The sequence below is a fragment of the Pinus tabuliformis genome, chromosome 3_1 (genome assembly GCF_031772625.1).
Source record: "Pinus tabuliformis cultivar Carrire ecotype Pingquan chromosome 3_1, CPIR1, whole genome shotgun sequence".
NCBI classification, from domain to species: Eukaryota; Viridiplantae; Streptophyta; class Pinopsida; order Pinales; family Pinaceae; genus Pinus; species Pinus tabuliformis.
The window spans coordinates 54,072,390-54,144,478 of NC_142301.1; positions in this window are offsets into that span (position 1 = coordinate 54,072,390).

A 72,089-nucleotide genomic window follows, 5' to 3' on the forward strand; every position below is an offset into this window, starting at 1 on the left:
AAACAGGGCTATGTTTCCTGTCATATGGTTACTGCAACCGGAGTCTAGAAACCATACATCTTCACTCTTTGCTTCAGTCATATTATAGGCTGAAAATAAATTATCTTGGCTGATATTTTCTCTAGTGAAATTTTCACTAGTTCTATTACTCATATCATGCTCCTTCTTCCTACATTCATTTGCATAATACCCATATTTTTTACAATAGTGACATTGGACATTGGATTTATCATACCTTTGTCCTTGAGCATGATGTTGTCCACTTTGTTGGCTTCTGCCTTGGCCTTGGTTCTGATTTGGATTGCTGCCTCTTCCTTGAGCATTTATTGGACTGTTTCTTCCACCTCTGTTTTGGCTTCTTCCTCTTCCTCTCTTGTTTCCTCTGCCTTGACCTCTTCCTCTTCCAAAGAACATCTGGGTCTTAAAGGCATGCTCTAGAGATGAGTTTTCATTTCTACTCAATCTCTGCTCATGTGCTATCAGTGATGCATGTAGTTCATCAACTGAGAAGTTTGTAAGATCCTTTGTCTCTTCTATGGTGGTGACAATCACATCAAACCTTGAGGGTAGGATCCTCAATAGTTTCTCCACAATCCTCGTTTCTTCAAGAATCTCTCCATGATACCTTATCTGTGTGACCAGACCAATCACATGTGTGAAGAATGAGTCAATATTATCTGACTCCTTCATGCAGAGAGTCTCAAAGTCTCTCCTCAGCAACTGTAGTTTTGTTGTCTTCACTTTCTCCATGCCTTGATAGACTATCTTGAGAGTTTTCCATGCTTCTTTGGATCTCTTGGCTGCTGTTATCCTTGGGAACACACTCTCATGCACTGCTTGATACAAAAATTAGAGGGCTTTAGAATCCTTCTTCTTATTTCTCTTCAACAGTTCTTTCTTTGCCTGAGTCAAATTATTAAACTCATCTTCATTTGTTGGTTCTTCAAAACCATCCTCAACAAATTCCCATAAGACTTGGGAAGCAAGCAAAGCTCTCATAGTTATTGCCCAATAGTCATAGTTTTTCTCATTAAATTGTGGGAGTTGAGTATTACAGAGACCCATGCTAGTGCTGGCTCCAGCCATTCTTGCACTCTTAACTATGCTTCAAAATACTTGACTATGTATTTAAAATAACTGACTGTCCTCAAAAATAACACAAAAAACTAACTTGAGAAATACCTTGGATTCTTTCTTGACTGAGTCTTCACTCTGCTGGAGAAGTTGCTGCAACAAGAAATCCTTCCTTCCGCTTCTTTGACACCTTCAAAGAGCCTAGACAAGCTCTGATACCATGTTGGAAATTTCTAATAATTCCAGAACAAATAAACAGAGAAAAAATGCTCTGTTTCTTAACACAGAGAAACAAAAACAAAAAAAATGTCTCAGGAAGACAGAGTTTCACACAAAAAAAACTAGTATTCATTAACAACACTAACTATTACAAAAAAAATCTTCCTCTAACAGAGGGATCACAGCAAGACTGCTTCAGAGGTAGTTCAAAAACTTCACTCTGTCTCTCCCTGAAAAATTAACACCGTTGTATATAATTTTTTTTTTACTTCTTTCTTTCATGTTGCTGCATTTACCTTTTATCTCAAAAAAATATATCATTTCATTTTCAACGAGTCTGACTACAAGTGTTTTGTTGAAGTCTCCACGTATGACCACGTGAAGAAGAGTTATGTTATGAGCATCTGGAGGCATCACGTAAATGTTTTTTGTTTAATCAGTAGTTCTCCACAACTCTTTTGTATCCCTCAAAACCAAGCCGAACAAACTGATAATATTGAGCAATGACATGACTTGCACCTGCACTTTCAACAACCATAGTAAATTCTAGCCATAAATGAAAATGTCAATTCACGTCAAGTAATAAATAGCTCCATGGTGCAGGCCTGTACATCGAGCCTTGGTATTAATCGGACGGTTGTCAGCAAAATTGCACGGCCCTTTTTACTGCACTTTACGCGCCAGGGAAAGGTTGTACTGACAAAACTGCTCAGGGTACGTGTCAGTAGATGAGCGTGTTCGCTGCCTCCCAAAGAATTACCACTGTTCAGCAAAAAGCGGTGCGGGGAACTGGCGGTTTTGCAGTCGCTGTTTAATGGTAGATTCCGGCAAACACTGCAGTTGAAAGTAACATTTCAACACCTACAGGCTCAATCTCAGGAAAGTGCAGGAACTAGCACAGCCCTACAACAGGGCTCTGCAAGTATTGAAGACAACGACAGTGTAGTAACAGTTGAAGTATGAAAGCTGGGAGGCAGTGCTGTTGCTGATACTTGCGTTGAAATGGGAATACTAGTGGTAGTCGACGGGCCAACAAATACGATTGATTTGATGACTGCACTTCTGAAGTGTCTCAGAGAAATGGGGGTCCCTCTTATTTCTATGACCACTTGCACGACACATCATGAACATGATCCATCACGCCTGCAATTGCAAATGACTGCAACCATGAAATTGCAAGATCATGTAAGATATATAGATATCCATTATTTTGATATTGGCTGGGAATTCTATTTGTTTTTTTATATTTGTGATTGGCTGGGAATTCTGTAGGAAGTGGAGGAGGTGAAGGAAGCGTTGCTGAGCACGGTGAGGAAAGACTGTCGGGGGCCGCCGCTGCCGTCGTAAGGTTAGGTGAGGTCGATGTTCTCCATGCCCATCTCGGTCGATCGGACTTCACTTATCACTAATTTCGGTCAATTCATTTAATTGAAACCCACCTCGATGGTCGAGCTGATACAATTTGAATATTATAGTTATTCTAGTTTTAGTACTCAAGGAATCGTTTCACACGTGGAGAGTTTAAATATTCTGCCCTCATAGAAATATCTGGCATACCCTACACGTTATCCCCATAGATCTAGTGGCTATTGAGAATCTCTACCATTTTTACTTTTTAAACTTCAATGTTTTTCTGTTTGGTTTTTATTTTTTTTAATTCAAATTAATTTTCATGTTTATATTATATTTGATGTTTTGGTAGGTTTTTGTTTTTTTTAGATAGTAGATATTTTGGGATAATTTAAGATTATTTTTTATGAAATAATAAGAAAGTACAGTTTTGTTTTTGAGATTGTATCTTCTAATAACAATAAAAAAATCAAGTTTCATATTGGTTTTAGTTCGGGATTTCTTGGTGTATAACACTTCATTTTCAAAGGGTCTTAGCTCAAGTGGTTGGGATGGTAGATTTTCATCTCATCCACCTGAGTTCAAGTTTCCGGCAACATAGCTCATCATAGTAATGCTAGAAGGATAGACTTCTAGTTGGAGTTTTGTATGACATGTTGTAGTTTTGTATGACATGTTGTAGTCATTTTTGGACTTCTGAGTCCTATGATGAGAGTTTTTGCTATTTGTAGGAACATTTTAAGAATCTATGGGAGTTTGATATTTGTAGTTTTTGATATCTATAGGAATATTTTAGGAATCTATGGGAGTTTTCCATATATGACAAAAAATAATGGAAATGGATGGTGTGCTCTTAAAACTTTGAATTTGGCGAAAGACTATTGTACAAACATTTTAGGAATCTATATAACGATCTCTATGTAAAATTATGTATCTCCGCAATAATTTTGAATTTATAGTTTAAAATTCTCTAATTTTGTAGAATGCATAGATGTTGTTATCATCTCTCCTCCACCACTTGGATAATGAAGACTCTATTAAGTAATTCGTGGAGTTACCGATGCTTGGCCTGACATGGCATCAGAGTTATATGTCCAAATTTAGCCTTTTCCTGCTTAGTAACTCCATTACTCTCCCCTCTTCCTTGTATCCCTTGTATGATCATAATGCTAGATATCCCACATGAGAATGTTTTTCAGTGGTGATGACTGGGCATCCCTGCTTTACAAGTGGAGAGTTAGGAGTGAGTGGTCTGATGGATGATCTCTGGCTCTTCATGCAAATTTTCCTCATCATCCTCATCACGACTCTTTGATGGTTCAGATGATTCAGATGGCTCTCTTTTGATCACATCTCCTTATTCCCCGAGGGTGGCCATGTGTCTCTGCTCTTATTGGTCGCCATCTTTCTCACTTGAATAGTCTATTACGACTACTCCCCCAAATCAATCCTTCACTTCTACTACACAATCCTTGGCCCCTCTGGTGAGCTCTTGACCTCTCTTCGATAGGTGGAATTTTTGTGAGTAATTTTGTTGTTTGCACTGTGTCTGTGGGCCTTGGTTTGGTGGTCGGGGTAGTATAGGATGGCCTTGTGGATGATGCTAGTGGCGGTGTAGTTTAGGGTGGTTTGGAATATGCAGTAACTGTACATTGTGCACCTGATTACCATTTTGGGATAATTTTGCATACCTTCTAGAGCTTGGCAGTTTTCATGCAGCATCTCTAGATGTTGGTATACTTTGTACTCGTTGTTTACTTGCCTCCCTCTGTGCAGGTGGTGGTGTTGTGACCTAGGTGGTAGTTCACGTGCACCATTGTTGGGGATTTTCCCTATATCAGGTGGATTTGATCGTGTTCCTTGGTGCTGTCTTCATGGTTTCCGGAGTATTTTTCCCATCTCTCAGTGGCATTTTTCCACCCGGTTTTTCACCTTTTTCGATTATCGATTTTCCGGGGGTTTTTAGTGCACACTTTCTTAAGGCTCATTTAAGAACCTTCTGACGGATGTCTGGACATTCCTTTTTTGGATCTCCATTTCACCTCAATCCTTGTCCTCCCTTTTTTTGGCAAGGTGGTGCCATTTATGGATATTGTTGGAGTGAATATGTCCTAATTGATTGTTGATCTACGGAAATTTGGTGGGTGTACCTATCTAGTTTGTTTTTCGTGGTGGTGGAGTTCTTTTCGGGGGATCCCGAGGATCGATGCCGCCATTTTGTCCTGGCATTGCATGCTATATTTAATTAACAAAGTGTTTTTTGCTTACGTTGGATGCATTTTTATCACTTTTATCACCCCCGAGACATTCTCTCTGTCCCAGGTCAGTGATTTGGTGGATCCTACTTTACTCGGTATACTGGATGGGACTTTATTGTATGTCAGTGGTGTTGGTGGGATGGGTGATGGTCTACAGCTGGATGGGGTCTTGGCCCTTCTGGACTTGGATGCAGCTGCACATGAGGCATTTATACAAGCCACGGTGGAGGTTGAACACTCGCGGGGTGGGGCTCTTCGGTAGTGGATGGTGGATGATGTGTTACTTGGTCGACAGTGGGCGGAGGATGGCGTGTTGCATGTAAATTCTACACTGCATGAAAACAAACACGATACATCTCACTATACTGCTCCTAGTGGATTGACTACTAGGGAATTCCTTTCCGATGCCTCTTTTGTCATTGTACTGGCCATCTTCAGAGTCGGTGTCCGGGTAGACGTAGGTCACAACATTTTGGACAGAGGAAATATCTGAAGGTCTTTGATAATCCACACATCTGTGACATTGGATCGATGGGGGACTCCCCTTCAGGTACCACCCCTCCTCTTCCTTCTCCTATTTTTCATGAAATTTTTTCGTCACCTCCCATATCATCTGCACAACCCTCGACTATGTTAGCTCCATATGTTTTTATATCGCCCCCTTGTCTCTCGTCTACCTGGGAGATGGCCGATGTCACCCACGCATCTCCCCACCCTAACTCGGGCCACCCGAAGGAGGCCCCTCTTCCCTCTCGGGAGCCCTCCCACCACATCGCCTCTCCGACATTGGTGACTTCACCCTCCATGCCCCCCCTCAAGTTGGTTTCACCTATTCCTCATCGCGCCCTTGATGGACAAGGGCTTGTCTCCTCTCCCCATAATTCTGCGGAAAATGATATTGAATTCCTTCTTCTTTATCTGGCACTCAATCTCAAGGCTCTAACTATTCTTAAAGCAAAGGCCCCCCCATCGCCCCCTCTCACTAGCCCTGCCTCGACCAAAAACATTACTATCAGAAACACTAAGATAAAAGGTAGCCACCATTTCCGAGGAAGATCTACCTCCCAGACTCCTATTTTTCAAGATTTGACTAGTCTCCATGATGTACCTGTCCTCTCCTCTTTTGATCCTTGGACCCTTAGAGCACAGATTCCCTCACAGGGTGTGCCTTGATGAAAATTATATCATTTAACATGAGGGGGTTAGGGGATCGCTCCAAACAATTAGATCTCTGACACTTGATTCGTCTTGTATGTCCTACTATCATTTTTATTCGAGAAACACTATCCTCTATTGCATGTGTTATTGCATACTTTCTAGAAATTTTCCCTACTTGGTATTTTGTTGGGGTGGATTCCATTGGTCACTCCGGGGGTTTATTGGCCATGTGGGATCTGCGGCGGGAATATTTTCATGCATATAGCCTCATCACTGGCATTTTGTTGTCAATTCGAATACGTGGATATTTGTGTCATTTTCATCTTCTCAACATATATACCCCGAATAAAAATCGTTCTGAGTTTTGGGACCGGATTCAAAACAACAATATACTCAACATTATTGGCCTCATATTGGTGGGGGATCTTAATGACACTCTGCTAGCTTAGGAAATATGGGGTGTCCACTCCCGACCGGACCCTCTAGTGGATCGGTTGTTCAGACTCTTTGTTGGACACCATTTGATTGATATTTTCCCTGTCCCGATCTTGCCCACCTGGAGCAACCACAGATTGAGGGACCACCTAGAGCAACCATAGATCAGGGGATGAGTATATTGGCAAGTGCCTATATAGATTTCTTGTAAAGGAACAATTGGCTGAGAAGTTTGGAAATCGTATATCCTGGGTACACATGACCTACATCTCTCATCACTTACCTATTATTCTATAATGGAGACCGGATGACAGAAGACATGGCATTCCTTTCAAGTTCAACATAGTTGGGTTAGAGGACGAAGACTATAACAAACTGGTGAGATCAACATGGACTGAGATGCTTGATTCTCATATGGGAACTGCGATGGGGATTATGATGGAAAATCTCAATTCTATTAAGAAAAAAACCAAAATCTGGGAGCATAACAAGAAGAAACAGATGCTTTGGGATCTGAAACATATTACAAAGGAGATAGCTAGTTTTGGAAAATCAATGGAGAAGAAATCCCCGACGCAGGAAGAATGGGAATATCTCATAATGTTAAAGGACCGGAAAAATAAGATTCTCCACATACAAGAAGTCACATGGAAGCTCAAGAGTAGGTTAAACCTGGCTACGAGAGGGAGATCACAACACCAAATATTTTCACAAATTTTCAAACCACCTGAAACAGATTAATACAATCTGGTAAATTAACGATATGAACGGGGTGACAAAGCACACTATAGAAGAGATACAAGCTGAGGCTGTCAAGTATTTTGAAATTTTATATAAAAACCAGGAGGAAGTGAGTTTCGAAGATCAGATGTGGGCTTTGGAGCGATACCCTCAGATGTTCACTGGTGAATCTAATGGGGATCTCTTCCGACCTACAAATTTGGAGGAGATATTCGAAGTTTTAAAATCCTTTGCCAAGGATAAGTGCCTGGGACCCAACTAACGGTTAGTGGAATTATTTTTTAACTTCCTTGATCTCATGGAACATAACATCCTGGATATTGTGGACGAATCCAGGACTATGGGTAAGATCTCGAGTGCCATCAACTCTACTTTTCTGGCTCTTATTCCCAAATCTTCAAATCCCACTAATTTTGGAGATTTCTAACCCATATCCCTTTGCATCATCTCATATAAGGTTATATCTAAGTTGATTAAGGGTCGAATTAAAATAATATTGTCCCTGCACATTACTGATGAGAAATTTGGGTTTTTAAGTGACCAGTTAATACACGATGCTATTGCTTCGGCACAGGGGGCTATTCACACCATCCACACACAAAAAAAAAGAGGCTTTGATTATGAATATTAATCTTCACAAGGCTTATGATTACATGGATTGGTCTTATACCCACCTCTTGTTGCATAAGATTGGACTCCCCTTTTTCGTGTTGGCAAAGGCCTCAGACAAGGTTGCTTTCTCTCACCTCTCATTTTCATACTAGTTTTGGATGGTCTCAGTTTAAAGATCAAGGAGGCTAGATCGCTTGGATAGTTTCATGGGGTCAACATTACCAAGAAGGTAAACATCACTCATCTATTTTTTGTAGATGAATCTTGACTTTCAGTATTATTTCCAGGTCACAGTGGTTAGTTCTACATTAGATTCTTCACAGATTTGGTGTAGCTACGGGTTTGATATCCAATGGCAGTAAATTGCTCATATATCATTCAGCTGGGGATATGCAAGATATTGGATATATTGCTAATTTCTTTAATGTGCAGACAACTCCTATTCAAGCAAGATTTACTTATTTAGGTTTTAGCCTTAAACCCAACAGGTATGTCCTAGGGGATTGGATGTGGTTGGTTGATAAATATAAGAAGAAACTTTGCACCTTGAAAAAATGGTTTCTCTCCTTGGGGGGCAGACATATTCTCACACAAGCTGTTATACAACAATTAGTTGTGTACTGGGCACATTTATACTCCAGTATGTCCACCATTTCTAATAGGCTCTGAGCTATTACATCACATTTCCTTTGGGCTGGGAATAGTCTTGTGTTTAAATACCACCTGTCTAAATGGAATGATCTTACGATCCCCAAGGAACATGGGGGATGGGGTTTGATAGATTAATGTATCTTTGGGAAGGCGTTGCTTATCAAATCTCTATGGTGGGCAATAAATGGTAGTGGGATTTGGCAGGAGATATTCGAAAACAAGTATATGAAGGGTCAGGATATGGGATTTATTTACAGGGAAAAAAGCATTCGAATGATGATAGGATCATTGATATGGTGCTCTTTTGTCAAAATCTGGGACTCGTGCCGGCATGGAATGGCCTGGGAGTTTGATAATGGATATAAAATTTTAATCTATTTGGACCTGATTAAGGGGATTGAAAATGCTTCTATGTTTAGAGAGAAACCTTGTCAATATTCAACGTGGATGCATCTTCTTCATATCTCAGATAATAAAAAGATGGGAGGTCAGTTGTTTGATATGGAAAAATGTGACAAAGTTGAACCTTGTGGGTAGATGTGCTCTTGAATGGGAGGCTTATGTAAATATATTGAGCAACACGACACTGTGACACGAAAGAATTGGTAATTGTATCAACTAGATTGGAAGGATGGCTAAAGATGCACCCATTGTGGCTGAATCATATAGGTGGTTGTTGGCACAGAAAGACACCCAGATGGATAGATCGTGGTTTGCCAGAATATGGAAATGGAAGGTTCCCACCAAAATCATTCTATTTTCCTGGTTGGTCTGGAGAAACAAGATCCTTACTTGGGATAATCTGGGGAAAAGGGGACATTTGGGCCCGAGTATTTGTATCTTTTTCAAGGTAGATTCAGAATTTGTACAACATATTTTCTTCTTGTGCCCATACACAAATCGGATCTAGAACTATTATGCAACGACCCTTCAGACTAATTTTTGGTGGATGAACAACTTTGAAGAGTTTATGATTGATTAGATTAATATTCAGAAACAAATTATGGCGCTTCCCTTATTTCACCATCAAGGAAATTTGGAAGGCCTGTAATTAGTTCCTATTTGAAGGTCAAAAATTGATTATTGTTGGATTATACATAAGATACTATCTTGGATGAATGCCACCTCACATATTGTAGATAAAGTTGTTGATCACTTCTACAAATTTAGGTGGCCCACTATTCATTTCGTCACTAGCTTCTTTGATGGTGCTACTCAACATGGAAGTTGTGGCTATGGTGTTGTCTTGCGCCTTGATATGGGAAAACAATATCATCTGTGGTGGAACAGTGCCTCTGAATCCAATACTAGAGTGAAGATTATTTCTTTGTGGGGGTTGCTATGGTTTGAAAAACACAAGAAAATAAGCTCACTAAATATATATGGGGACTCTATGGCTCTTATTGATGATATCAAGGGAACTACAAGATTCTTTCCCCCCTTTATTCTAGGCTGGCTTAGGAGGATCAAGAACATTCTGGGATCTCTCTCTGCATATACCATCTCTCATGCATATCGGGAACGTAACACGGTGCCTGACAGTCTTTCAAATATTTCCTTGGAGTATCCTCTGGTTTCTTACACTATCGATACAAGGTTGACTACTCAGTACTGGAGGAAGGATGACTCTGCCTGCCATGAATCGTTTCAACACTCTGCATCAGTACTGTATGTGGGATTTACAGTTTATGATATTCTCTAGTCTTTTGTATTTTTCATATTTAATTTTACATCCTATAGAAAATGTTGTCATTTGAGATGCTATGGACTACATTATATTCTCATTTTTGCAGCCTTTGGCTTATACTAGGGCCTTTCTTCTATCTTGGCTCACTTGGCTCACTTAGAAAACCTTGTATTTAGGACCAAATCTTAAAACTTTCTTTACAAATGGAAATTAGAAAGATTCATTCTTTTTTTATTTATAATGTGCTCCATAGATTCTACCACATTATTCATATCCTTATAAAACCAATGATTGAAATTCTCTATTTTCTAAAAAATACAGTTATTGGAATTATTTTTGGAGCAACTACATAAGCCTTGCTTGCTAGATTTAAGCTTAGTTGCCTTGCTCAATTTTCTTCATGGTTAAATGTTGACAGTTTTGGACCCTCCAACATTCAGCGGATCACCCCAATATGAAGTCCCAACTAGACCTCACACCATTTGGTGTGGGAATCCCATCCAGTATGATGGCCCAGTTTCCATTATCTTAAAGATTTGCCTTAGCTCTTGCTTGTTAGCACAGGAGATTGGTCTTCTTTGTCTTCGAGTAGTGAGGTTCGCATGGCTGGTGATTTCTAGTGTTACTTGTGTCAATGGTTCTTTCATCGCAGAAGGAGAGGGTGGGAATGAGTCCCAAGTCGAATGGGAGGAAGCCCCAACTCTATTAGGAACACACAACACAATAGGACATGCACAGCTTCTCGAGAAGTAACGCACACAGATGTAGTAGTCACAACAAACAAGGAAAGATAACACGTACAACACACAGTGGATGAGTCCGTGTGAGTGCGACGGTCGTTATGGCAAGTTTAAGTGAAAGGTTTGTCTGATGTCTGGGGAGGTAACCAACACGGGAAGGACAAAGTGAACAACTCATACAACATATTTTCATTAATATATATGTATTACAACAAATGAATGAGCTCAAGTGTTAAACACAGGTTAGAGCAATATGTATTACAAGTGTTCAAGATTAGTCTTACAACAATTACAACACATGTGTGAAAACGTGTTGGTCTGTTAGCAGGCTTCTGAATTAAGCGAAGGTTCCAAGACACGTCGTTACACCATACATCACTAACCCTATGGGTGGGGCGTTGGACCCACTACTTACTCCTCAAAGAAAATATTACAGACTCTCAAGGCTATGTGGGAAGAGCTGAGGTGAAAATGTCCTTTGCATGTACAAATGAGGGGGTATTTATAGCCAAGGGTGAAATTGACCCTTGTGGTTGTTCAACTTCCCTCATGACTGTTTGACTTCCATGACTCTTCATATGACAAGTGGGTCTCTTGGACTTCCACGTTACATCACATTTGTTGACATTATGGCCCACAGTAGAGATGTGGACGACATGACTCATGACAATACTCGACATGACAATGTTGGTACATTCATGTTGCTATTGGTGTGCATGTCGAGCTGTAGTGTTGCTGGGTGATGCATGTCCTCATGGTGTGTCACAGCTTCACCTCTGGATAGAAAAGTGCATGGAGTCTTCGATGGTCGTTAGGTTCACTTAATGTTGCATTCACACATTTCTCCTTGCTTGTATGTTGGCATGCTTGACAAGTTCCTTCATTCACGAAAAGTGCATGTTCGTCTGTCCATCTGTGTACAAACACATCCTCACATGTTTGCTCGTTCGTTCATCCTCGAACACATATTTGAATGATCATCCATTCACGGGCACATCTCTTTGCATGCATCGTTTGTTCGTTTGTTGGCGAACATGTCCTTCTGCATGTCGTCCCTTTTTTTGTTGATCAATGGATGTCATTAATGTCAACCCAAGCTGCACTAGGGGCTACCCCGATCTTGCAAGGGAATTTTTACTTGAAAACTTACTCTATTCTGAGTCAAGGATCTCGTATATGTATTCTACTCGTTGAGATGTTTCCGTTGATATATGTCACACCAAGTAATTCTTCATAGTTTGAGAGATATTCATGTTTGAATTAGTAACCCCAGTTAGTGGGCTAAAACCCTATGGAGTTGTGGCATGGAACTCATAATTGGTTCTGGTCATTGAATAGTCAATAATTAATAATATATTTTTTCTCCTAAAATCCCTCCAACGTTCACTTGTTGAGGACCCTCTCAACTCAAGACATTCATATAAATAATGACCCTCATATCCTCCTCTTGTAAGGATTTTGTGGCTTCAAACAGGTCATCGTGGAATTTTCGCTATAGTTTTTTTCTACAAAGCTTCAAAATCTGAAACTAAAACCCATTTGATCTGAAAGCATGATGAACTGTGTGACCAAATTTCAGATCTTGTTTCGCTATATTTTCGGAGTTATGATTTGAGGAAGTTATGGTTTTTGCAAGCTCCTGAATTCCATGTCAAACAGGTGATGTTGGGAAAATCGTCATAACTTTCTCTTTGGGCATTGGATTCAATTTTTGTAAATAGTCACAAAAAGAGGACGGACTTTAGTTTGTTGACTAGCATTTTCAGGACCTAAGGTTGCAATAGTGACACTTGGAACTTCTTACAAGTTCACTCTACTGAACTAGTCTATAATCAAGTCATCGTGGGAGATTGGGCATAACTCTTTCTTGAAGAATCAAATCTTGATCAAACCTATGGGGTTGGAAAGAGGACTTAGAGGGCTACCACAGGAAGAAATTTCAGATCCAAGAGATATGAAATGGCATAGATACAACATATTCAATATCTAGCTCCTAGAAGGCAAGAAAAAACATGCACTCAAGGATCACTGCAGTAAGGACCACACATCAACAGCCAAGGGTAAGTCTACTATAGCAAGGTATGTATGATTAGTGTTTACATTTAAATTTTGAGTATCATCTCCGACATATGTTTTTGCAGGACAACTCAAGTATATACAGGGTCTCAATTATATCTCTATGTCTCTATATGTCACAGTGAGTTTTGATACCACATTTCGGAAGTCCTATTCTTGATACTACACATTTGATGCTACACCAAGTGTGCTAAATCTATATGATGTTGTAATTTCATGTTACTTCTCTTGTCATAGTTGATAGAATGGTCTATGTTGTTGTACTTAGGACTTGGTCCATCACAAGTCTAAGGTCTGTCATTAGTTTTTATTGTATATGTCTTTAGGTCAGTTTCGGATATAGTCTTGCATAGAGTCCAGGCCTATATCAAGAGTGGGAGTCTTTTTCTACTACTGCAACAAGTCAACAACAAAAGTGACAATAACACTTCCAGTACGCATTGTAATTTAATTTATATTTATTCGTTATTGTGCACTTACATGTGTTTTGTAGGCAGAGGTAAGTTGAAGGGTATTTTGTTTGGTTTTGGGATTGGTTTCGCCAGGCAAATTTTTCATGCAGGTAGAAGAAGATTCAAGTACGAATTCAAGAAAGAATTCAGGAGCAAAAGTATCAAATAAAAGGAATCATTACAGTAGGACATCCTTTGAAGACATGAAAGCCATCCGTATATTGTGTAGAAGTGTCAAGGCCAAGATTCATCATTGTGTTGTGGGCACAACCACCACCCTATCAAAACCTACCTTGGTAGCAATTTTTGAATGGGTCCCCTAAAGCGATCTTTCACGTCTCCGAATGATCTATTTTATCCTAGAGACTTTAACTCATTGCCGAGTCAAATCTTCAATTCCTAATGGTTGAGCCCCCCTCTTTGAATATCTGCCGCATGGTTCATCTCTAGCCCTTCCTAACCCTCCATTCATTTCCTCCATCAGAACCTTTCTAACCCTCAAAAGCCTTCTATCACACCTTATTCCCATTATAACCCTTTACAATGGAAACGCTTCACAAATATGCATAAATCACCCCTTTTTGGCCTATCGCAATCAACATTGTGCACTGCTCTCTTCCAGACCCGACAGCATTATCAACCCAAATTTATATATTCCGAGTCCAGAGCCATATCGCATATCGCTATCGGTGGGGTCCAGGGTTTATATATATAAGATGCGCCACTATACTCCGGACCCGACGACATTATCAGCCATATTACATATATTTCAGGTCTAGAAACCCATCGCTTTTCGCAATCGGCAGGGTCCGGAGCTTCTATATAAGGCACATCGCTATCACCCAGACCCGCCGATGATTATAGATCCGAGCACATAATATTTCAAGTCCGGCCTAATGGTTGGACGCGGGTTTTCCCGTATATTCTTGTGTTTTTCGAAAGACATTGAAGTCGGGGTTTTTTCCAAAGGGAGGGCTTACATTGCGAACTCACCAGGACTATTAAGGGCAGCATATATTATTATCGAGTCCGGAGCCCCAATCACATATCGCAATTGGAAAAACCCAAGAAATTTATATAAGGCACGCTGTGATATTTCGGACCCACCGATAACTATCAATTCGGGTGCATAAATTTTGAAGTCCAGTTGTATGGCTCAGCTACAGGTTTTCCCATGTATTCCTTTGTATTTTCGATAAAATGTTCCAGACCCGATTTTCAAAGGAGAGTGTTATACTGCGGACCCGCCAATGATTATAGGCTCTGATATATAATTTTTGAAGTCTGGCTGTACGGCCTGGCTGCGGGTTTTCACGTATATTCCTGTGTATTCGATAAAACGTTGTGGTCGCGATTTTTAATGGAAAAACCCATATGGCAGACCCGATAGGGTATAGGTTCCCATCTATAATATTTTGATTCCAGCTGTACGACCCGGCCATGAGGTTTTTTGTGTTTTCCTGTGTCAATTCCCTCCACCGTTGATCTACCCTTCATGGATCCAACGGTCTACGCAGATTTCAAGTGAACAAGTAGCTCGAGGAATACCCGCCCAAAAAGCGGTATCCTCTTTCCTCCTAGTTGCTACGTGTCACTTGAAGAGTGGAATTGGGGCCTTCCTCACAATACCAGTTACCACTCAAACCCTTTCTGAAATACCATCCGGTTCGGTGTTATGCAATGATTTTCAATGTAGATCATATTTTTGCTTGCGGCACTTAATCAATGCAAGGGTTAAAAACCAAGGGGCGATTCTTTCATGATTGTTCCTTTTGATGTTAAAAGTGCTTCATGAAGGCAAGATTTGTGTTTGTTTTTTAAGCATTTTATCATAATTGTACAAGCATGACTGATGTTGGTTATCTTTGCAGGCGAGGACTGAGAGAAGGCAAGTGAGGTCGAAGAATGGATGCATAAGCTTCAAGTATGACTCTAGATAAAAAATGCATGAGCGAATACGAAGAGTCACCTATGCGGATATGTTTTATTTAAAGATTTGGCTTCAGGCGTTGGTAGTCATCTTTCCAGGTGTTGCCTGTGAATTCCGAAGGTGAAATTGCCCCAGGTTTCATCATGAAGAGATGGCACACAGTCATCCTCTTCTAATCAACATCTATTCACTTCCCCAGGAAATGAAGCGCTCTAGTGATAGGAAACGCCTTCTACGTGTCAGCAGTGACATCGATGGCTTTACATTTGTGTATTATGATCATTATATTGAAAAGAACAGGGGAAGATGAAAGGTCATGGGGCCTGAGGCATAAATATTACCTCTAGATAGGAGAGAAGGGATTTTTGTTTGGAGAAAACAACTTTGATTTATTATGAATAAAGGAGACTGTTTGGTTCAATGAGGAGCCTTTTGTTTCAAATTTAAGATCCTTTGCTTTTATGTGTTTTGAGACAGGGTGTTGTTGCTGGCATAAATACAAATATGTTTTGTTTTATTGTGCATATTGATAACGATAGCTTATAATTAGCCTTGGTTGTTTGAATGTAATTCTTCATCATAGTTAATTCATAAGTAGTCCCTAATTTGAAACTATGTTAGACATCAGTTGCAAGCTTTACTTCTATAAAAAGGAATGCGTATTTCTGTATGAATGATTGGATTGCAATTAAGAATTGATGCAGCCTTGTTCTTATGTGAATCAATAATTGATTCATTTAGACTTGGAATTCATATATGATGTTTAACCTCTCTTTTTTCATGCTCCTGCAGGATAGATTAGGATAGTTAGGACATAGACTAGAGTAGTTAGAAGAAGTATAGATATGATTCAATACATAGAGGTTAGATGTTTTATATTGTTGATTTAATTGAAGTCTTCTTCCCAAAAGCAATCTTTCAACGCATTTAACAGTTTATGGGGTCCCTTAAAACTTGTTGGAACTAGCCATTCCAAACGAAAGCAGGTCTAATTGGGGTCTGTGATCGGGTTAGTTCCCCTTGTTGGTATAGCGAAAATTCTCCATGTCAACAAATAGTGCTAGAAGGAGGGCCTAAACCACCGTCCACAAATTTTTATTATTTCATCTATAAATGTCACGCATGGACTCAAAAAGATTAATGCATGGATCGGGAAGGTTGAAAGGACCCTTCCTCTCATTCGAAAAAGCCTCATTTTGAAGAAGAGACACTGTGAGAGTATCCTGTCACTCGAGAACAACCATTCAGAATACTTAGTTGGGCTTACACTCATTCCCTTTCTCAGCTCCCCATCTTTCACTCTTTACCTCCGACAACTAAAAGAAAGCCAAGGATATGTTCCATAAACGAAGAGACATCTGCAGCCTCGTCTCTTAAAGATATTATGCTTGAATCCTTGCAAAGTATTGACAATCCCTGGGAAGAAATTCTTGAAGATCCACTCTCTGAAGGTAATCCCTGGCCCGATTTGGGAAGTCCTAATAAAGAAAGCCTTGAAGAAACCTTCAACCAGAACATCCTTATCCACAATATGGCTAACGTTCCTCTTCCAGGTGGGAATCAACTTCAACTGGGTGGAAACCAACTCCCACCTCCTCCGGGAGCACTCCCTTCCTGGCTCACTCAGGATGTCGTAGCGATACCTAGGCAACAACATCCCTTACCCAAGAATGCAGAAAGAGTACTGCCTAAATTCGACCCTGAGAAGGGAGACACCACTGATAACCATATTCACTCTTTCTTCTTGGTCATGCACATGTTGGGGGTAGTCGATGAAGATATAGTATGTCACCTATTCCCTTTTACGCTGATTGGTGCAGCTTCCACACGGTACTTTAGCTTGAGAACGGATCGATCACCTCGTGGATTGCCTTTCAACAAGCCTTTTTAGACAAGTATGCCGATGACAAAACCCCTGTGTCCTTAGTTCTAGAACTATCCCATTTGGAAATGGAAACTAAAGAAAAGGTCAAGGATTTGAACACTCGGTTCAACACCTTGTTCAACAGAATCCCGACCAACGCTAGACCTACTAAGGAGGTGCTCATGGAATTCTACCTCACTTCTCTCCCTGTCCCTACTGCGATGTGGGTCAAAAGGAGTAACGCACAAACCTTACAGGGTGCTATTGATGAAGTAGTAAAAGTCAAGAATGAAATGCTCAGTCTCACAAAATGCCATCATACAACCAGAGAAAAGAAAGTCTCTCAAGCATCCAAGAAGAATAATGGGAGTGATAATAAAGGGGCTAAAACCAAATAAAAGGATACCACATCAGGCTGTTGCAGGGGGTTGTATTCTCATGATGGTCTTCACAGTCACAGAAGGGAAACTATTGGGTCATATCCTCTCTAAAGAAGGGATTGTTATTGATCCTGAAAGAATAGAGACCATCATGAGAATACAACCCCCTGTAAATAAAAAGGCCATGCAATCTTTCTTCAGGAAAATTAATTTCGTTGGGAAATGTGTTTCAGGTTTCGTAGAAATAGTGCGTCTTATGTAGCTAATGGTTAAAAAAGACGTTGTGTATAAGTGGAGCAATGAAGCTAAGAAATCATTTCAGCGAATCAAGGAAGCCATCGCAGAAGCTCCTGCATTGGTCAACCCCAATTTTGGCAAGGAATTCTTCTTGTACACTTTTGCTTCTGATCTTTCATATGCCGCAATTCTCACTCAAAAAAATGATGATGGCAATGAAGTCCCTATTTCTTATATGAGTTCTAATCTCCAAGGAGCAGAACTGAACTACCCAGACGTGGAGAAACAAGGCTTTGCGGTTTTTAAAGCCATAAAACACTTTCACCCTTATTTATTAAAGGCCAGGACTAAAGTAATCATTCCCCATCCTACTGTGAGAGCCCTCTTCGTGCAAAAAGAAATGGGTGAACGGAGAGGGAATTGGATCACCACACTTCAAGAATTCGACCTCGAGATTAAGCCAGCAAAGATAGTCTGAGGGCAGGGGTTGTGCAGGCTAGCAACAGAAGCCTTGGCAGATAGAGAAGGGGCATCTGAAGAACCAGAAGCGCAGAGCATGCAAAACAAACAAGTAGAACGCAGGGAGGAGCCCTTATGGATTAATGAAGTGTTGATATATGAACGCGAAGCGTCAGAAGCCCTTTTGGATCCCAAGTTGTGGTATTACGACATACGCTTCTATCTCACCCGGGGATCATATCCTGAAAACATGGATGCATCAAAGAGGAGAGCACTCCGATTGAAATCTAATCAATATCACTTGGCCAATGATACATTATACAAAAAGAATTATGATGGAATCTGGCTAAGGTGTTTGGAAAAGGATAATGCCGACCATGTCTTGAAAGAAATGCACGACGGCCCAGTAGGTGGTCACTACGGCGGAGAGACCACTGCTCACAAAATATTAAGAGTTGGATATTATTGGCCCACAGTGTTCAGAGACTCACATGCCTACGCTCGCAAATGCAAAGTGTGTCAAACTGCCACAGGACGAGAAAGAAAGCCAGATGTTCCCCTCAAGCCCGTTATTATTTATCGCCCATTCCAGCAATGGGGCCTAGATATCATAGGCGAGATCACTCCAAAATCCTCACAGCATCATAATTATATACTCACAGTGACCGACTACTTCACCCAGATGCATCGAAGCCATCCCGTTTCAGAAGGTAAACGAAAACGAGGTAATATCATTTATTGAGAAATTCATTATCAACAGGTATGGCATCCCTGACGCTCTCATATTTGATAATGCTTCTTACTTTTCATCACTAAAATTGACTGAATTTTCTATTGATAAATCAATTCACATCAGGTATGCCTCAAACTATTACCCCCAAGGAAATGGAGTTGCAGAGTCCTCAAATAAGAACCTCATACGCATAATCCGTAAACATTTTGCTGACAACCAGAGGAATTGGCACAATGCTCTAACAAATGCCCTTTGGCCCAATAGGGTCACCCCTAAAGTGGCCTTAGGAAACTCCCCATACTTCCTCATCTATGGATAGGAAGCCATCTTGCCTCCAAACGTTACCCTCCCCTCTTTACAGCTCTCCCAAGCCTCAAGAGGGACCCCTTTAGCCTCACTTCAAGAAAGGATCAACCAATTAGTAAGGTTGGAGGAATTGCGGGATAAAGCCAAAAATAAATTTAGAAATCACCAAATGATTGTGAAGAGGTGTTTTGATCACCATCTGGCAGGAGATAAAGATTACCAAATAGGAGAGCTAGTCCTGAAATGGGACAAGTTGAATGAGCCAAAAGGTAAGCACACGAAATTCCAACACTTATGGTTGGGCCCATTCCAAGTTGTGGAAAAAATTGGTCAAGGAACTTACAGGTTGAAAACTTTATAGGGAGAAACTGAAAAACTCCCTGTTAATGGCCAACATCTGAAGAGATACTTCCAGTAGCCACCACATGGTGGTTACCTCCTGAATAGGTTAGCATTCATTTTATTTTTGCTGTTAGTTTAGTTACATTTCCGTTTTTCCTTTCTTGTTTTTCTGCAAAGTTCATTTTCCTTTTGTTTTGAATTATAGTCCTTTTCAGCCAACTGATTTCAGTCCTCCAGTCTCGTTTTTACCTTTTAGATTGCCCACATTTTCCACCTTCAACTTTCGCCTCCTTCATTAACCTACTAATAAGTCTGCTGATCCTAAATCCATCATTACCTTGCAAATCAAACAAATTTTCAATCAGCCCATGAGAACTTGAAAATCAGCTGTGGAATTCAAACCAAAGCCACTCATTGGCATCTGTTGGGAACTGGGTAAGATCTGTTGATAACTTGGATATCTAAAGCATGTAGGGGCATCTTTATAAAACAAAAAAATGTGTAACTACAGTTGGACTAGCATGGAGGGATGCTGCATTTTGAATAAATCCCACTCAGACCTAGCCTATACTTAGTTGTAAGGTTTGCAGTCATTCTCCATTGGTTCCATCCACCACACTAAATTTTCCAATACTTGTTATCTACAAGTAAATCTCCTTTCATGGGCTAAACTCACTGTCATATACCATGTGGCAAATCCAATTGTGCTCTAGTCCTTGTGCCTGAAACTAGAAGGACTTATTTAAAAGAAAATGAAATGTCAAGTCCTTGTGCCAATCTGGAAGGACAGGTTGTTTGGGAAGCTAGTTAGAGTAAGGACTATTGCTGGGCTCAGAGTACTGGTTGACACAGCAAGCCCAACCTTGCTTAAGTGGTTTAAAAATATGGCATGATCCATGACTGCGCCCCATTCAATCATATGAAAATATAGCACTGAAATTCTCATACAAAGTGGAGATAAACATATCTAAATCAAGTTTGATGAGTAGTAAAGAGCTGAGGTACACACCTAAACAGGTATTGACAGACCAGTGATGGCCCCGAAAGGATTTTTTAAAGTAGGAAACAAGTAAAGGAAGGTCAATAAATTCCATAATGTCACCATTGGAGAATGCCTTTCAAAACCCTATCAGTAAGTAGAAGCTATTTGTCTTTGTCCCACCTGAAGCAATTAATGTTGAAGTGGAACCCATGCCTGTCCATCTATACAGTTTGCATTTCAAGTTTATCTTAACACCCTGATGTTCTAGTGATCTAAGGTTTATTTGGAAACAGAGATAACTGGTTCGCCCAATGGTTCACCATTTGTTCTGGCCACAACCACCACCCTGTCAAAACCTGCATTGGTAGCAATTTTTGAATTGGTCCCCTAAAGCTGATCTTTCACCTCTCTGAATGATCTGTTTTATCCTAGAGACTTTCACTCGTTTCCGATTCACATCTTCAATTCCTAATGGTTGAGTCCCCCTCTTTGAATATCTATCGCATGGCTCATCTCGAGCCCTTCCTAACCCTCCATTCATTTCCTCCATCGGAAACTTTCTAACCCTTAAAAGCCTTCTATCACACCTTATTCCCATTATAACCCTTTACAATGGAAATGCTTTACAAATATGCATAAATCACCCCTTTTGGGCCTAACAAAATCAACACTATGCACTGCTCTCTTCCGGACCCGACAGCATTATCAACCCAAGTTCATATATTTCATGTCCGGAGCCATATCGCATATCGCTATCGGCGGGGTCTGGGGTTTATATATATAAGACGCGCCACTATACTCCAGACCCGACGGCATTATCAACCATATTACATATATTTCGGGTCCGCAACCCCATCACTTATCGCAATCGGCAGGGTCCGGGGCTTCTATATAAGGCACATCGCTATCACCAGGACTCGCCGATGATTATAGATCCAAGCATATAATATTTCAAGTCTGGCCTAATGGCCGGACGTGGGTTTTCCCGTATATTCTTGTGTTTTTCGAAAAACATTGAAGTCGGGGTTTTTTTCAAAGGGAAGGCTTACATTGCTGTTAAAATTGGCAACTAAGGCCAAACTTCATGTGGGCATCGTATTCATGGCTGATAATATTTTTATTAGATTCCTCTCGTCGAGAGGTTTCGAATTGATATAAATATCATCCGATTCCGATAAGTATTCATGGAGATATGAATTTATTTTAATTATGGAATTATTATCAAGCCGACCTACAACTCATGTAGGCTCAGAAGCCCAATAGTCACATCTATTGAAACACCAACATTGTGTATAAATACAGGAGGAATTTTCCTCATTTGGACTCACTCATCTCATCACATCTCTCTCTCTCTCTCTCTATTGCGCAGAAAAGAGTCTCTTCTCTATTGCGCAGAAAAGGGTCTCTCCCTCACACATGTGAAGCCGGAAGCTGCTGAAACTGAAGCTGCAACTGCAGAAGTAAAGATTGACTTGTGTGAACTAGAAGATCTCCTCATCTGAACTGCGTTGTAGGTTCATCTGAACCTCCTCTGAAATTTGCAAATTTTGGTGGTGGAATCAAGTCAATTCAATGGATGGTTTGCAAGATATCAACTGCCCTAGTTTGAAGCCGAAAGTTGCCGAAACTGAAGCTGCAACTGCAGAAGTAAAGTTTGACTTGCATGGACTAGAAGATCTCCTCATCTAAACTGTATTGTAGGTTCATCTGAAACTTCTCTGGAAGCCACAACTTTTTGTGGTGGAATCAAGTCAATCCGATGGTCGATTTGTGAGATATTGTCTGCCCTAGTTTGATGATGAAGCCGCTAATGCTGATGCTACTGATCTAGGGTTTGCTACTGCTGATATAAATCAGATTTATTGTACTATTTCTCTCTGCTGAATTATTGAAGATAAAAGAATATTTGATCAAAGAGTTTCCCCACACATTGTGGGGTTTGTCCCTGGCTAGCCGACACATCTTGTGTCTCTTGTCTTGGCTTGTTTTCTGTCGATCGTTTAATGTTCTATCTGCACTTTAATTTATGTACATGTGATTGCTAATCTGTGGAATATAATAAGGAATAGAAGTAAACTATTATAAGCATAGAACATACCATAACTTAACATGGTATCAAAGCTAAGGTGAAGACAAAGCCCGAGCAAGAGCAAGAGGAATCACTAAAGAGAATATTGGCAAGGCTATCCTTAAAGAACGATGGGTTCCTCAACACTCTTTCCTACTGAAGACAAGCTCCATGAGAAATCTGACTATCATGGATGGAAGATGTCTATCGATCTAACCCTTGAGAATCAAGGACTGTTGGATCATGTGAGAGGTAATATTTTTGAGCCTCCATAAAATGCATCTCCTGCTGCCATAGACAAATGGAAGAACAGAGAAATTAAAGCAAATAAGATCATCCGGGACTCTGTCGACAAGCGCTTGGTGGCATACATCTCTGAGCTAGACACCTCCAAGAAAATATACAATAGATTGGTGAGTTTATTTAAAGTTAATGATGCAAATCAAGTTTTGTTTCTTAGAAATAAGCTGAGGGAAATCAAGAAGGGTAAAGATGAGAGTATGCAAGCATACTTCTTAAGAATCACTGAGATCAAGAATGATCTCCTATCTATTGGGGAGACTATTACTGACAGGGAAATGGCACTCACGACTCTTGGAGGATTACCATCCGAATGGTATGTGTTCAGGACTACTCTTCTAAACTATAATGTAATTCTTGGTTTCGGGGAACTAATGGCTAGATGCATTCAGAAAGAAACAAGGGTAGAAGAGCAAGAAATGCCCTTGCCTAAAGGTCCTCCTGCTGCTTTTTCTTCTCATGCTAAGAAAAGAAATAATTCCAGGTTTAAATCGAAAAGAAAGGTTGGACCTAAGGGTGGAAGAAAAGGACGATGTTACATTTTCAATTAAGCAGGTCACTATGCAAGGGAATACCCTGATAGAAAGGACTCTCACCGTGATGATGATCAAAATCCCTCTCATGGTAATCGAAGGGATGGAAAATTCAATAGCAAAGGTAAAAGGAATGTTGGAAATCAAGGAAGAGGACAACCATTCAAGAAGGCTAGAAATTCCAGGATGTATTAAATTCACCTGACCTCCGAAATAACCTGGTGTCCATCTCGGAAATGGAAGACAAAGGATACAAGGTAACCTTCAGCGATGGCAAGGTACGTATATGGAAAAATAATGTTAAAGATGCCTTTACTCTTGGGTTTCGTGTTGATTCATTATATCAGGTCGATGGAAGTCTACTAGGTGTCAGATCTTATGACACATCTCTTCAGTCCGAACTTTGGCATCGGAGGTTTGCCCACCTTCATTACAAAGCTCTACTTGATGTAAGATAGATGGTAATGAGGATGCCTGAATTCCAAGTAGGGAAAGAAGGTGTATTTCTGGGATGTGCCGAAGGAAAGCTCAAAAGGGGACCATTCCCCTCAAGCTAAAGCAAGACCTTCGATATATTACAGTTGGTTCACTCAAACATATCTGAGGCTGGCATTAAGAGGGAGACTACTACACCACATACACCTGAGCGGAATGGTGTGGCGGAAAGGAAGAACATACGATAGTGGAAGTTGTCTCTATGGGTAGATGATGTAACGATGAATGATGTGAAGGTACCCATGGATCCTATTTATCCACCTGAGCCTCCCTCTTCTATGAAGAGGCCTCCATGGCTTCGGGGGATACTTGACGATGCTGAAGGACATGCTGCACCCCAAGGAACCTTTTGTGAAAGTAAGAAACCTAAAAGGTATCAGGGATACCTGACCATCATGAGCACGATTATGCAAAATGAGCCTTCATCATTTGCAGATACCGTCAAGCATCAGGTATGGAAGGATGCTATGACAATTATGGAAAATGATGTATGGGAAGTAGTTCCCAAACCCCAGGACAAGACAATTGTTACTTCAAAATGGCTTTACAAGATAAAGCTACAGCAGATGGAAGTACGAAATAGTATAAGGCTCGTTTTGTTGCTTTGATTTCTCCCAGAAGGAAGGTATAGACTATGATGTGATATTTGCACCTGTTGCCAGATATATGACCATCCGCTTGATCATAGCCCTTGTGGCTTCACAAGGATGGAACCTACATTAGATGGATGTCAAGACCACGTTCTTGTACGGTTCGATCAAAGAAGAGGTCTATGTGGAGCAACCCAAGGATTTGAGATTTATGATTGAAAATATCATTATGCAGGTTGAAGAAGGCTCCCTATGGGCTGAAGCAAGCACCTCGAGCATGGTATGAGATGATCGATAGCTACTTGATGAAGTTGGGACTCACTAGGAGTGAAGCTGATCCTAACCTTTACTTTAAGGTTGAAGATGAAATTCCTCTCATATTGGTGCTATATGTAGATGGCCTCTTTCTAACATGTGCACACCCTCTCATTCAAAAATGTAAGAGGGAGTTGGCTTCTAAATTTGAAATGAAGGACCAAGGACTTGAAGTGTGGCAGAAGCCAAGGGAAATTTTCCTATCTCAAGGAAAATATGTGGTCAAGATTTTGGAAAGATTTGGTATGGTGGACTGCAATCCTGTGACTACCTCAAGGATCTTAAAGAAGTTATATGGTAGTGATGTCGGACCAGATTTGGGAAATGCCTCTGAGTCTCAAAAACTCATTCGCATTGATGTTCTTGGTGAACCTCCGTCCGAACATATGTTTTGTAACTAGCATTGTGAGCTCATATTTTGTTGAACCTCACTAGATTGGTGTCAAGAATCTTCTGAGATGTCTTCAGGACAGAATCTCTCATGGATTGAGATACACTGCCGGAAATATGAAACCGCGTGATTATTTGAATGCTGATTAGGCAGGTAGTGTGGAGGATCATTGGAGCACTTTTTAGTGTTGTTTCTCTTTAGATTCTGCTTCGATATAATGAATGAGTAGGAAGCAGAAGTTAGTTGCCATAAGCACCGCCGAGACCGAATACATATCGACAAGTATGATCACATTTGAAGCTGCCTGGTTGGGGAAGCTCTTTAGTGAGCTGTTTGAACACATACCACTGTGATTCTTTGTAACAACCAGAGGCGGGATTCGATTATTGAGGAATCCTGTATTCGTCGATTGCTCCAGCAGATAGACATCATCTGGGATATGGTAAGTCAATGATCAAGGAGGCTCCATCGCATTAAGATGATGTACAGGTCGATACATCTTGTCAAAGTCCCGAGGAAAGATCTAATCTGTGATTTTCCCAAACGACTTGGAGTCATCAAGAAACCCTTGTATAGGGGTCCTGCATGTTGCATACATTGATCTCTGGGAGCTCTGAGGGCTTTTGATTCTTACTGGAGCAACATACGACCACAGGGTGACTTACCCTCCATTGGTGGTGCACACTGGAACAAGATGATTCGCTCTCTTGTGGGACAAGATGATTCACTCTCTTGTGGAACAGGATGATTCGCTCTCCTGTGTAGTAGGGTGATTAGTTCTCCTGTTAGGCCTGGATTGATGTGTTCTCCATGGCGATTGTGTTATAGACATTTTTGTGCCTCGCAGCATGGAGCATGAAATGTCAATAATTACAGGGATCCTCAGTCCCTAAACATGTTGTTCTTACCCCTAGAAGAACAAGGTCAGCAAACCACAGCACTTCCCATCAGTTCTCCACCTGAAAACACTCAAAAACAGGCTATTTTTGGATCATGTCAGCTGCTCCACTGAGCATCTGCGCTGGAATGCAACTGCTCCTCCTTGTACCTGCGCTGAAAGTCAAATCTAATGAAGGCTACCTGCGCTGGGCGAGATTGGCCAAGTGGCACAGTCATTCTGCAAGGTGTCAATTGCCCAGGAAGCTTCCAAACTGACACTTGGTTCAAGGGATTCGCCTTATGATGAGTAAGAGGTACTTGATCTCCATGTGTAAGCAAGGATCTCCAAGTGGACTCAAGAACTGAAGTTTAACTAAAGTGGGAGAGGACACTAGTCAGCTTTATGCCAGCCTCAAGCTGACTCATCCTTTCTCCAAATCTCCTATATATAGAGCTCTCTCATGAGGTCTAAGGAGGCTGGAATTTTGTGCAAAGCAAGGAAGTGCTGTTGGTTTACAGTTAGAGCTATTGGGTGATTGCTTTTATAGAGGTGAAGAGGAGATTTCTTGCTGCTGGGGAGGTGCTGCTGGATTGGAGCCATTGATGGTTGTAACCTTCTCAAAACCCTTTTACTTCTATCAATAAAGCTTTGAATGTTCTCCTATATACTTGTATTGCATTGATGTATTGTATTTACTTGTATATCTGATTCACTCTAATCCATGCATCAGTTATGAGTACATGTTTCTTGTAGTTTCCCTCTCTTGTTTTGTGCAGGATCTGTGTGTAGCTGGGCCGGCAAAGGGAGCAAGGAGCTGGGAACAAGAGACAAAGAGAGAGGATAGGATCGACAAAAGCGAAAGACATCGGTTGGTCAATCTTTTCTTCCTTCTCTGTACTTTCATAAAGGAAAATATCAAAGCTTTACTTTCAGTTGTTGCTAAGGACTGTCACCCTTAGAGTAGGGATAGGGTCATCCGAGTCGGATACTTTTCCCCACAACAAACTGGCAACTCCACTGGGGAGCCTAGTATCTTGTTGGTGTTTGTAGTATCTTTGCTATTCATTTCCTGAACCAAAGAGTACCAAATCGAAAAGCTTTTGACTATATCAAAAGCGAAGTAGAGGGGCTGCTACTCTTGCTCATTTTCTGAGCAGATTCATGATTTGAAGAGCTGATCTACAAAAGACTCTTGTACTCTTTGTGATAGCTTTTCATCCTCTTGATCATCCCTTAGCTTGTACTTGATCTATAGCTTTTTATTTCAGCAAAAACAGTGCATTTTTGAGCTTTTTATGACCCGGAAATCCTTGTAAACGCAACTCTCGTGTCTCAGTGCAGGCTGTCCACAGGCAGTCTGCATTCCAGCGCAGGTACTCCCTTCGGGAACTGCGCTGAGAGTCAATTTGACAGACCAGAGCCTGCGCTGATCCAGTTAGGCTATGTCTTCCTGAGGTTTCCCACTGTGTCTTAGCCCTGTTTTCACTGTTATTTTGCTGCTGATTGCTTGTCATTGTACTTGCTGTAAACCAACTTTCCTTGACATTATTCCGCCTCAGTTGTGTGATGAAACTGTGATTGTTCTTTCAGTATTTCTTGCTTCAGTTACAGTTTCCCATTGTGAAAAGCAAACCAGTATAGCTGTGACCTCTTAGATCCTGAACTGTAAAAGTGTCTTTGTGATCTAAAGAGCTAGTTTTATTACTGTTCATGGCTGTTTGAGTTTGTTTGTTTTTCATTTTATGGTTTGAATCTATACATTTCCAGTGTCTAAACAAGTCGATCTTAAGGTGTCTTTTGATTTTGGACAAGCTTGTTTACTTTCGCTCGAAATTAGATTCAAAGTTATACAACAGTTTCCTTTTTGTCTTACATCAACATTAAGGATAACGAAAAGAAATATCTGCATTGTGCATTTTGCATTTGACTGTGTGCTTGACGATTTAGGAAAAAATGCATTTTAGTGTGTGTTCTATGATCTGTGAGAAAAGTTGATATCCTCTTTTCCCTCAGTAGATTAAGGTTTTCAAAGTTGAAAGATCGAAAAGTTTTGCTTCTCATCTTAGATTGCATGTAGGAAGTTGTATATATACATCTCGTGGTGATCCTTAAAGGCAAACTGCTAAGCAAGATCAACATTAAAATAAATCCAATTTACATAACAACGCTTTGTAACATAACGCAAACATCTAGAGGTCTAGGTAGAGACGTGTTCCGGCGTCGTTAAACATAGTGACTGTCGATCTCTACGAAGGTGGGTGATTCCTCCTGAGAGTCGGTGGCACTAATACGGACTTGTGCTCCCGCGTACCGTCGCGTATATTGGGAGACCCCTATAGGCATTTATCCTTTATCCATAGGAAGCCGTGTCGACCGCCCTACTGATCGCGATGCAGTGAACACAGCATTCACGAAGATCGACCACCCGTACCGTAAAACGTATTCTATGGTTTCGCGAAAGGTTTGGCACACCCTCTGCCTAGATCTCCAGAGCAGTTTCTTTTGGCCTTTTTCAAACTCTATAACTGAAAAAGTCCAACCGAGCATTTGTCACTTCGGGCTCGTTAATACATCGAAGGTGACTAGAGTCATCTTTAGCTTTTTCTCGACTCTTAAAACATGAAAAAGCAAGTTTGTGTCTAAAAGCGTCGTTAATAAAATTTATTTTAAGCGGAACAAAATCACCTGTTATTCCCACGTTGATCTTTCAGTTGAAAAGTATGGAGCCCACCAACCAAGGAGGCAACCTTGGCGGAAGTCCAAATCCCTTCTCCTCTTGGGGAGATGTTGGTGCGCCTCATATGGCAACATTGTCACTTCCAGGATTGACAATCGGCCTCCCTGTATGGCTCTTTTCAACTAATGTAGTCCAGATCGCCACTAATCCTGAGCAATCGAATCAACAGTCAGACCAGTCTAGAACTACCCACCAGCCTTCCACTTCTTACAATACTTCCTCTGATCCTTCATCTTCGCAAGGTGGAGCTGGCAAAAGTCAACCTCCCAAGGAGAAGAAGGAAAAGAAGAAGAGAGAAAAGAAGAAGAAGGAGCCTAAGGCGACTGGGGGCAAGCAAAAGACATCTGACGAAAACCCACCCACTGCACAGACCGGGCCTAAATCGCCATGTGTCATATGTAGAGGAGACCATTTCCACAGAGATTGCCCCTGTATTCCCCGGATACTAAGGGACTGGTCCCCTCGTCTGCACAATTCGGGGGCATCAACCTCTGACCATCAGGTTGATTGTTTTCCGTCAACCAGTGAAAGTGAAGGATCAAGACAAAAAGGGGGAGTAAGATTCCCCTGTAAGTTGTGTGAAGGCAGTCATGCCATCCACCGTTGTCCCTTCTTAGACGAAGCGAAAAGAGTTTTGGAAGATCGTCCGGTTTCACCGGTAAAACTTCCTCCTGGATACAAAAACTCGTGCCAAGTCCTTCGTTGGTTGAAAATACAGCTGGCCCGCTCAAGTGGTCGGCTGAAGCGTCAGTCACTGAAAATGAACCTACTGAATCCAGACCGGACGAAAGTCCAAAGGTCGATACGGCAGTTGACCCGGTTCTACCTTCAGAAGTTTCATCTTCAAATGACACCGTCGCCGAAGAGTCATCTTCATGCGACACCCTCACTAAAGAGAATAAGGATGACACCATCCAGGTTCTTTTCATCAGCACCGACTCTGATGAGCGTCAGGGCAATGCGCCCATTCCTTTATCGCAGGAAGGAACATCATCAGGGTCATATCCGGCCGTATATTCGGTCCCACCACCAAGCAACCTGGTTGTATCCTTTGATTGGAATCAACTAGGCAGACCCCGGTTACCAGCCAGTGTACCATTCAGAATCATTGTCCAGATCTATAGAATGATCATGGCTGGTACTATCATTGATGAAGGGGCGTCTGTGAGTATCCTTTCCTCTGTTGCTTGGAAAGCACTGGGTTCCCCAGCGCTTTTACCTGAGTTAAGAAATCTCTCAGGTTTTGATAAAGGAACCAGTCGACCATTAGGAATCCTCCCCAATGTGCCTATTACATTGAAAGGGAAGACCGTTAATTTGAACGTGATGGTCGTCCAAGGACCCTTGGATTATAACCTACTCCTTGGACGTGACTATATTTATTGCATGGGAGCAATAGTCTCCTCACTCTTTAGAGTAATGTGTTTTCCACACGAAGGAAGGATGGTCAAGCTCGTAGACCAACTTTCATTTCCGGGATCTCGCATCGCAAATAGTCAAATACCATTCCTAAATGGTCTGTTCACACAAGATTCGCCTCCGCCCCCAGTCCTCCTTCCCGATGAGTGCGAGTGATTCGGAAAGAAAGTCTGGAACCCAGGGGGCATGCACCCTGGTCTGCTTCGGGCAGAAGAAACCCTGGGTATAAGGTAGAATTTCCGCAGAAGAATATGACTAGTCCGTACCCCGTCCATGGATGGAAGAGGGGTTGTTCTGGAATAGTATTCTTTTGTTAAAGTTATGTGTTTGGCTAAAGAGTCATTCACCTTTGTCTAAAGAGGTGGGCACTGCCCAAGTAGGAATTCCCTTATTGCAACAAGTAGTAACCATCTTTGGGGAAAAGCAAGCCTCACCCATTAAAACAAATGTTTTGAAGGATAAGTAGGGGCAGCCTCCAAAGAAAGAGATTCTATTGTTGTGATATAGGGTAACCATATTTGAGTAACCCAATGATAGACATCGCCGAAGAAAGAGATTGATTTGCGGCAGCAAATAGAACCCTCTTCGGATAATAAGAAAGAGGCAAGCCTCCCTCAATAATACCAATGTTTTGTCTTTGAGTAGTGTTCTTCTCTTGTCACAAATAGCTGTTCGTTAAAAGTTGGGCCGACGGGAAGACAAGTACCGCGTAAGACCCCTTAAAATAACGAGAAGACTAGTATCGTTAACATTAGATTGGCAAGATGACAAGTAGCTGTGAACACCCAAAGAAAAGCAGAGGTGGGGGAGAGCAGGGGCAGCCTCGAAATTCTATCCTATACCTGGGGGCATGCAAACCTTCTGGAGTGCAAGCTAGGGGCGGTTATTTATCTGTTTTTAAGATTAACCGTTTTCCGAACTTACACAAAGGAAGGATGAGTTGGAGCATAGCTGTGGTAAGGCGCAAGCTCTATAAAAAATGGATCCTTAGAGGAGGCATTCTTATTTTATGACTGGTATTTCGAGCAGTTTTAGCACATAGTTCATGCTCGTTAAAAAATAAACGCAAGATCTGAGCAGTTTTAGCGCATAGTTCATGCTCGTTAAAAAATAAACATAAGTTTATGAGCAGGCTTCCCTTCAGAGTTCAAGCTCATTCAGAAAAAATGAACCGGTAAATACCCTTGTTGAGATCGTAAATTCATCAGCCATAAAAGCCTTGGTCGTGTTTGTGCACCGTCACCTCCACCGTCATTTGGCCGATCATTCATTTCCATTTGTGTGTTTACCTCTTTTGAGAAACCGCTGCGAAGAGTGATTTCACCTAGCCATCCTTGTGACACTGCCGTGATTGGAAAATTCCAACCTGTACCTGGAATCAGTTGCTATCCCTGTTTATCACTCGTTCCTCAAAAGACGAGTCTTCTTTGAGCTCTTTTCACTGACTCGTAAAATATGAAAAGTTTGCCGAGTTTTGGCCTTCCAGCTCGTTAAACGACCAGAACGCTATCCCTCCTCTAGATTTTAATCTTTTTGGACCTGAGGGATTATTGCACAAAAAGATCGAGCGCTTGTTTTGTTCGGCTCGTTAAAGCAATCGAAAATTCATCCCTTCTGTATTGTTTTATACTTTTTCAGACTTAAGGGATTAGATGACGAAAAAGGAATTTGGAGTTAACTTTTCGTGCCTTTTCAGACTCTCTAAAAATGAAAAGGACCGAGTTTTCCTTGTCGTTAGACTCGTTAAAATGGTTAAATAGCGACAAACTTGTCTTTAGACGAGAACGAGTTTCCCTATCGCTAAGCTCGTTAAATCATAGCGATGGGCTTGCCCGAAGGGCAGGTTATAGAACAAGCATATGTTATCCTCCTCAAGCTTGACAAAAATAAAGAGGTACTAGTCAGAAATGACTGGGGAAAAGTTGGGAGAACATCAAAGCTTAATGGTAGCAAGTCGCTCTTGAACATGACACTTTTCTTCCGTACCACATCGGGTTGGGTTGTTTCATTCACCGGTCTCATCACCATGGTCTTCGCCAAACCGTCCACTTTTGGGGTAATGCTACCGATCCATCGCATCAGTGTCGTTGTATGTTCAAGAGAGGTCATTCTGAAAGTGTCAACCCTGTCCCATCCACTGCCATACATTATCCTTCATCCATTCATGATCGCCACCCTGAATCATATGTCACAGTTTGTTTTCACCTCCACTAAAATCATTAGCTCCGTTCCGTGTCATTGATGTGGGATTCATTAAGGCCCTCCTTTGACGGATCGCTTCTTGTCGACTTCAGCTCATTTTCCAAGAAGTTGATCTAGGAACAACCCCATCAGTACTTCGAAGCTTGCATGCCTCAATGGCAAGTTTCTCACTTCCGGCGACAGGTATACATCAATGACCTTCGACCAGAAGATTTTGCGTGGCGTTCGATGCCAAGTCCTTTATTCACGCCACGTGAATTGTACTGCAGTACCTTGAGGGTCATTATCATTATCGGTGATTCCTCTCGCGCTTGTTAACGGTTTTCATCATTGACCGGTAATCAAGTGATGTCTTTCCATGTTCGACTTCAGCGAAATTCTCACATGGATTGACTTGTACCTAGAGTGAAGATCGAACGAGTTTGAAGACCCCGGATCTAGTTTCATCCATCCGGGCTGCGATACATATTCAGGAAATATAAAAGCATTTGTCATGTACATCATTGCAGCAGATGATCATTCTACTCAAAGGATGATAATTTTAGCAGAGAATTATCAGTCTACCATCAGACGATCGTCTGTTCTATGTACCAAAATGTATTTATAAAGCTGAGCATGGGAATGCCCGCCTCAGCTAGATCATGAAAACAAAATGAAAAATAATGTATTGTATTGTATTGTATTGTATTACAGGGCGCCTCCTCAGCACTGGAATGAACTTCGGACCCTCTAGATAAAGCATTTCACCCGATAAACGGCCTCATACTTTAGGGGGAAACTGTTATAGACATTTTTGTGCCTCGCAGCATGGAGCATGAAATGTCAATAATTACAGGGATCCTCAGTCCCTAAACATGTTGTTCTTACCCCTAGAAGAACAAGGTCAGCAAACCACAGCACTTCCCATCAGTTCTCCACCTGAAAACACTCAAAAACAGGCTATTTTTGGATCATGTCAGCTGCTCCACTGAGCATCTGCGCTGGAATGCAACTGCTCCTCCTTGTACCTGCGCTGAAAGTCAAATCTAATGAAGGCTACCTGCGCTGGGCGAGATTGGCCAAGTGGCACAGTCATTCTGCAAGGTGTTAATTGCCCAGGAAGCTTCCAAACTGACACTTGGTTCAAGGGATTCGCCCTATGATGAGTAAGAGGTACTTGATCTCCATGTGTAAGCAAGGATCTCCAAGTGGACTCAAGAACTGAAGTTTAACTAAAGTGGGAGAGGACACTAGTCAGCTTTATGCCAGCCTCAAGCTGACTCATCCTTTCTCCAAATCTCCTATATATAGAGCTCTCTCATGAGGTCTAAGGAGGCTGGAATTTTGTGCAAAGCAAGGAAGTGCTGTTGGTTTACAGTTAGAGCTATTGGGTGATTGCTTTTATAGAGGTGAAGAGGAGATTTCTTGCTGCTGGGGAGGTGCTGCTGGATTGGAGCCATTGATGGTTGTAACCTTCTCAGAACCCTTTTACTTCTATCAATAAAGCTTTGAATGTTCTCCTATATACTTGTATTGCATTGATGTATTGTATTTACTTGTATATCTGATTCACTCTAATCCATGCATCAGTTATGAGTACATGTTTCTTGTAGTTTCCCTCTCTTGTTTTGTGCAGGATCTGTGTGTAGCTGGGCCGGCAAAGGGAGCAAGGAGCTGGGAACAAGAGACAAAGAGAGAGGACAGGATCGACAAAAGCGAAAGACACCGGTTGGTCAATCTTTTCTTCCTTCTCTGTACTTTCATAAAGGAAAATATCAAAGCTTTACTTTCAGTTGTTGCTAAGGACTGTCACCCTTAGAGTAGGGATAGGGTCATCCGAGTCGGATACTTTTCCCCACAACAGATTGTAGCAGGATTGATGTGTTCTCCTGTGAGGCCTGGATTGATGTGTTCTCCATGGCAATTGTAGCAGGATTGATGTGTTCTCCTATGACGATAGGATTTATTAGTTCTCCTGTCGAGGAATCCTACCCATGCAGTTTGGGACTCATGGGAAGTACCTCTCATTTGATCAATGAGCAAGGAAATGAAGTTAGGGACCATAGTAGTACTGATGGACGCATCATTGTATCTATCGTACTCCCTACGCTAGGATGACCTCCATTGATCTAGGATCAATGATATTGGTCTAAGACCAGTGGTAGGAGTTGTACCATACTATGACGCTGACTTCGGGTCGGTTAAGACTGGTCTGGGACCAATGGTACATACTCTGAGACTGACTTTGTGTCAGTGCAGTACTAGTCTAGGACCAATGAGAGTGGTACATACTATGATGCTGACTTCGGGTCGGTTGAGACTGGTCTGGGACCAGTGGTACACTCTCTGAGACTGTGATACTGGTTTGGGACCAGTGGTAGGAGTGGTACCTACTATGAAGCGGACTTCGAGTCGGTTGAGACTGGTCTAGGACCAGTGGTACGCACTCTGAGACTGACTTTGAGGCAGTGGAGGATGATATTGGTCTGGGACCGGTGGAATTGTACCATACTATGATGCTGACTTCGGGTTGGTTGAGACTGGTCTGGGACCAGTGATAGATACTCTAAGATTGACTTTGCGTTAGTATGATACATCCTCGATCATTTCTTCTTCTTCATAATTCAGACAAAAGCAAAGCAGAACAGAACAATGTAAGTGCAGAGCAGAACAGAGCAAATCAATACAGATCAGTATAGGGCATAACAAGACAAAGCAGAACAAGTAGAATAGAGCAAAGCATGGCAAGGGTCAGGTTGTACAGGGTAGTGCATTTGATGAATGAATAGTAGCGACCGACAAACAGATTGCAGATGAAGTTCTCCCTAGTTGAGAGGGAGTGTTAAAATTGGCAACTAGGGCCAAACTTCATGTGGGTCATCTTATTCATGGCTGATAATATTTTTCTTAGATTCCTCTCGTCGAGAGGTATAGGATTGATATAAATATCATCCGATTCCGATAAGTATTCATGGAGATATGAATTTATTTTGATTATGGAATTATTATCAAGCCGACCTACAACTCATGTAGGCTCAGAAGCCCAACAGTCACATCTATTCAAACACCAACGTTGTGTATAAATGCAGGAGAAATTTTCCTCATTTGGACTCACTCATATTATCACATCTCTCTCTCTACTGCGTAGAAAAGAGTCTCTTCTCTACTACGCAGAAAAGGGTCTCTCCCTCACACATGTGAAGCCGGAAGCTGCTGAAACTGAAGCTGCAACTGCAAAAGTAAATATTGAGCTACGTGGACTAGAAGATCTTCTCATCTGAACTATGCTATAGGTTCATCTGAACCTCTTCTAAAAGGCACAACTTTTGGTGGTGGAATCAAGTCAATCCGATGGACGGTTTGCAAGATATCGACTACCCTAGTTTGAAGCTGGAAGTTGGCAAAACTGAAGCTGCAACTGTAGAAGTAAAGTTTGACTTGCATGGATTAGAATATATCCTCATCTGAACTGCGTTGTACGTTCATCTAAACCTCCTCTGGAAGCCACAAATTTTGGTGGTGGAATCAAGTCAATCCGACGGTCGGTTTGTGAGATATCGTCTGCCCTAGTTTGATGATGAAGCCGCTAATGACGATGCTACTGATCTAGGGTTTGCTACTACTAATATAAATCAGATTTATTGTACTATTTCTCTTTGATAAATTATTGAAGATAAAAGAAGATTTTATCAAAGGGTTTTGTCCCTAGCTAGCCGACACATCTTGTGTCTCTTGTCTTGGCTTGTTTTCTGTCGATCGTTTAATGTTATATCTGCACTTTACTTTATGTACATGTGATTTCTAATTTGTGGAATATAATAAGAAAAAGAAGTAAACTGTTATAAGCATAGAGCATACCATAACTTAACAATTGCGGACTCACTAGGACTATTAAGGGCAGTATATATATATTATCGGGTCTAGAGCCCCAATCGCATATCGCAACCAGTGGAACCTAAGAGCTTTATATAAGGCACACTGTGATATTCTGGACCCGCTGATAACCATCAATTTGGGTGCATAAATTTTTAAGTCCAGCTATACGACCCGACTGCAGGTTTTCCCATGTATTCCTTTGTATTTTTGATAAAATGTTCTGGACCCGATTTTCAAAGGAGAGTGTTATACCGCAGACCCGCCGATGATTATAGGCTCTGTATATAATTTTTGACGTCTAACTCTACGACCCAGCTGCGGGTTTTCACGTATATTCCTGTGTATTCGATAAAACGTTGTGGTCACGATTTTTAATGGAAAAACCCATATGGTGGACCCGATAGGGTATAGGTTCCCATCTATAATATTTCAAGTCCAGCTGTACGGCCCGACCATGGGGTTTTCTGTGTTTTCCTGTGTCAAGTCCCTCCACCGTTGATCTACCCTTTGTGGATCCAACGGTCCACGCAGATTTTGGGTGAACAAGTAGCTCGAGGAATACCCGCCCGAAAAGTGGTATCCTCTTTCCTCCTAGATGCTACGTGTCACTTGAAGAGTGGAATCGGGGCCTTCCTCGCAATACTAGTTACCACTCAGACCCTTTCTAAAATACCATCTGGTTCGGTGTTATGCAATGATTTTCAGTGTAAATCAGATTTTCGCTTGCGGGACTTAATCAATGCATGGGTTAAAAACCAAGGGGCGATTCTTTCACGATTGTTCCTTTTGATGTTATAAGCGCTTCATGAAGGCAAGATTTGTGTTTTTGTTTTAAGCATTTTATCATAATTGTATAAGTATGACTAATGTTGGTTATCTCTATAGGCGAGGACTGAGAGAAGGCAAGCGAGGTCGAAGAATGGATGCATAAGCTTCAAGTATGACTCCAGATAAAAGATGCATGAGTGAATACGAAGAGTCACCTATGTGGATATGTTTTATTTAAAGATTTGGCTTCAGGCATTGGCGGTCATCTTTCCAGGTGTTGCTTGTGTATTCCAAAGGTGAAATTGCCCTAGGTTTCATCATGAAGAGATGACACACAGTCATCCTCTTCTAATCAACATCTATTAATTTCCCCAGGAAATGAAGCGCTCCAATGACAGAAACGCCTTCTATGTGTCAACAGTGACACTGATGGCTCTACCTCTATGTATTTTGATCGGTATATTGAAAAGAATAGGGGAAGACGAAAGTTCATGGGCCGTAAGGCATAAATATTACCTCCAGATAGGAGAGAAGGGCTTTTTGTTTGGAGAAAACAAATTTGATTTATTATGAATAATGGAAATTGTTTGGTTCAATGAGGAGATTTTTGTTTCAGATTTAAGATCCTTTGCTTTTATGTGTTTTCAGATAGGGTGTTGTTGCTGGCAAAGATACAAATGTGTTTTGTTTTTTTGTGCATATTGATAACGATACAACTTGTAATTAGCCTTGGTTGTTTGAATGTAATTCTTCATCATAGTTAATTCATAAGAAGTCCTTGATTTGAAACTATGTTAGACATCAGCTGCAAGCTTTACTTCTATAAAAAGGAATGTGTATTCCTGTATGAATGATTGGATTGCAATTAAGAATTGATGCAGCCTTATTCTTATGTGAACCAGTAATTGGTTCATTCAGACTTGGAATTCATATATGATGTTTAACCTTTCTTTTGTCATGCTCCTACAGGATAGATTAGGATAGTTAGGACATAGACTAGAGTAGTTAGAAGAAGTATAGATAGGATTCAATACATAGAGGTTAGTTGTTTTATATTGTTGATTTAATTGAAGTCTTCTTCCCAGAAGCAGTCTTTCAATGCATTTAACAGTTTACGGGGTCCCTTAAAACCCGTTGGTACTAGCCATTCCAAATGAAAGCAGGCCTAATTGGGATCTGTGATCGGGTTAGCTCCCCTTGTTGGTATAGTGAAAATTCGCCATGTCAACACATTGTAAAGTTGTAAAAGAGTCATTTGTAAAAGTGTCATTGTTATGCTCTTAACCTACAAATTAATACCCAAATACAGAATATGCGAAGAAAAGATACCCAGAACACAGAATAGCAATGATTTTATTATTCAGAGAGCAATGTTCACATGCCTCTTCGAGGGGGCAACCTCCAATAGAGCAGAGCTCGATTACAAAAACAAGACACAATGCCCCTCGCAGGGAGTCTCTATCCTTTATATATGATTCATACATGCAATACCACGGGCCAATACCGTGGTTTTTATTAATACCATATATCTAATACTACGGCCCATTTGCAACTAACTGTGGTCCCGTCATTAATTGCGGGTTAACCACTTACAAATATTAATATGGGCTTTATTGACTCTTGACTATGACATGATCCCATGACATAAATAAGGGGGTTAGGGTAGGACCCTAACATGCCCTCCCCCTTAAGACTAGCCTTGTCCTCAAGGCTGAAGCTGCGGAAACTGCTGAAGAATAGTGGTTGGTTCCCAAGTTGCATCTTCCGGAGAGGTGTCTTTCCATTTGACGAGGACTTCCTTAATCATGCGGCCGCGCAGGTGCTTGTCTCGTGTGTCTAGAACCTGTTCGGGTTGAAGCTAGATTGACCCTTCTTCATCCAATTCAGGTAGACTGGTTTGAACTCGGCAATTGTTCCCAATCACTTTCTTGAGGCACGATACATGGAAAACTGGATGGATTTTTTCCGTAGGTGGCAAAGCCAACTTGTAAGCCACTTCTCCAATGCGCTGAAGTACTTGGTATGGTCCGTAGAATTTTGGAGAGAGCTTTTGACAACCCTTGTCTTTGAGTGATGTTTGCTTATATGGTTGCAGCCTCAAAAAGACCTAATCCCCTTCTTGAAATTGGCGCTCTGAGTGATGTTGGTCGGCCTGTTGCTTCATGCGGTTCTGAGCTTGATGAAGATTCTCGCGAAGATGGGCGAGCATGGTTGCGCGGTGTTGTAGGAGTTGATCCACTGCTTGTACTTTGGAGCACCCCTTGAGATAAGAAGTATGGGAAGGCAGAAGTTGACCATAGACTGCTTCATAGGGAGTCATTTTGGTGGTGGCATGATAGTTGGTGTTATACCACCATTTAGCCAGAGGTAACCACTGTGCCCAAAGGTGTTGCTTTTCTGAAGTGAAACACCTAAGGTAAGTTTCTAGACATTTGTTGACGGCTTCGGTTTGACCATCTGTTTGCGGATGATATGAAGTACTGAGTTTGAGTTGAGTGCCTTGTATTCTGAAGAGTTCCTGCCAAAAATTGTTGGTGAAGATCGGGTCGCGGTCGGACACTATAGAAGTGGGCATGCCATGTAATTTGAAGATCTGATCCATGAAATATTGAGCAACCAAAGTTGGTGTAAATGGGTGGGGTAGGGTGCAGAAATGAGCATACTTCGACAGTCGGTCCACAACCACCATGATGACTGACTTGTTCCCTGACTTTGGAAGACCTGTTATGAAATCCATAGAAACCTCCATCCAAATTGATGCCGGAATGGGCAATGGTTGTAATGTTCCTGGTGTGTTGACAGTTTCCCCTTTGTGGCGTTGACAGACATCACATTCTGCTACGAAAGTAAGGATGTCCTTTTTCATGCCTGTCCAAAAGAATGATCTTCTGGTGCGAGCATACGTCCTCTGAAAGCCCAAATGTCCTGCAATGGGAGATGAGTGCAATTCTGCCAAAATGCGACTTTTGAGGGTGGATGTTGGTGATATTACGACTCTGTCCTTGTAGCGAAGAATATCATTCTACCACGAGTAGCCCTCGCTGGAATTAGGATCTACCTGCAATTGAGAAATGAGTAGGGAGAGCCCTGGGTGTGAAAACCATTCCCTGCGAGCCTCTTCAATCTAGTCTGGAATGGGAAGGGAAATTGGGAGCAGAGTACTTTCCTCCTCAAATTGGCGCGATAATGCATCTGCTACATTGTTGTCTTTCCCTTTCTTGTAAATGATCTCATAATCATATCCCAGCATTTTGGCTAACCATTTATTTTGTTGTGGGGAGGATAGGTGTTGCTCCAAAAAATATTTAAGACTGTGATGATCTGTGCAGATTTGGAAACGTTGCCCCAATAAGTAAGGTCGCCAGGTCTCAACTGCATGTAAGATGGCCATCATTTCCTTCTTGTAGGTAGATTGGCCCAGATTCCTCCCACTGAGTTGTTGGCTTGTGAAGGCTAATGGTCGCCCTTCCTGCATTAAGACCGCCCCAATACCTGTACCCGAAGCATCACATTCAATGACAAAGGATTTGGTGAAGTCAGGTAGTGCTAAGACTGGAGTGGAACACATGGCGTTTTTGAGAGCGGTAAATGCCTGTTGTGCTTCCTCGTTCCAGAAGAAGGAAGGGGTACCCACAGGGGTTACAAGGGAGTCCAACAGACGTGACCACCTCTTGTATTTCCTGCGTGCATGCCTCCCCAAATCCGCAGGTTTATGCGCTCAACGACAGATCCCGTGGTTTAAAGACGCCGGAACACGTCTCTAGCCAAAAAAATTTTTTGCTAAAAATTGGAGATCCCACTGAACCTGGCTCTGATACCACTTGTTATGCTCTTAACCTGCAAATTAATACCCAAATACAGAATATGCGAAGAAAAGATACCCAGAACACAGAATAGCAATGATTTTATTATTTAGAAAGAAATGTTCACATGCCTCTACGAGGGGGCAACCTCCAATAGAGCAGAGCTCGATTACAAAAACAAGACACAATGCCCCTCGCAGGGAGTCTCTATCCTTTATATATGATTCATACATGCAATACCACGGGCCAATACCGTGGGTTTTATTAATACCATCTATCTAATACTACGGCCCATTTGCAACTAACTGTGGTCCCGTCATTAATTGCGGGTTAACCACTTACAAATATTAATATGGGCTTTATTGACTCTTGACTATGACGTGATCCCATGACATAAATAAGGGGGTTAGGGTGGGACCCTAACAGTCATTATTGGAAGATTCATTTTTGTAAAAGAGTCAATTTACCTAGAGTCAAAAAGGAATTATTGGGAGGTAAAGGGGTCTCTGTTGGGATGATGTCATGGTTGGGTTGTAGGTCATATTTTGATTGGGTGTTTGTTCAAAATCATTGTAAATCATATTGTATTGTGGATTGTTGTCCCAGGTACGAGAATCCACACTGTTGTCTCATTTCAGTCATTATAGGGTGGCAGGGAGGTGCTAAGCACGTGCATGAAGTCACCTATAGGTTGGAGCCTATGAACACTTCAGGGTGGTAGGTTGGTCTGGGATGTTGGGGAATCCATTCAGTTGACTACTGAAGAAACCAGGGCATTGGGGCATCCTTCCAGTGGGAGCAGGAGAAGAATGATTTTTTAGAATTCTAGAAAGTTGTTGCTTTCAGTTCAGTTGGGGCTGAAGATTAAAGAATTTATTAGAAAAGCGTTTGGTGTTTTTGACCCAGAGGGGGTTTTCCACCTAAAATTCTTTTGTCTACTGTGTTCTTTTATTTATTGTTATTACTGCATAAACATTAATAATAATTGAAGATTAACTAATGCTCTGAAAAAATTTAAAAGCGTTAATTGCTAAGGAATACTGATTCACCCCCTCTCTCAGTATTTCCAACATTTTTCATCCCATCCGTCGTCACGCCATGTTTGTTTGTGTACCTGTATTTGCAGTCACTCATGACGGGATGAAATCAAATCCATAAACCTCCTAGTCTACCATGATGAATGATTGTTTCGGATGCAGGTGACCGGGAGGGAAGGCAAGGTTGCGTGCTTCGAGCTGGGATGGAGGCTCCGAGCACTGCTGGTGAAAACTGTGTAGAAGTCACTGGGAGATTATGATGGAAATTTAGATCGATACTTCCTATATGTGGGGTCTGGCTCAGTAGGAGGAAAAAACTGTGCAATTTTTGGGAGGAGCAGTCAGGGCTGCGGGAAGGCTGGGTAGACAAAACTTGCACAATTTTTGTAAGGAGTGGGCAGTGGGATCCTGGAAGCAAAAAATATATAATTCCTGGAGCGAATCAACAATTGAATATTAGGACCTTGGTAGCAAAAACTACGCAATTCCTGGAGGGAACCCGCAGTCAACTGCTAGGAGCTTGACAGTCAAAACAACGCAATTCTTAGAGGGAACTGGCAACAGGATACTGGGAGTTGCTAGTGGGAAAAATTGCATTGATGCTAGGAGGCTAGCTTGTTGATCACCTCTGTGCAGTTTCTAAGCTGAGCGGACTTCTGAGCAGCAGAGGGCTTGCTCATGAAATCTGTGCAGTTTTCTGGGTGAGCAATTGGTCAATTAACAGGTGGGCTGGCTGGAAAAACTACGCAATTTTCTGAGGGAGACAAGGACGTGCACTAGACGTCTGTCCGACCTGTCTACACAATTTTCTGAGTAAGCGGAGCGAGCAAGATCTGTAGCCTCTACACATTTTTTGAGGGGATTCATTCCCTGTGTGACTATTGGGTGAAATTCTCTGGTTGACCAGCAAGAAGGTTGATTGATCAGCTTGCCAGAAGTGTAGTTTGAAATGACTTGCTTAGTGCTTCTGCATTATTCTGGGTGATAGTCGATCGAGTCAATGGTAGGGTAAAGGTCTGACTATCAGAGGGTGATCTGGTCATTAGAACTTCAGCAAAACAACTATGTGTGTGAGCGAGTGAAAAGGCGCATACATGAACTTGCAAAAACACACTTACATAACTTGACGACGAGACGACTCAAACCATCTAGACACACAAGCGCAACGTTTGTGATTGATCATTGAACGACCGAAACGATGCTTACGCGACAGTGTATATGACCTCGTGTGTGAGCGTGATGAATGTTTACATAGCAAACACAACAAGTACACATGAAGCGAAGACCTTGTGTATGATCAAAACATGGTCGCAAGCATGACATTGACATCAACATGCAAAAGTTGTCTATCGAATGAACAAGAAATGTGGGTGCGAAGACTCACACGAGCTCATGGGGTGAACCCGAGTGCATGTAGACATCAAGTAAAACTCTCAAAGGAGGCTCTAAAATTGGATGTGGGCCAAAATTTTTGAGGGTGTTGCAGCTACTGTAACACTTGGCGACACATTGGTAGAACTCCAGTTTCTTTGTTTTGGTTCATTGACAGCACAGGACCTTAGTCTTTCGGGGAGTATTGAATCGTTGTGCAGGTAACTTCGGCTTCCCCACTTAGCCCATGGACAGACATGGTTCACCCTTTTCCAACTCAGTCAAACACAACAAAATTTCATCTTGATCAGAGTGTTTCAAAATCGAGAAGGGTGGTTTAGCTTGTGAGTTGAAGATTTTAGAGTATAAGTTTTCATCTCTGTTGTTGCTTCACTGCCAGCAAGCCTGGAAAGTACCCCAATGGAGTCACGGAGGAACACACGCATTACTCCACTGCTAGAAAGCTTGGTCAGTAAGCCAGTGGAGTTTCATGCTTCACCTCTCTGCGCATGAAGCCTTTCTCTTCTTTCGCCTTCATATTTTTAAGAGGACCTGCATAGGAACTTATTTATTTTTGGGGTGGAAGAGGGATCCTAACTTATTGAGAGTAGAAGAGGTTGTTCCTTTAGAAAAGCATGTAATACCTCTGAAACAGGTTTGCTCATTTACATTTTCCCCTTCTCAATTTCTACTAGCTGGATGAGCTTGAACGCACATAGCAGAAGGCTGAGTACAGGGGTGAGGCTTCCTAGTGTGGACATAGGTTCATGGTTGGACCAAAACTTCCTTTGCAGACGGCTTGTATTTTCCATCAAGTCTTTATTGGCTGAAGGTTATAACCAAGCTCAAAGAAGACGGACACAAGATTGGCCAAGTGCTGCAGCGTTACAAGTCTCTTCATATCTCAGCCACATACTCATTCAAAATTCAGAACTCAGTAGATGGCAGCCCTTATTTCTGGAAAAAAAGAAATAGTAAGGTATTAAGCAAACCAAACAAAACGAAAACAAAAATAGTAAGCAAGGAAAACAAAATGAAAACAATAATTATAAATCATGCTATGTACATGGCACGAGGCATGGCCTGGCCTACTGGAAGTAGTGCTTGAGATCTTGGTCATTGATAGGAAGGTTGTCAACCCTCCCGTCAAGTGATCATAGACGGTATGCATGTGGGCCAAGCTTCTCATGGACTATGTACGAACCAATACACAGGGACTGGAACTTCGTATGCTTTCCTTTGTCTTCATGGAACTTATCCCATTTCAAGATCAAGTCACCAACACAGAAGTTAGTTCTCCCTGCATACATCTTATCGAACCATCTCTTGATATGATTCTGGTGGAGTGTAAATTTTTCTTTTTCTTTCATCCTTTCTTCCTGAAGCTTGTGGAGTGTATCCATCCTACGCTAAACTAGCTGACAGGGCTTGCCTTGGGATTCTTGTGCTAGGAGAACTACAGGGAAGTAGATATTGGGTGGAAGGATGGCTTCTTTACCATAGACCAAGAAGTATGATGAGGTATTCAGAGGGGGTTTGGGTGTCACACAGTCATCCCATAATGCACTCATCAGGGCAGTATGCCAGTTGCACTGCTCAGAGTAAACAATCCTTTTTATTATGCATATAAGGTTTTTGTTCGTGGACTCTACAAGACCGTTTCCCTATAGGTAGTAGTTAGATGAGTGTTTCAGCACAATACTATTTTGTAATGAAAAATCAATAAGTTTTAAAGATGAAAATTACGTTGCATTATCAAAAACAAGTGATAACGGAACGCCAAAGCGTGAGATGATGTTCGTGCTGGAGGAAGTTGATGACCTCTTGATCATTCACCTGTTTTGAGCGCCATTGTTGGAACGGTTCAGTCACTGCAATAGGGTACAATGGGGTTGCTAACCGTCATGCTCTAACAACGCATCACTGACAGACTAGGCACTTTTGGGCATAAGCATGTGCATCCTTGAATAATGTGGGCCAATAGAAACCGACTCGCATAAGTTTGTGTGTAGTGGTTTTTCCCGCAAAGTGAACCCCGGTGGGTCTGTCGTCCAAATCTTGTAATACCTTCTTTGATTCATGTGTCTCAAGGCACTTGAGCAAAACTTCGTTGTTGTCCATCCTGTAAAGCACTCTATGCACCAACTGATATGCTAAAGCTTTGAGGTGTAATGCCCTCTTTTGTCTGATGGAAAAGTGAGAGGGTACGATGGCACCATGGAAAATTTTAGGGGCTAATGTTCTCCCAGTGGGCTAATTTTCCATGATTTTTCCACAAAAAAGATTCGCCAATTTCCAATTTTTATAAAAGATGATTCGCCCAAATTTTAGAATATAAAATTATTTTACCTTAAAAATCGCCAACATTATATAGAGACTATATATAAAATCATTATAAATTTGAATAATTTTACAAATATATCAATAAAATTTTATAGTTTTCATATTAGGGATTAGTGAGATTCGCCAATGTTTTTAAACTTCAAGAAAAAATTCCGTCCTTAAAATTTTCCTTGTATGGTGTCATGCTTAAGGTATTGGCGCACATCTGCGTACCAAGATTTTCCATCTTCAATGGGTGTTTCTCGCCCTATATCATACATCTCAACTTCCTGCTCCTATTCGGCGAGCTCTTCTTCACCCTCTGGTGCGTGTATTGCTTCAGCTGCAAGTCTGCAAAGCGCATGTCCTTTGATCGTGTGAACTATCTTGATTTCAAGATCATACTCTAGCAAGCATGTCATCTAGTTCGCACATAGTTCACCCATTTCTTGTTGTATAAGCAGTGTGCGGAATGCTAGGTGAGGGATGTAGACTATGAAGTGGTTCTTCAGCAAGTAGGGCCTAAAGTGTTTCATCGCCTTGTAAACTACATATGATTGGTGTGGTAGTTGAGTTTTGGTCCCTGCATGCTTGCGCTCATGAAGGAGATGGGACGTTCATCGTTCATCTCGTCCTTCTGAGTGAGTACTGTAGTGAGCGAATTATCGAAGGCGAAGGTGTATAGCAAGAAATCCTTCTTGAAGTCAGTGTTGTAAAGTGCAGGTGCTTCTCTAATAGCCTGCTTAATACAGGTGAATGCATACTTTTCCCTCTTGCCCCAGTTGTAGACTGCATCTTTCTTCATCATGTCGTGCATGGGCTTGACTATCTGCACATAATCTGAGATGAACTTTTGAAGTTAATCTTTCCCAAGAAGGAATGAATGGATTTCTTGTTGGTTGGGTGAGGGATCTGTATAATAGTTTGGAACTGGTCCACATCAACCTTGATCCCACTTTTGGAAACAATGTGTCCAAGAAGGTTCCCCTTAGACATTACAAATACACTCTTTTTGGGATTCAAGGAAATATCGTATTTCCGGCATTGCTCAAAATTTTTCTTCAGATGGCGTATGTGGTCCTCACATCTTCTTGAGAACACAGTCACATCATCGAGGTATACCACTACACTTTGTCTGATGAGTCCGTGAAAAATGATGTCCATGGCGCGCTGAAAGGTTGTGCCTGCATTCACAAGCCCAAACAACATTCGTCTGTATGCGAACGTACCCCACTTGGTATGGAAAGTAGTCTTAAGTCTGTCAGGTTCTGCTACTAGAACCTGATTGTATCCTAAAAAACCGTCGAGTAGGGAAAACATCTGTGCCCTAGATATTGTTTGCAGATAGTGGTCCATAGACGGCATGGGGTAGCTGTCTATGTCTAAGGCGCGGTTCACATTCCGGAAATCAACACACAAGCAGATTTCCTCGGACTTCTTGCATACAGGAACAAGGTTTGAAACCCACATGGAATGACAAAATTTGTATATGATCCATGCATCCAACAACTTGGTGAGCTCTTTCTATATGAGGGGTTCAAGTGACAGATGTATTCTCCTCAGCTTCTATTGATATGGCTTGACCCCTTCTTAGATTGGGATGTTGTGTTGCACTATCCATGCGACATAAGTTTTCAGATCATCATTCATCCACACGAACACATCTCGGTACTTCTTGAACAGGTGGACAAAGGCTTGTCGCTCTTGTTGTGTGCAACATGTGCCGAGATTGATGAACTTCGGATCTTGTTATGTTGCCAAGTTTATAAATTCATGCATCATGGTGGAAATGTGGGTTTTGTTGTTCCTTGGCCCCTGAAAAAGTTCTTGCAAGTCATAAAGCTTCTCCAACGATGCAACACCTTTCATGATGAGATGGCCTTTCTTGTTACCAACTTTTGCTTGTAGGGATTTCTCAAGCTCATCATCATCCATCACTGCATATTTGAAGACGTCAGAATTGGCCATGAAATGACGTATTTGTTGATCATCATTAAATATGTGTAAGTTAGTTATTTTATCTGGGATAGATGGTTTGTATAAAATTTCAATAGCAAATCTCCCTAATCAGTGACATTCTAGAAGCTACGTTTGCGAGAGAATTGGTAGCTGCATTACGCGTATGTGGTACAGTAGTGATGTTAAATGTTTGGAAGTTAGAGATCAGTCACCATAGCTCTTGTTGGTAACTTTTGAGATGCAGTGACAAACAGTGAATGGTGTTATGTACGTTCTGTACCACTATCTTTGAATCACCTACCACTTTGAGCGCGATCGCGTTGAGGTCGATGGCTTTTTGCAAGCCCAACATGGGTGCTCCATACTCAGCAATGTTGTTCATGCACTCGAACTCCAAGAAAATTGAAACCAAATGCTTCCTGTTGTTTGGGTTGATCAAGACACACCCGGCTCCTAAGCCGTCTTGTGCCTTTGATCCATCAAAGTACATGGTCCACAACTCATCTATACACACAATGTTTGACACGCTTGTACTACTGCTACTGCTATTGCTACTTCTACTGCTACTATTGGTACAATGTACTATACATGCTTCATTACCATTAGTTGGGCAAGGAAGGAGGCCCAACTGCATGTCTGGTAGGCTTGGAGCTAATCATGCAGGATAACACCCCAACATTGTTTCCAAGAGGCAGTTGCCAAACATGAGTTTTGCGAAGGCCAACAGTTCATTCTCACCATTGAGGGGAGTGACATTGTGCCTCATATACCTCTTGGATACCACCCGGATTTGATTGTACTTAACCTTATATGAAATCCACATGTACGACCAGTTTGTATTGAAATATTCGTTCAGTTTGCTGGACCAGTCTCTGCTAAGTAGTAAACAATATGCTTTCGGTATGTCCAAAAAAACAATGTTGATGCATTGGTGGACTCAACTCCCATAGGATAGTCAGATCATCACATCTCAGAGTTCACCAATGGTTGGTACAGATGTTTGATCAAGTTGGATGATTTGCGCGAATGTCTTGCTCCATTGTGCATTGATATTTTTAGCAATGGGGAGCGGCATGATGTTGGCTACTGCGCCATAATCAACCAAGCAGTTGTGAAAGTTACAGTTAAAAACTTAAAATGAGAGCAGAAATGGAGGGAAACCTAAGTTTTCTTCTTTGATCTGGAGTGTGTTTAGCAAAGTGAAAAGTGATCCGCGAGCTGTACTTTCTCCCTTGCTGGTAGAGGTTACGTTATCCATTGTTGTCTATCCCAATGCGCGTAGGAGGATGTCTCATTGACGCTGGATCTTAACTAGCTTGGACAAACTGATGTTCACACAAGTTTTCTTCATGTCATCCATAATATTGTAGTCCAGAGGTGGTAGAGTCACCGAGGTGTCCGGGGTAAGACTGATGTTCGTGTTGTCTGATGGAGTGTTCTGCAATTTGTTGCTCATGGATGTACTCTTGTTCATCGCCATCTTCCCGGACTTGCTTTGTCTTTTCCACTTTGGGGCAACTGGTGGATCAAACTTCCTCAACATCAGTCTCATCTTTTCTTGTGCTTCCCCAACTGTAAGGGGAGCCCCTTTACTCCTAATATTGTAACGGTCATTTTGCTTTGGGGGTTGTTTCTCGGTGTTTGCCTTCAGCATTGCTTGCAAGCACTGATACATGTTCACCACATGCCTAGAACTTGATGCTTCATCAGGTGCAACATCTTCGTCATTATCTATGTCTTTCGGTTATTCCTGCATATTGTTTTCTGCGTCAAATGTATGACTGCATACAGAGCTTGCGACTCACTTCCAGTTTGAACAAGAATTCTCTAGGTGATGTTCTTCGTGGAATGAAAAAAATTCAAAGTTTGAGCACTAATCAAGCTGGAACACAAAGCTTTGCACAGTTTTTGAAGTGAACCAGTTGTTTCCAAATGACATGCTTCCTTGTTTCTTCCTAGGTGGATGGTTGCTTGCAGATGTGTCCATTTTCCATTGTTTAAGCTCAGACACTTCTGTTGTCAAGTTCTTGACAAGGTGAGTGAGGGTTTCAATATCATTTGTTTCCTTGTCTCTACCTTTTCTTGCCATTGCCTGGGACTTTATGCTCGCGTCTTTGGAGTCCTTTGTTGGTTCATCATCCTTGATGACTCCAATCACGCGTAGGTCTTTCTCAACAACAATAGCCTCTTCGCAGTTTTCCAATAGTGTTGGTTTCACAGCTCGCTTGACAAACTGCACAATGCTGGTCGACAATGCGGACGTGTAGTAATCAACAATGATGGAGTCATGAGGTTTATTGTCTGCTACAAAATTGTTCAATATGCATGTAAACCTCTTATTGAAGTCTTTCACCTTTTCTTTCCCCTCCATCTTCAAGCTTCCCAATTCTTTGAGTAACATGGCTAGGGTCTTGACATCAGCAAATTTTTCAAGAAACATGCGTTTGAATGCACCCAAATGCTATATGGAGTTAGTTGGAAGGTTTTGATACCATGCAGCTGCGCGACCGTCTAAGGTACATGGAAACAATCTACATGCTACATCATCATATCGTACCTCAAGGGTCTGCAACTGCAGGTAGAAGTTGTCCAAATGGTTTTCTGCCTTGACTGTGTTGTCAGGGTTGAACTTGATGTTCATTCTCTCCACCCACTTTGGAAGCTTATTCAAATCACCCAGGAGAGCCAACGGTCCATAAGTCACCCATTCTAGATTTTGGTCAGCCATCTCTTCTTCTTCTTCATCCTCCTCCTCTTCTTCAGAATCTGACGGTTCTGGCTCTGAGTCTGTTGGTTCATCTCTGCCTCCGCCTCCTCCATTGCCATCCCCTCTACCTCCTATACCGGATTCTGATCCTAATATCACGAGGGTGTCTCGTTCCCCTTGTCGAAAGACTAAAGGTTCCTTTCTATCTTCAATAGCTTCTCCTAGGCCTTTAGAGTAGAAATAAATGCTTCTTCCACTAATGATACAACAAACACTGTGGGAGTGGTTTTCGGCTTCCTTGACAAGTATGGAAGATGTTGTATGCCTGGGATCAGTCTAACTACTTTCATGAACTGGCGGGTGATGGGACGAATGAAGCGAATGTGATGATATGGAATTTCGTGTTAAGTCCTAGGAGGTGAGAAGTAAAAAATTGTAGAGTCGTGTGTAGGTGAGAGGGAGTGCGAGTTACTGCCATGACCAGATTGTTGATGAGTGAGTGTGAGAGAATGTTCTGCCATAAACAAATGGTGGCCCTCCTTCTAGCACCAGAAATGTTGACGATGTTGCACCCGCCAACATTCAGGGGACCACCCTGTATGAAGTCCCAACTAGACCTCGAGTTTTTTGGTGTGGGAGTCCCATCCAATATGATGGCATGATTACCATTATCTTAAATATTTGCCTCATGTATTACTTGTCATCACAGGATAGTGGTCTGCTTTGTCTTCGTGTAGTGAGGTTTGTGTGCCTAGTCATTGCTAGTGTTACTTCTATCAATGGTTCTTTCACTGCAGATGGAGAGGGTGGGAGTGAGTCCCAAGTCGGATGGGAGGAAGCCCCAACTCTGTTAGGAACACACAACACAATAGGATGTGCACAACTTCTGGAGGAGCAGTCCACACGTATACAAAAGTCACAACACAAAAGGAAAGATAGCACGTACAACACACAACAGAGGAGTCTGAGGGAGTGCAACAATCGTTATGGCAAGTTTACGTGAAAGGTCTATCTGATGTCCAAGGAGGTAATTAACATGGGAAAGTTAGTGTTAACAGCACATACAACACATTTTCATTAATATATATGTATCACAACAAATGACTGAGTTCAAGTGTTAAACACAGGTTGAAGAAACATGCATTACAATTGTTCAAGATTAATCTTACAACAATTACAACACGTGTGAAAACTTGTTGGCTTGTTAGCAGGCTTATGAATTAAGTGAAAGTTTCAAGACACATCATTACACCATACATCACTAACACCGTGGTCGGGGCGTTGGAGCCACTACTTACTCCTCAAAGAAAATATTATAGACTCTCAAGGCTATGTGGGAGGTGCTGAGGTGAAAAAGTCCTGTGCATGTAAAAATGAGTGGGTATTTATAGCCAAGGGTGAAACTGACCGTTGTGGCTGTTCAACTTCCCTCATGATTGTTTGACTTCCATGACTCTTCATATGACAAGTGGGTCTCTTGGAATTCCACGTTATATTACATTGATTGACAATATGGCCCAAAGTATAGATGTGGACGACATGACTCATGAAAAGACTCAACGTGACAGTGCTGTCGAGCTACAGTGTTGCTGGATGATGGATGTTCATGTTGCAAAGTGTGCGTAGTCTTCGATGGTCGTTGGGTTCGCTTGATGTTGAATTCGTACATTACTCTTTTCTTATATGTTGGCATGATTCACAGGTTCGTTCGTTCGTGAAGAGTTCATGTTCTTTTGCCGTCTGTGTGCGAACACATCCTCCCATGCTCCTTCATCCGTCCATCCACGAACACATCTTTGCATGATTGTATGTTTGCGAGCACATCTCTTTGCATGCATCGTTTGTTCGTCTATTGGCGAACATGTCCTTTTGCATGTACTGCCTTTGTTCATCCCATTCGTCGTCATGTCATGTTTGGTTTTGTACCCGTATCAGCAGTCACTCATGATGGGATGACATCAAATCCATAAACCTCCTAGTCTACCATGATGCATGATTGTTTCGGATGCAGGTGACCGGGAGAGAAGACAAGGTTGCAATCTTCAAGCTGGGATAAAGGCTCTGGGCACTGTTGGTGAAAACTGTGCATAAGTCACTGGGAGATGGTGATAAGAAATCTGGATCGACAGTGACCTTCTGTGGGGTCTAGCTCAACTAGAGGACACAACTGCGCAATTTTTGGGAGGAGTAGTCTAGGTTACGGGAAGGTTGGGCAGAGAAAATCTACACAATTTTTGGAAGGAGTGGGTAGCAGGAGCCTGGCAAGCAAAATTGCACAATTCCTGGAGGGAACTAACAGTCGGGACCTTGGTAGCAAAAACTATGCAATTCCTAAAGGGAACTGAAAGTTAGCTACTAGGAGATTAAGAGTCAAAACTATAGAGTTCCTGGAGGGAACTGGCAACGGGTTGCTGGCCAGAAAAGCTGCACTGATGCAGGGAGGCTGGCCTACTGATCACCTCTGCGCAGTTTCTGAGCTGAGCGAACTGTTGGGAAGCAGAGGGCTTGCTCATGAAATCTGCACAGTTTTCTGTGTGAGCATCCAATTGACTAATTGGTGGGCTAGCTGGAAAAACTGCACAATTTTCTGAGGGAGACAGGGATGGGCACTGGGCGTCTATTCGGAATGTCTGCCTAATTTTCTTAGTCAGCAGAGCGGGCAAGATTTACAACCTCTGCACAATTTTTGAGGGGAGTCAGTCCCAGGGTGACTACCGGGTCAAACTCTCCGATTGACTAGTAGGAAGGTTGATTGATCAGCTTGCAGGCAACGTAGTTTGAAAGGACTTTCTTGGTGCTTATGCATTGTTCTGGGTGATAGTCAATCGAGTCGATGGCAGGGTAAAGGTCCGACTATCAGAGGGTGATCTGATCATTAGAACTTCAGCAAAACAACTAAGTGTGTGAGCGAGTGAAAAGGCGTATACGTGAACTTGTAAACACACACTTACATAACTTGACGATGAGATGACTCAAACCATCAAGATGCACATGTTCAACATGACTGACCGACGGTGTGAGCAACAAGTGCAACATTTGTGATTGATCATTGAACGACCATGACGACGCTTGCACGACATTGTATATGACTTTGTGCGTGAGCATGACGAATGTTTACGTAGCAAGCACAAAATGTACACATGGAGTGAAGACCTTGTGTATGAATAGAACATGGTCGCAAGCATGACATTGACATCAACATGCAAAAGTTGTATGTCAAATGAACAAGCAAGGTGGATGCGAAGACTCACATGAACTCACAGGGTGAACCCGAGTGCGTGCAGACATCAAGTAAAACTCTTGAAGGAGGCTTTGAAATTGGATGTAGGCCAAAATTTTGGAGGGTGTTGCAGCCGCTACAACATTAACAAATAGCAACAATTATAGCCTTTAGATGTTATTGGTAAAATGAGCCAGTGACAAGAACAAATGAGCTTTTTTGGAGGAGAGGGTTTGTGGTTGAGCATTAGGAACCAAAATTCCTAACTGTTCCTCACCATAGCATCCCTACCCCATAACACTAGAATAATTCAAGATAATGACAGTGACATGAACCAATGCACTAGAACAAAATAAATACTTACCAAATCTACCAAAGATAAGGATCAAGAGAGAAGAGCCCAAACTCCAATAGTACTTAAGTTTAGCAGTGTATTTTTTTACCTTTACCACCTATACATCCCTAGGCATGGAAATTGTTTTTCTTGTTGAAATAATGATTATGCATGCAAGAAGTTTCATCATCAAATGACACTTGTGTTGATTGGGACAAAGTGTTCTAGTTACTAGGGTTGGAGTACTTTCCACCATATCCTACCTGACTCTTTACATGAGGGAGCCTAGCTTACGTACATGTGCTACTTAAGATCTTGTATAACATATAGGTCAAACACCTCATAAGAGGGAAAGTGATATATTTTGATAATGAATAAGATAAATAATATGAAAGATAAAAGGCTTTCTAAGGTTGCTTCATACTCTTAAAACAAATTTTCATTCAACTCGGATTGACATAAAGAGCTAAGTCTTGATTAAATCAATGGAAAATAAAAGAAAATACCACTTTTATAAAATAAAGATAATATTAAAAATATTATTGCATCTAAATTTAAAAAAATATGATGTCACAAAAGGAGTTGTCTTTAGTGCGACTTTTTGGAAGCTTTTACGGTGGCTTTTTCCGGTGTAATTTTTCTAAAATCCGGTAGGAATTTATTGAAATCACAAGCTTGATGGGTAATCTTGTGTAATCGAAGTGCCCTAGGGGTTTTCCAGGGTGTTGAATCCATATATACAGTCAAAAAACTAGTTTAAATAACACAAATCAAGATTTCACCTCAATTTTTTCCACTGGATTCCGGCACCGGAAAGTCCAAAAAGTCACACTAAAGAAAACTCTGTCACAAAATATTTAAAAATATATATATTGTAAAAAGAAAATTAACCTTAGTTAAAAATAAATTTAACATTATTAACATTAAAAACAAAAAAAACAAAAAACATGATTTCCCTAATAAAAACTTGAATTTAAAATTATAAAAAATAATAAAATACTTAAATTATTTTTTAATAAAATACATTTTTTATTTTTTATATTTATCTATGAATATTTGATTTTTTGAAATAATAAATTATCAATTCTTTTAAAATTGCAAATAAAAAAATTAAATTAAAAAACACAATATCACTATAAAAAGAAAATAGCATAAGATAAATTATAAAAATATAACTATTATTATTGTAAGGACACTTTATATAGCTTTTTATTTATTTATTTATTCCTCGAGTTTGTTCATATGGATTAATTCTAGAAAGGGATAATATTTAAGTAAAATAAAATTTATAAGAAAAGGGTTGGGTCTTTTTCTTTCTAGTCAGCCATTATATAGAGGAAAGTAGCTGAAATTTATATTCAACTTGTACTTGAATGTAATAGACGGAATATCCACTTACAAGGATTAAAGGTTGATTTCACATTTCCATTTGAGCGAAGTTTTGTTGTATTACTATTATTGAGGACAATTTTGAACAATTGAATAATTAGTAGGTTAATAACTAGCATTTGCACCAGATGTTGCAAAGAAACTTCGTAAGACATAAATTGAAGAACAATTGTGACTGTTGGATGCAGATTGTCATTGATGTCATTATGGCAATATTCGAGGAGAAAACGAAGCCAAGAGGAGTAGACAGAGCAATCATATGAGCTAATAGAGCACAGAGCAGTCAAAGCCATAGGAGGAAGTAATCAGAGCAAAGAGGCATATCGGAGCCAAGAGGAGTAGACAGAGCAATCATAGGAGCTAATAGAGCACAAAGCAGTCAAAGCCATAGGAGGAAGTAATCAGAGCAAAGAGGCATATCGGAGCCAAGAGGAGCCACATATTTATATGGATCACATAGAGCAAACAAAGCCATCGTATGTATATGTCATATATATATATATATATATGCCGAAGCAGAGGAGCACACAGAGCAAACAGAGCCATCAGAAAGTTATCGGAATCCGAACTCTTATATATATATATATATATATATAGATATATAGATATATTTACGTTATCGGGCCCGTGAAACCCATGTATGCATGCTTTGACATTATCGATAGGAAAAACTATGAAATACATGGCAAATACACTATCGAAGGCAGATTGCAGACTTGTAAATATATGTACGAGAGTTTTGGGATCCAAGCGGGTCCGGGACTTACATCGCATCGGCATTTCGAAGCGGGAGTGAGTTAAGTGTTAAGCGCCATCGTAAATCGCCGATTACAATCAACGATATCGCATCGGACCAAAGGCAGAGCGTCGATAGTGCAGTCCATTGGGACCTCCGATCATCGATAAGGCGATTTGATCTGGACGTGAGATCTCATCACTCCAGATCAACGATCACAAATGCTTGGCGCGTTGACTTCGGCGTATGGTAAGCGCGCCGATAGGAAAAGGTAAAAACCAGTGTTTTGGGGTATTTTTTCAAAGTATTTCCATTTAAAATGAAAAGGCATGGATTATGTGGAAAAGGTTTGGGGCCAATTGCGATGAAACTATGGATGAGTGGATCCAATACAGTATTAATGTGGGTGTATGGATTCTTGAAGTCTACCCTTTTATTTTTTGGTTGTGTTCCTCGTATATTCCTGTATATTTGTATTTATGCATTACACGGAGTTTTTTTGCCGAAAGGCCTATGATAACTGCTCCGATGATTCAAGAGGCTAAATGTCAGTTAAATGGGGTGCATCATGGCGATGGAGATTGTAATTGGGGCATAACACCTCTGTTAAATTGAAAAACTCTATGTATGCCTGCAATCATTGACAAAAGGAGCATTGTTACAATTAACTGAGAAGATGTGTTGTTCGTGGATTATTTGGATCTCTCTAATGAATCTACGCATCCCCAAAAGAGTTGGTGAACTTGCACAGTGCAGAGGAAGCCACAACGACCGAGGAGGAAGCCAAAGAGGCGGTGTAAGCGGAAACAATCAGTCAGAGGTGCCTGAAACACATAAAAACAGAAACACAAGGAGAAGTGTGTGTTGTTGAATGTATAATGTGAGAGAGGAAGCCTAAGAATAGGCAAGAGGCAGGAGAGACCAGAGATGCAGGAGAACTGGAGAAAGGCAAAAGCTGAGCAGTGTTCGGTGCAGAAAACTGCAGTAAAATAGTTGATACCAAGTTTGGGTTGGAGCCTCTGAACTAAACAGGATTGAAATCCTTGGGAGTTGGTGCTCCTAAGCACGGAACTATTGCAAGACAGAGTTGTTGCTCTGGAGGTTGGAGCCTCACTGAAGTCCAAGTTGGGGCTTGGCAACTAATTGCAACCAGTTATATATCTATATCTATATATAGTATTCATTTCATTGCATTGTTTTTGTGTTAATAAAAGCATTAATTCCTATATATGTGCTTTTGGTAACAACAAGAACAACAACAACAAAAAAGAAATACGGATTCACCACCCCCCCGCTCAGTATTTCCAACAATTGGTATCAGAGAAGGCTTCTTCATACTAGCCTAACAGCTTGAAGAAGGATCTGCATCTATGATGAGAAATCACAAAGAATCAGGAAGACCTCCTCTGTTTGATGGCACTAACTTTGGTTTCTGGAAAAAGGAATGACTTACTACTTGATGTCCCTTGGACCTGAACCCTAGCATTTTGTTCAAAACGAATACAAAATGACTACCACTCTTCCAACAGATCAAGAAGAGAGGAAAGCCTACATCACAAATGCAAAGGCCTTGATCTCCATCACTAGTGGAATCACTGATTCTGAGTTTACAAAAGTCATGCATTGTACCTTTGCCAAAGAAATGTGGGAGAAGCTAGGTTGCTTATACGATGGAGACTCAAAAGTCAAGAAGGCAAAGCTTCAAACTCACAGAAGACAATTTGAAAGTCTGAGGATGGAAGATGAAGAAGATATTGCTGCATACCTCCTTCAAGTAGCTGAAGTGGTCAACTCCCTTAAAGGATTGGATGAAAAAATTGAAGAAAGTACCATTGTTCAAAAGGTATTAAGATCTCTTCTAGACAGATTTGACTCCAAAATAAGCACCATAGAAGAAGCAAAGGATCTAGATACCCTCAAGATGGATGAACTCCATGGAATCCTCACTGCCTATGAGATGAGGAAAGGTGGCCCAAGCTCCAAAGATGCAGCATTCAAGGCCTCAAAGTCAAAGAAGGGGAAAGAAAGGAATGATTGTAGTGATGAATCAGATGTGGAATCCGAATTGGCTCAATATGTACGAAAGTTGAAGAAAGGATCTAAGCTTAAAGGCAAGTACCCTCTTATCTATTTTAAATGTGGAAAAATAGGTCATTATGCAGCAAAATTTCCTCATAAACATGATAGTGATGATGAAGGAAATTCTAAAAGAATGGCACACAAAAAGAAAGGGTTCAATAAGAAGAGCTTCTTCTCTAAGCAAGATGAGTCTAATGAGGATGAGTTTATGGTCATCAAAAATAAATCAGATGAGGAAAGTGACCATGATGAAAATCAAGAAACATTATTCATGGAATTCACAAATGATGATAACTCAGGGCTGGAAGGAAATGTAGATGAACTGCTGATAAGTGTCATTGAAGAAAATGAGAAACTGCGGAATAAAATCATTTCTTTCAAAGTGGAAAAAGAGGAAACAAGAAGGAGAGAAGATCTCTTAGAAGCAAATCTAAAAGAAAAAGAAGAGACTTGCGAAGAATGTGAAGCCGAGATAGTGTCCAACATGACAAGTCTAGAATAGGTTTCAAAGGAGAATCCTCAAGCACTAAGAATAGTGCGAAAAGCTATGTCGATGCACTTTCCTATAATCCAAAAGAGGAAAAAGTATGTTATAAAAAGCACACCCCAAATCCAAGAATGAAGAGAGAATTACTCCAAAGAAGAATGTGGAGTCAAATCATGGATACTGCAACAGCTACAAACCTGTACTCAACCAAGGGCCCATCTCAAATTCAAAGAATGAGGCAGGAGTAATTCCTAGGAAGGAAATTGACTCAAACCGTGACTGCTTCAACAGGTACAAAACCATCTTTCTTGGACATTAGTTTCACTGTAAAAACTTCGGTCATCAAGCCAGACATTGCATGGCTCACAGAAGTGAAACGCCAAAGCTAAAGAACCGAATAATCAATTCATATGCCCCCAAAAGGAAGGGACAAATCAAAACCTTCAATTCATTTGATCCCTTAACCAAGTTTGATCTGATCTCCTCATTATGCTACAATAATGGACACTATGAGCAAAACTGCCCACTCAAAGGAAGAAAGAAGAGTAGTAAGAATTCCAACATGGATAAATACGGCCTGGCTCTATATGCTCAAAATAATGGAAATCATTATTGTGGATAGTGGGTGCTCCAGACACATGACAAGAGACAAAAGGAAGTTTGTCTCATTGGGCAAAAAGGAAGGGAATGTGTCCTTTGGAAGTGGATCTAGCAGAATTGCAGGAAAAGGAACTGTTACTCTAATCAATGGAAAAGGAAAAGATCAAGATGCTCTGCTAGTAGACGGGCTCAAACATAATCTCCTGAGTGTTAGCCAAATCTGTGATCAAGGACATAAGGTTGTCTTCAGCACCAAAGACTGTAAAATAAGGAACTCTTCCTCAGGGTAACTTGTGGTGACAAGGGTTAGAACACCAAACAACATTTACATTCTGAGCAAGATTCAAGAAAATAAATGCTACCTGAGTCAGACAGATGAAAGTTGGTTGTGGCACAAGCGACTTGGAAATACAAGCTTCGAAAATCTGATCAATAACAGAAATATTAGAGCTGTACGAGACATCCCAAGGCTATTCAAACCAAATCAAGGAGTATGTGGTCCATGTCAACATGGAAAGCAAACTAGAACCAACCACAAGACAAAGGAGCTCTCTACATCAAAGCCCTTGGATATAATACATGCTGATTTGTGTGGACCAACTAGAAATCAGGCACTTCAAGGAGAAAGGTAGTTTGTGTTATTTGTTGATGACTATACTAGAATGATGTGGATTTATTTCATAAAGTATAAATCTAAAACTTTTGAGTGTTTTAATAATCTAAAAGCCCTTGTAGAAAATGAAAAAGATTCAAAAATTAAGTGCCTTAGAACGGGCAGAGGGGGAGAATTCACATCAAACGAGTTTAGTGAGTTCTGTAATATTCACGGATTTAAAAGGGAATTCTCTGCTACCAGAACACCTCAGAAAAATGGGGTAGTTGAAAGAAGAAACCGAACAGTCCAAGAAATGGCAAGAACAACTTTATTAGCAGCAGACTTGCAACCAAAATTTTGGAGAGAAGAAGTAGGGACAGTTGTCTATACATTGAATCAAACTCAATTAGTACCAAACTGTGAAAAAACTCCTTATGAGTTATGGAAAGGAAGACCTGCTTCAGTTAATTACTTCAACATCTTTGGAAGCAAGTGCTTCATAAAAATCAAGGATGGCTCACCAGGAAAGTTTGATTCTTAGGTTGATGAAGGGATATTTCTTGGATACTCTACACGGAGTAAGGCTTACAAGTGCTACAATTTTCGACTGAAGAAAATAGTGGAAAGAATTGATGTAAAGGTTGATGAAGACCTTCCAAAAAAAGAAATTGAAAAAAGAAAAAGATGATCTTCTCATTGAATAAGAACCTAAAGAAGAAGAACCTGAAGAAGAAGAAATAGATAAGGAAGAAGAAGAGGAGGAGAAAGAACCACCTCATACCCCTTCAAAGATGAAGTTTATCCAAAAATATCATCCAGAAGAATAGATTATTAGCAACAGAGAAGAAGGGATGCAAACCTGAAGAAGGGTGACCATCACACCAAAGAGAAATGTTATTGCTCTGCTATCTATGATAGAACCAAAAACATTTGCAGAAGCAAGGATCCTCATTGGGTAAAAGCCATGGAAGAAGAAATGTCCCGAATTGGGAAGAACAAGACATGGGAGCTAGTACCTCGTCCAAAGGACAAAAACATAATAGGAACCAAATGGGTGTTCAAAAATAAAATGAATGAGGAAGGACAGGTTATCAGAAACAAGGCAACGCTTGTCTGCAAAGGCTATTCTCAAATTGAAGGAATTGCCTTTGAAGAGACATTTACACCAGTAGCTCGTATGGAAGCTATGAAGATGTTCTTGGCATTTGCTTGCTCAAAAGGATTAAAAATCTATCAAATAGACGTGAAATCAGCATTTCTAAATGGGGAACTCAAGGAAGAAGTCTACATGGAGCAGCGATAAGGGTTTTATCTAACAGAAGGAAAGGACTTAGTCTGTAAGTTGAAAAAGGCTTTATATGGGTTGAAACAAGCTCCTAGAGCTTGGTATACAAGATTGGATCACTATCTACAACAACAAGGCTTCAGAAAGGGAGTGGCTAGAAGTAATCTATACATAAAGATAGATGAAGGTAAGTTACTAGTTACTCTTGCTTATGTCGATGATCTAATTTTTTCCAGCAATAATGATGAAATGAGCCATGAATTCTCTCAGAACATGTCAAAAGAGTTTGAGATTTCAATGATAGTAGAGCTATCTCACTTCCTTGGACTTCAAGTATCTCAAACCAGAGTAGGATTGTGTATATCTCAAACCAAATATCCAAAAGACATGCTCAAAAGATATGGAATGGAGGACTGTGCACCCATGAGCACACCTATGACCACAAACTGCAAATTGAGCAAAGATGATGACTCCCCTCCAGTAGATGCAACTCATTGCAGGTTAGTAATTGGATACCTTCTATACTTAACAGCAACAAGACCAGACATAATGTAGGCAGTAGGAATGGTGGGAAGATTTCAAACTTCTCCCAAACAATCCCATTTATTAACTATAAAAAGAATTCTCAGATATCTAAAAGGAACTCTTGATTTCTGTCTTTGGTACCCAAGGAGCTCAACACTAGTTGTAACTGCACACACCGATGCTAATTGGGCTAGAAGCATAGATGATCATAAAAGTACTAGTGGAAATTTGTTCTTCCTAGGAGACTGTTTAGTATTCGGGCTCAGCAAAAAACAATCATCCATATCATTATCCACGGCCGAAGCCAAGTATATTGCTGCAGCAAACTGTTGTACTCATATACTATGGATGAAGGAAGCTCTAAAAGATGTCGACATATGTACAGATCAACTGATTACCGTCTATTGTGACAACACAAGTGCTATCAGTCTCAGCAAAAATCCAATGATGCACTCAAGGACCAAACACATACCAATCAAGTATCATTTCCTCCGTGAACAAGTAGTTGAACAAAACATCGTCCTGGAATATATTAATACTAAGGAACAGATAGCTGATATTTTCACAAAACCTCTTCCTCGAGAGGCATTCGAACATCTGCATCAAAAGATGGGGGTGATCTCTTTATCATCACTCAAGTTCATTCATAAATATGTAGCAGGACAAGGGGAGCAGTTTGACAAGGGGAGTCCGTATGCATTCCTTTGCCATTGATGTCAAAGGGGGAGAGCAGAAGAATATTGCCATCAATAACAAAGGGGGAGATTGTTGGACACAGATTGTCATTAATGTCATTATGGCAATATTCGAGGAGAAAACGGAGCCAAGAGGAGTAGCAGAGCAATCATAGGAGCTAACAGAGCACAGAGCAGTCAAAGCCATAGGAGGAAGCAATCAGAGCAAAGAGGCATATCGGAGCCAAGAGGAGCCACATATGAATATGGAGCACATAGAGCAAATAAAGCCATTGGAGAGCTTATATGCATGCATTTAACAGTAGACAGAGTCATCGAAAGCCAAACTCATATATATATATATATATATATATATATATATATATATATATATATATATATATTTACGTTATCGGGCCCGTGAAACCCATGTATGCATTCTTTAACACTATCAGCGAGAAAAACTATGAAATACCTGGAAAATACACTATCAAAGGCCAAAAACTCACGTATATATGCCTTTATACCATCGGAGGCAGAAAATTGGGCTCTATGGCAAATACACTATCGAAGGCAGATTGCAAACTTGTAAATATATGCACGGAAGTTTTGGGATCCAATCGAGTCCGGGACTTACATTGCATCAGCATATCAGAGCGGGAGTGTGTTAAGTGTTAAGCACCATCGTAAATTGCTGATTGCGATCAGCAATATCGCATCAGACCAAAGGCAGAGCGCCGATAGTGCAGTCCATTGGGACCTCCGATCACCGATAAGGCGATTTGATCTGGACCATCAAATCTCATCGCTCCAGATCAACGGTCACAAATGCATGTGCCGATAGTGCAATCCATTGGAACCTCCGATCACCGATAAGGCGATTTGATCTGGACCGTCAGATCTCATCGCTCCAAATCAACGGTCACAAATGCTTGGTGCATTGACTTCGGCGTACGGTAAGCGTGTCGATAGGAAAAGGTAAAAACTAGTGTTTTGGGGTATTTTTTCAAAGTATTTGCGTTTAAAATGAAAAGGCATGGATTATCTGGAAAAGGTTTGGGGTCGATTGCAATGAAACTATGGAGGAGTGGATCCAATACAGTATTAACGCGGGTGTATGGATTCTTGAATTCTGCCCTTTTGTTTTTTGGCTATGTTCCTCGTATATTCTTGTATATTTGTATTTATTGATTACATGGGGTTTTATTGCTGAAAGGCCTATGATAACTTCTTTGATGATTCAGGAGGCTGAATGTCAGTTAAATGGGGTGGATCATGGCGATGGAGATTGTGATTGGGGTATAACACCTCCGTTAAACTGAAAAACTTTGTGTATGCCTGCAATCATTGACAAAAGGATCATTGTTACAGTTAACTGAGAAGATGTGTTGTTCGTGGATTATTTGGATCTCTCTAATGAATCTAGGCATCCCTACAAGAGTCGGTGAACTTGCACAAAGCAGAGGAAGCCATTTCGATCGAGGAGGAAGCCAAAGAGGTGGTGTAAGCGGAAATGATCAGTCAGAGGTGCCTGAAACACAGAAAAACACAAACACAAGGAGAAATGTGTGTTGTTGAATGTATAATGTGAGAGAGGAAGCCTAAGAACAGGCAAGAGGCAGGAGAGACCAGAGAAGTAGGAGAACTGGAGAAAGGCAGAAGCTGAGCAGTGTTGGGTGCAGAAAACTGCAGCAAAACAGTTGATACCAGGTTTGGGTTGGAGCCCAAGAGGTTGGAGCCTCTGAACTAAACAGGATTGAAATCCTTGGGAGTTGGTGCTCCTAAGCGTAGAACTATTGCAAGACAGAGTTGGTGCTCTGGAGGTTGGAGCCTCACTGAAGTCCAAGTTGGAGCTTGGCAACTAATTGCAACCAGTTATATATATATATATATATATATATATATATATATATATATATATATACTGTATTCATTTCATTGCATTGTTTTTGTGTTAATAAAGGCATTAATTCCAGCTATCTATTTCTATGTTTCATATATACATATATGTGCTTTTGGTAACAACAAGAACAACAACAACAAAAAAGATATATTGATCCCCCCCCCCCGAACCTCTCAGTATTTCCAACAGTGACATGGGAATGGGAAAATCTAAATAAGATGCAAAGATATAGCAGAAATGAAATTCTAAAGCTGTATAAACTGAAGTTGATTTAGGGTGCCTAAGACTATATTTCTTATTAACTATTGAATTAATATTGCTTCCTTTAAGCAATTTGATAGAAGCTTCATTTGTGCTTATGCAAATCACCTAAATTTAATGACTGGCTCAATTCTTATTAATTTTTCCTAAAAGTTCTTGGAACCTAAACAAAGTAATACATGTGATTTTGAAAGCAATACAGTTGGCAAAGCAAAATGGCCAATTGGACCTCCTACTTCTATTAATTTTTCAACTAGAATACATACCTAAATATTCACGTTTTTCACTTAATGATTAATGGATCACATGATTGATGGTACCCTTTCCTATGAATCTAATGTTTTGATGCGCTTAAAATTAAGGGAGAAAACAGGATCCAAAGAATATATACCACGGGGACCAATAAACAGTCTATTTGATAATCCTTGTTAAGCTCAGCAAAAGCAACATTACTGCTCCTTAAATCCTTCACAGTCAATACAAATGTTGTACAACACAAGGTTCATGTTGTTGTCAATCAAGCAATAGTTCTGATCGAGAATGCCACCAGATTCCTTCAATCTCATACAATGATTAATGAACCAAACATTGGATACTAGCTGCAACAACTTATAGCATTTTACTGGTGTTGTCATGTCAAAATCAATGTGATACAATTAAGTCACCTTTAAGCATAATCTCATTGCAATTTCTATACAAGGTTTTATGTCCTATCATTACTCATTCTAATTAAAATAACTTTAGTGCTCACTATTAACACCTGGACCACAATCTATAAGTATGATGTAGTTTTGTAGAACAAATCTTCCACATTAGCCTCAATAAAGGATGAAGATTAGTGTTGGATTGTTTGTCTTGGATAATATTAAACTATGCATACATAATTCACTCATACTGGCATGGGATAGTATAAAAAATTCACTTATACCAAGGTATAGTATACATAATTCACTCATACGAAGGGATAGGATATAGAATTCACTCATACCAGGGGATAGTTGAAAGCTTAGACATTGCAACTCATAGAAGCTTCCTCAAATTTGTAAGTTCAGATATTTGTATTACTAATATCTAAAACCGCGTCCACTAGTTTAGAGATGGCTCCTCTTCCATTGCCAAAAATGAGTGGTTTTGTGGATGAATCTATGAGTTTTTTTTCCCAGAGAAAAATTACTAGTTATAAAAATTCTTCAATTGAATCATTGTTACTGTCGTAGTGGCTATTGGAATGATATTAACTCCCATCCACTTTTTGTCTATGTTAAAGGATTAAATTACATTTGCAATGAGAGATAAATAACATCCATGACTCTGATCTTCTTAAACAGTATTCAATTTCCATTGAAGGGTACCATTAGAAGTATAACATCTCGAAAGGCTATGAAATAACAAACAAAATTTAAAAGTGAAATTGAAACAACCAAAAAAATTGACGCAAAACTTCAAATGAAATAATAATCCTTAGGGAAATTCTAGATTGTTTCACCCATAACCAACTAAACTACAAAATTCAGGAAGCACACCAATTACTCTTTCCTATGGGTTAAAATCATACAATGAAGACAACTTAAGAGACCTAAGAAAGTATAGCTAGAGGAAATATTTGTAAGGATGCTTAATCTCATATATTCAGGTCACAACCAATGACAATTTGAGAGAACATGTACAAGGATTAAAAGTAATAACCATGTTGACCTTGTCTTTCCATAACATGCAGAGCTTAGTGGTAGCCCGTTAAAATTTTATTAAAATCTTCAATATCAATACTAAAAACCAATCTCAACATACCAAGAAATAATAATTGCCTTACTAAGAACACAGTGTGAACATCCAAGCATCATGCAAGATAGACCAATCTCTACAGGTGACAGATTTCACATGAACGTAACAAATTGAAACTCCCTCTAGCTGCTCTATGTTAAATATGAGAAATTCGTTCTTAACTAAATGACCTTAAAACATATCCTCCATCTCTAAAAATATACTGGAAGAGATCAATGCCTATATCCTAGCTTGAACATCTTCATTTTTAACAGAACATAATTATTTTTAATTTGCCTATCACAATTTAGCCAATTGTATTGATAAATTAACAAAATAATGCACACTCAAATAATTGTATAATAAAATTAAATAGAGCGGAAACACAATTTTCATTATGTAGTAACAAATGGCAAGTTATAAACAATTGCTACCATATAAATACTAGCAATTCTCACAATCAAATTTAAAACTCAAAGAAATAAAAACATAATTGAAAGCAAAGAAAACAAGTTCTTATAACAGATGTGCTTCATCCCAACTTCATCTTGAAGTTGAAGCTTGCAGGCACACATATACATGAAAACAACAAAAACTCATTTGCAGTTCAATTGTATGCCCTCGAGTTTGAGCTGCATAAAAGCTACCCAACTGAAGAATTTATACAAGGCTCAAAAGAGGTGTACGAACTGCAACTACTTATATCATTTTACTAATGTTGTCATGTCAAAATCAATGTGATACAATTAAGTCACCTTTAAGCAGAATCTCATTGCAATTTCTATACAAGGTTGTCTGTCCTATCATTACTCATTCTGACTAAAATAACTTTAGTGCTCACTATTAACACCTGGACCACAATCTATAAGTATGATGTAGTTTTGTAGAACAAATCTTCCACAGTAGCCTCAAGAAAGGATGCAGATTGGTGTTGGACTATTTGTCTTGGATAAGCTTAAACTGTGCATACAAATTTCACTCATACCAAGGGATAGTTGAAAACTTAGACATTGCCAACTCACAGAAGCTGCCTCAGATTTGTAAGTTCAGATCTTTGTATTCCTAATATCTAAAACCACGTCCAATAGTTTGGAAATGGCTCCTCTTCCATTGCTAAAAATCAGTGGTTTTGTGGCATAATCTATGAGCTTTTTTTCCCTGTGAAAGATTACTAGTTGTAAAAATTCTTCAATTGATTCATTGTTACTGTCGTAGCGGAAATTGGAATGGCATTAACTTCCATCCACTTTTTGTCCATGTTAAAGTACTAAATTACATTTACAATGAGAGATAAATAAGATCCTGTTGTGGTAAAAACACAACCCCCCCATTTTTGACTTGTTCACTTCAAATAATGGGGACCCTTTCTATAAAAATTTTGGCTAAACACCTTTTTGAATTTTTATTTAGTTGATTGCCCTACGCTTTCATTAATTTTACATTTTCTTTGGATTCTTGTTTTGATTGCTTTGTTAGAATCGATTTTTTACAAGCTTCCCATTGACGCTTGTTTCGCCTCATTTGGTCAACTGGTTTGAAAATGGCACTCCTTTGAAGTCTGATTATTTATGTAGCCTGGGTTAAAAATGCGTAAAATGTACAATATTGCATTTTGTAAATAAATTAGTTCAATAACGCATTCATTTTAAATATTAACCCGTAGCAAGTTTTTACTAACATTTTTCCATTCTAGTTATGCAGCCAAATCATTAAGTATCGAGATTTAAGAAATTTACTCCAATTTCCAAATCAATTACTAATCTTAAAAAACCCATAATATCCAAGTGGAAGTAGTTCATTTTTATTCTTTTTACAAGTGGCTGTAGTTTAGAAACTAAAATTCATAAAATAAAACCACAATAAAATTGATATTTAATGTTAAATTTTAAATTAATTAAATTAATTAATAATTAATTTAATTAAAATAAAATTCAATACATGAAATATCAATATAATATAAAATATATAATAAATAAAAAAAATTCGCATCGGAGGTTTTAATCGCATCGGGAGCTTTCAAATGACATGTTTTTAAAGACCCCGATGGACTCATACCCCGACGCCGATTGCCTTTATCGCATCGGGGACTTTGACATTGTAACATGTTTGATAAACCATGCACTCATCCCCGATCCCTGATGCCTCACTTCTCCCAGTGATAAAGCATAAAACATGGGGTATTAAAGCAAAAGCATATTTTAAGTTTTGTGTTAGTTTGAGATTTTTTAAAGCACTCATACGTATGAGTGGAGTAAGTAAGAAGTAGTGTAGGTTAATATATATTAATATTAGTTTATATATTAATATGTAATATGTAATATATTATATAGCCCACGGGGTTTTGGATTGACGGTGAATGGGTGCGTTGTTAGGGCACTCCTTGTGATAGGTCACTGGTTCAATTCCCCGTGGGTACTTAGTTTAGTCTTAACCTAGAAAAAAAAAAAAATGTAATATATTATATTAATTAAATTAATTAATACTATTTAATATTTAATTAATTTAATTAAAATTTAAATATCATTTAGATTAATATTGATTAGTTTTTAATTAGATTAAATTTGTTTATAAATTGCTAATTAGATATCAATTAGTTAGATTAATAATTAGGTTATTAATAATTAGTTTAGTTTATAACTAACAATTAATTTAGAATTAATTACAATTCTAATTTAGGATTTAATTTTAATAAGAATTTTGATATTTTTTTTAGCCCGGCAACAGAGTTTCCAGATTCATGCCAGATTTGACTCATCAACTTTGGAGGCTCATAAATTGAGTTATACTTGGCCAAATGAGGCCCAGGACGGCTCATTGGAAAGAGAAAATCAAGGAGAATATTTCTGAAGAGATTTCATTGACAGATTTGGTCATTTATTGGGTCAAAAATCAGGCAGAAGATCAAGCTCCGAATTTTGAAAACAAAATCATTTTTCTGAGTTTTATTTTCATTGGTCCAGGCCTCTTCTAATTGCAGATTCACTCGTCAATGATATTCTTGGCCAATTAAATCATCCCAGGCATCAATAGAGAATTTATATTTTATAGAATTTGATTGGATTTGATTTAAATGCCAGCAATGCCATGTTTATTTTATTGTTGCATTTTAATTTATTTTGATTTCTTTTTGCAGGAAAACAGTGGAAGAAATATGAAGAAAAGGATCTCAATAAATGAGAATGCTCCAGCAATTGGATTTGGCAGATTTCTCTTCACCAAACTTTCCTCTCAAGAATTCCTTCACAGACAGTATAAGTAATAGATTGCAAAATGGAATAGGGGCTGCTCTCCTCTGCAATTTCAGACTTCTGAAAGCACTACTGTAATAGGAATTCAGAGTTGTAGGAGAGAGGAGAGAAAATCTCAGATCTGGGGAGTATTGAGGATTTTCCCTTTGTATTTTGAATTATACATGAAGGGCAAAGTTTGCACTATTGTGGCTTTAGCTTTGAAAGTGGAAGTTCAAGTAATGTAAAGGGCTGTTGGAGACCAAGAATAGAGAAATGGATGCAATAAATTGGTATTTCTAATACTATTGTTTCAAATATCAATTTTATTTTTGTGGTAATATGAATGTGTCATTTTATTCATGTTTGTGCACTATTGTCAAAATGGGTAATTTGTCTCAATCTTGTTATCATGTATCTCTGTTTTTATGAATTAATTTCTCATTTCTGAGTAACTATTTACTCAGAAATCTGCCTTATTAAAACTGATTTATTGAGTGGTAATATGTTGTGAACTATTTCTACATATTATTGTTTAGTTATTGGATTTGCTGATTTGATAATCAATATCATTTATGTGAACTACTTCCTGAGTGTTGTTGGTTTATTATTTCAGTTAAAAAGTCTCAATAGGATATGTTTTGATATCCATAATATCAGTTAATTGAACTACTTCATTAACTTGATATTCATTATAAACAAGACATATCTAAATCCCAATACTTTAATTATCTTGCTCTTAGTTGGGTTAGATTTATATTTGCCTAATTAAAGATAGGATTTAGATTAGTTTCTTTTGTTTGCATCATAGAATAAGCTTGCATTTAGAGTAAATTCTACATCCTTTTAAGTCCTCTCCTCAAAGAGGCAAAACTTTAGTTGTGGCTTGGCTGAACCCAAATCAGCTTAAGGGTCATTTTCTTGCCTGATCAGCAAGAAGAAGTGATCTGATGTCCCTGTCTATTGGTAGTTAAAGATACATTATAAACCAATAGCAATAGGGAGAAGGTAACTGGACCTAGTTGAACAGTCGGAGCCACCACACCAAACGGAAAAGGAGCTGCTTTAAGGTCCGGACCGGGTGGTTATCCCCCAATGTTGTTTCAGCGATTTTCGAGGCATCAACATTTTTGGCGCTAGAAGGAGGGCCTGAAATTTTTGTCTATTGGAGTCTTTTCAATTTTAATATTTTATTTATTGTGATGACTCCTCTTAAAATTCCAATTTGGAGTTGGATTCATGGACGTGCATCTTCCAATACTCCACCCGAAGTGGTAAGACTCTTATCTTAGGCAAAGTTTAATGGTAAGAGAAATTCTTCTGCTTTTAATCATGTCTTTCAATTTATTCAAAATGTTTCAAAATATGATTTTCAAGGAATTGATGAAGGCATTTTATGCAGAATTTTTACTCTTACATTTGCGGCAAAAGCCAGAAGCTGGTGTAGAACTCTTCCAGTTGCTTCAATCCACAGCTGGGATCAATTTGTTACAATTTTCATTTGTAAATTCGACAGCTATGATTATGAACAGGTATGTGAAGAAATTGAATATCTACGTAGGTTTAAAAATGAGTCTGTCAATAATTTTAATGTGCGATTTCATTTGAATTGCTTAAGATTTAAAGACGAAGATAAACCTACGGAAGAAGAATCATTAGATTGGTTTGAATATATTTGTTTTCTTCCAACCATTCCCAATCCATATGAAATTAATTCGAGCTTTGTTCCATCCCCTTCTAATATAAATGAGAATTTCAATATGGATGTGCAAATAAATGGTGATGAAGTGGTTTCACAAAGCTTGGAAAATATTTCTAATCAAATGCAAGAAGACAACAGCAGCAATTTTGGAGAAAAATCCGCCTTGAAATCTGAAAGCTACTTCGAAGTAAATTCGGAAAATCAAATCGCAAATCAGCAAGTACAAGCAGCAATCAAAGTAAATAAAATGCAAACTGCTGTACAAATTTCTGAATTTCTCCATGATAAGCAAATGCAAAAATCAGAGCAACAAAGCAGCCTTCTTCAAGAAAGCATGAGTATGCAAAGGAATGATCTGCAATCTGAAATTTACAATGAGCATAATGCACAAGAGCTCTCAAACAGAGACAGTTTTAAATGCATTGTTTCAGGTTCACATTTTTCCCTTTATCCTGATATTTTTAATGATGGTAATATTTTTCCTCTTGGTATTAACGATATTTCAGAAATTAAAGAGGATGATTTAAATGAATTACCATTAAATTTTTATCAAGATAAAGAAACAATAATTGATCATTCTTTTGCCATTAATGAACATGAAATTCTTGTCCCTCCTTGTTTTGGTATATTGGATGAGATAGAAGGGAATTGTAGAGAATCTTGTGAGGTCATTTATGATGATTACTCTGACATTGAGGATGTTGATTTCTATTATTCTCAAGAGAATCCTCATGATAAAATTCAAATAACATCTGAGCATGAGGAACGCTTCAATTTAGGAATTATCCCAACTAATCCTCATTTTAGAGCAGCAAATTATCTTCATGATTTCACCATTCAAGAAATCATTTCAATTTATGATTCATATGAGGA